Source organism: Ptychodera flava, chromosome 11 (genome assembly GCF_041260155.1).
Source record: "Ptychodera flava strain L36383 chromosome 11, AS_Pfla_20210202, whole genome shotgun sequence".
In the NCBI taxonomy this organism is placed as follows: Eukaryota; Metazoa; Hemichordata; class Enteropneusta; family Ptychoderidae; genus Ptychodera; species Ptychodera flava.
In genome coordinates this window covers 29671642-29743730 of record NC_091938.1, presented here as the reverse complement: position 1 = coordinate 29743730, position 72089 = coordinate 29671642, and the positions used below count along the sequence as shown (strand labels likewise).

Genomic DNA, 72089 nt, shown 5'->3' with positions numbered 1-72089 from the left:
GCAAAGAATAACATAGTTAAACCAGTGGGTGGCTTGGGCTTTTGGCTGTGATTTATATTGATCATTCAGGCGATGTGCGTGCTTTAGTGATGTAAATTTTCTCCGTATTTATGAATACATTTCTTCCCTGTTACCTTATCCTTATAAAACCACGCTGGTCTTTGTCTTCATGCTAAAGGGAGCAGCTCGTCTAATGTAAATCGGATAGAAATTATTCCCCCCTGCAGTGGATCTGATCCTTTTCTTCCCTCTCAAACAAAGACATTTTATCAGATTCATTGTCAGATTTTAGAGACAAATTACTGCGTATCTTGACAGCCTGTGTAGCTTAAATCATACTAATCTGTATCCAAGAAAGATCATTGTTATTAGTAAGTATATGATCTTCTTTGTATTTAATCAGAAATATTTTCATCAATCTATGTATCTTCTACAACATAAATCACATGGTAACAATCCGCTGATCCACAATATATGTATTGTGATTCCCCGTAGAACATCTGAGTTCCTCTATTGAATTCAGACAAATTCACTGACCACATATCCAAGCTTTAGCCAGTTATGATTACTGAAGACAATCGTAAGATAACTTTCTTTGAAATTAATTCGTCTCATGTGTGTTTGTACACATCTATAAGCAGTGAAGGTAACGAACAAAATTTAAATTAAGTGAAATCGGAATGTCTTTCCCTCAGCCATACAAGGCGTCCTAGCTTGCCGTTCTTCTATCACCATGGCAACGTGCTGGTGTGTTGACGTTATCGATAAATAGGTTTTCAAGAACCTGATATTATCTCCATTTGAATACCGGACATTCATAAAAACAGTACGCAAGGTATGTAGACAATGAAGAAGCCATCTGACGGCAGACAGTTGACGTCCGTCATGATATTGGTGCGCCGCACTACTTTACCTAGTCATCATCAAATTTGAAATTAGACTATCATAGGACTGGAAGGTGATACACGTTTCCGTAATCCTGTCGTGGAGTTTGTCTTTTGTATGAGGTAAGGATACCAATCGCACGTACTGTGGTCTTACGATATTTCCTTGCTTTTATAATCATGTGGGCAAATTAATTTCCGTGAATGTGAACCTCTCCTACAAGAAATGGAGCAAAATCGGTGGAGTTCCTGATTGTTTTCAGGACTCTCTCTCTCTCTCTGTTTGTCTGCCTTCTCTCTAATCCTCCAATCACACCCCTCTCCCCCACCTCTTTCCCCTGCTGCAACTATCACCATCTCTTTTTCCTGCCCCTCTTCCTCATTCCATTCGATTTATGCCCACGTTAATGGTATTGGATGTAAATCTGGAAAAATGCATGAAGTTGTATTCAACTTACACTTGAGATGAAACAATATTTTGTATCTCCCCAATCAATATGCTTCAATAGTTTTGCTAGAACGTTTATCGTCGTAATCGTCTTACTTGTTTGCGATATTAGAAAACTAATTTTTCAAAGAAAAACTGCATTTGGATGTCCATCTGCTCGTTGGATGTGGCATCTAATTCTTCTATATTTCACCATGTAGATCACATGATGAGAACGTGAAAGGCAATTGAATGGATAGTTTTTAGCTAGTTTTCTTATCAAATAGTGTGCGATTTGTCGATGGACGTCACTAAACAGAAACAAATATTGCACACACACACACACATTATCTCGAATAATATTTGTCACTCTCTCCTTTTTTTTCTTCTCGATCGCTTGGCTATTAATGTTGATGGCAGTATACAATAGCGAGAAACTAGTGATAGAGACCAAACTTTCAAATGCCACAGAGTACAGCAAATTGTCTCGTGATTAGGCTGAAAAAGAACTATGTAGTGTGGCTTTCGTTGCGTCGTTGTGTTTTACTAGGCATAGCAATCCCACTTAAATGTTGAAATATATTTCAAGACATTGTCTAAGCGTGTTACAGTTGATGACAACCCCATCCGGCGATTCACGTTACACGATATGCGACAGAATCAACACAAAGGTATATTTTATGAAATGCAATTATTCTTTTTCAAGATATAACTATGAGTTTAAGCCGCAACGGTTATCAATATCAGCATGATGATAGTGAAACTTGTTATCTTACAATTACGGTTGTGTCTCACTCCAGTGTTGTCGACACGCTTTGCGGAGATTTTGACGGACATTTGGACGATAATCTCAAGGTCTTTTTATCGTATTATCGTATTACAGTTAAATAAAATTATGTTTCCGGAGTTATCGACGCAGTACATAACATATGTTAGCATAAAAAGTAATAAAGGACGACCAAGACTATTAAAATAGCGGGTATTTTTCATACAATTGATCGCAGTTCATCATATCGGATCGAAATTTTTAAAAAAATGATGAACGTGCAAGTTTTTAATATTGTGTCACATTGGTATGCTACACCTCGTGTTTAATAAAATGGTTGTAATGAAGGTTGGTATGTTAAGAAAAATTCTAATAACAACAATGCACTTAAAAGTCTTCCGCTGTGATCGGTTCGCAAGATTGTCTGATGACTTTATCATTGTACTTGCGGACGCTAGATGAACGTTCATGTCTCCTGTTTTCCTTAAAAGATGCTACACTGGTGCAGTAGTTTCAAAATGTTGTCATTTTGGCGGGCGCTGGGCTAGGGTTTGGGATGGGGATGGCAAATCACCAGATTAGATTTTCTCCACCACAACAATTGCACTACTATCCTGCGGTTCAAGTCCGTTTCGTGTTCATCAACGAAGTGCTTTGAATGTGCAGTCGTCACGCAAGTGCAATTAAGAGAAATCAATTTTAGAGTGAATCCACAGTGCAAATATAACGATAGTCCACACTAAATGGGAGCAGACAGCCAACTTATTTGTGGTCAATAATGACCGGTATTGCCAATACAATTAGTTTTAGAATAATCACTGAATGTACTACTGCGTTGGTGTTAGCGACCTATTAGTCACGCAACAATTTCTTTCGCAGTCAATTTGTATATTGTGTGTTTTAAAGATTGCTTACCATAGAAACCATAGAGCCATAATATTGGAATTGGAAGATTTAATTCGTACAGATAAATCAGTTTAGTTTATTCAGTGAAACTCTGAGAATCTTTATTCACTTGGAACTGCTAATAGGCAAAGTAAACTACGATATATCATTACAGAGGTTGTGCGAATGCGCATTGCCCTTGCATATCAAATGGTTTTATTTTTCTCAGTAACATTGTATTACTCCCCACAAGAACCTCACTATAACTGTAGACGTTTTCGCGGCATTCAATAGGCAGGTCATCTAGATTCAGTTTACATTGAAGAAATACGCTTCGCCTGATATTATGTGTATTCGTTATTTCATAAGATGACATGTCTATAGACGCAGGTGCTCCTCACAAAACATCGAAATGATAACAGTTGCGGGCTGATTTAGCATTTTCGAATGCGAATGTAAATTTATTTGGCGTTAGCTTTTTTATCTTGAATAATATATAGTAATATGACAATAAAAGAGAGACGATAAACAAGTGAAGTATGAGGCATATTCATGTAGCATGAGCAAGAGCCTCACGTACTTACATACATACATACATACATACATACATACATACATACATACATACATACATACATACATACATACATACATACATACATACATACATACATACATACATACATAGCCTTGCAATTGTTCCCATGATAACTGAAGTGCTGTGTTCCTTGTGCAGCTTATAATACAACACAAACTGTCATATTTCGTATGAATTTGATTGTAGGATACAAACTTTATCAGAAAGGGGGGTAGAACAAAATTCCAATTGGATGTAATTACTGACAAGACAATTTCAAACAATTTGAATGAGTCATGAAATGATACCATTCCCTGGCTAAAAGAAACTTTTGCACCGTACCATAAGATGCTGAACATCGTGCTGTACATGCCGATCGATGACTTGAATTATTTCACAAACTATACAGCACCTTCAAACAATTCCGTCGCCTTCACACCTTTGAAAGATATCGTGCTCAATAGCCGCATCGATATAAGAAAGTGTGAAAAATGCAATCAAGGTGTACAATGAGTCGATATCTTCGTGTTGTAGTGGGGTGAAATGCTATACTTCTTCAATAGCTGCCTGAATAACAAATTGTTTTCAAGGCAAATCATCGGTCAAAGGTTTTATTTTACCGGTGACAGCCCAACAAGTATTTTTGTCCTACTTGATGGGTGTTTTGTGTCGTGGAAAAATCACGTTTTAGAAGCTAGGAAAGTGAAAATGGTGATTGAACATCGAGTGTGTTTTTGATCTCGCCGCAGAAGACAGTTTTCTCGCTTTCGACTCTTTGAATCGATTGAACTGCATTCTGATGACATTCACAAAGAGCGGTGTTATAGGTCAGGTAATTGCGTCATCGTGAAAGAAAATTCGAGGTTTAGCTCAGGAATTAGATTCATATCTTGTGGTTCAGAATGACTTTGAAAGTTACGAAAGCTTTGTGTCGGTACATCACAATCGGTATAATGACGAATCAAGCTTGTCTTGCAGCTTTCTTGTTTGAAGTTCATTTAAATATCAAGTAACTGAACATATTTCTAAAGTGAACGTACTTTTTCGTATAGACATCCGCCAGACTCAATCATACAATGAGCGTACCAATATAAATTCAAAGGAAAGCACAAAGTTGGATGAGGGAAAAAAATGTATTCAGATGTATGCAAATCACCGGATTTCTTGGCTTCGTTTTGCAACTGTTTTGAACATTTCGAAAGAACATGACACCATTCTATAGTCGGGTCCAATTAGCTGTCGTTTTACATTTTGGTCTTGAAACAATATACAACCAAACTACATTTTAATTTTTGTCAATCGGTTTATTATGACTTTAATAACTTTTTAAAAATTTCAGTCATCCAAATCCTGTAATTTAAGAATGGAAGTAGATAATGCAAAACAAAAGTACCGTGTTATACATAAAATATAGCGTCAAATTTCGAATTTAATTACCTTTATGATGTAATATTAGAATTGCGATTTATATCACAAATTTCTGCCTTAGTCATGCTTCATGTAGGCCATTGCTATCATACCAAACTTCAAATTCTCTGATTTTTGAAAATGTATATTTCGAGGGGTTCATTACACGGATAAAATGTAACGCGATTTTACTCTTTACTCCTCGAAGGAGTGGAATTATTGAGAGAAGCCTGATTGTGTTATTCTTTAGAAAATATTTGAAAAGCTTGAACCATTGTACTGTCATGAATTTTAGATGCATAAATTATGCCATTGTGTGTATGTGAATACAGCGATACTTAGATGAATATTAATATCATAATAAATTTAGTCCAGTACGACGATCGGTAGGAATATGTCAAACCCGGAATTCGGATGGACCACGGTATAAACAAACCTACGTGCACAAACGCGCATGAATAAACGTGTTTTTCCATACGCATTACTACACTTGGGTTTTGTTTGTACCACGATCATGTGATCTATCGGGCTTACTGAGTCTGTAGAACGCATATCGCGTCTGTTTTATTTCGCAGTAGATCCATTGACATTCATTATTGACGAGCATAGGAAACAATTGTGGCCAGTACATCATAAATCATTAGTATAGGGGGAAGTTAGTTTCATAAACCAAAGAGGGAATAGATGCTAAAATACTTCCATTCGTATTTAGAGAAGCTCGATGCTTAGGCATTGAAAAGGCCAGCCTGGCGTGATTGAAAACACTTATTTGATGAGACTGTCGGTGCTACAGGAAATAGAGGCCTCCAATATCAAAACAGATGAAATCAATTCTTTTCGTTTTTTCCCATTTCTCGACTAAATGCGAGCATTCACCGGAAATTATTTGTGAGATGGAATTGCCGTCGATCCGCCTCAAGCTGTATTTTAGTGCTCTGATATGGCATAGCATGTGGAGTTAACCTCATGGCGTAACCCCTGTCTCGTAATCTTTCGGTGGTAGACGGTCACACCAGCCGGACGAAGCACGAAAGGCCGTCACTTGAAGCGACTAATCAGCCATTATCTCCTGACGGCGTATTTGCATGAAAGGTACGGTAATCATTTAGACGGTGTGAGCTCGACTTCTACAACACTGTTGCAAGGCTTAAATTCGCATTAGAATGAGTCAACAGAACGCCGAGTTTCTTTAATATTTCTCCTATTATATTTTATCCACCGGGGAGGAGTTGTATGCCACGTGTAAATTCAATAACTTTGAGAGCAAATCATTTTGTTGGAAATTCGCCTTGTTGCTAGGTATATGAAAATATGAAAAAACACCCCTTTGAAAGATACATCTATTATGTATATCACTTTTTTATGCCATGTCAAATAACTCGTCGTGTTTACATACGGAAGTCTAGAATATTGACCAGTGAGTGAATTGGCTAACCTGTATTGTGATTTCTCGTTGTAGCGTATGCAGAAGATCAATGTGTGAACACACACTTTGACATTGACTTTCGAAAAGAGAGAAGTTACTACATATATGGCTTTATTAAAACGTTTATTACTTTCTCAGTGTCTAAGCGTTCCTGAAAGAAAGCAAAGAAAGTATCCAGGTTATATAGTCGATAGATATCATAATCGACGAACGGACCATGGAAACAGCGACAAGTACACCAGGAATCAAATTACTGTGTCAAGGGGTGTTGGAAAGTATTTGAATTTTATACGGAAACGATCTAGGAATTACATCAGTGTTTACAGGGATTTCTTTGTCATATCGGTAACAGGACAGTTAACCCCTGGACATTTAGTCCCCGTACATTTGCCACCTACCGTCTACCCCAGCTATTTACCAACGGACACTTACCACTCGGACACTTACCTCACAAGACATTTACCACCCGGAGAATTACCACCCGGACAATTACCCCCTCTCTTAAAATTAAATTTAAAGGGTTTCTAATTTATTATCTTTATTTTCAAACAGTTTCAACTTTGTTTTGACATAGCATAGACACTGTCTATCATTCAAAAAGCCTTATGGAGTGTATTTTATATGTTGATGATGAAGGAATTAGTAAATATTTTATGAAACATCCATCACAGATTCTACCAGTAAAACATAAAACTGGACATGTGTATAACTTTCGATACAACCCGGTTTTGACTAAAACGACAAAAATGGAAAAAAAAGGACATTAGTTGTATAGTGTTAGGGCCAAGGTTAGATTTAGGGTAGGGCAATAAAATGATTCGTATAGTGACATCTTTTTAGTCCGTTTAACACCATAAAATAGTTATTTTAATATCATTCATAAGCGCGATTTCAAGACTCAGTTTTTTTAAAGCAATATTCCTAATGTATTAGAAGGGTCACCATTTCAACTGGCAGCCTCAGACAACTTCTCGTGGTGTAGTGGTTAGAGAGAGGGTCTTTCGTATCGGGCGTCCGGGTTTACTTCCCTGATAGGCATAGGGTATAAATAGAAAGGGTAAAAATTAGAATGTGAAGTAACACTTATCAGGTAATAGCAGAAGGTAGATTGTGTGGCACCCAGCAGGAGACAGTACTAGAAACGATGCAAACGCAGTCCTCGCGATTGTTCGGGAACCTTCTTTTTTGCCATTTTTGACAAAGCAATGTTGTCGTTATAACTAGTATTGGGGGGGGGGGTAAATATCTGGGTGGTAAATTTCTTTGGGGTAAATGTATCGGTGTTCAATGGTTGGTGTAATTAGCAGGGGGTGAATGTCTGGTGGTGATTGTCCAGAGGGTATTTGTCCGGGTGGTAATTGTCCAAGAACCGTAATATCAAGCAAGCATGGAAGACATAGGTGGAGAATCTCACTCCAATGTATCTAGGTCCTAAATAGTTATTATGTGGCTACCGGACAGTCTTATGGACGTTTTTTGACGTCTCCATATCACTAACATACTAGAAGATTTCCTCGGGTAAATCCTATCACAAACGTCGCATCTGCTTAGATTTAAAATAACCTAAACGCCGAAATCACGTAAAATCTGTGTCACAACCGTAACGGTTTTTAGAAAGTTTATGAAAAGTTTTTCGGTGAGATACTACGCATGCAATATGCAGCACAAAGTAGAAGAAAAGTCAGAATTGAAATTTAAATAACGAACACTAAAGACAAGCCATTCTCGTCACCATATAGAGTTCAAGGTAACGACATTTGGTATAATGATTGGTAAGTTTCCACATTGGCAATGGTAAGAGTCGTCGGACAACGTGTGTTAGGTGACGTATGGTTGTGGATGTTGTAAATAAATCACCTAAGATCTATGACTGAAGCATGAGCAAAGAGCACGGCAGGTGTACCTGAAAAGCGTCGCCATGGTTGACTTTTGCATATCTTGAAAGATAAATATCTTCGCGTCTGCGCTCCAGAACTTGCCACATTCCAAAAACATTATTTGTATATTAGTCAATTCGGTGTAAATAAGTCAGATTCAACTGAAATAGATAAATCTTATCAATCGATTATATAATCGTTTAAATGACATTACAAACATTGAGGTACTGATATTAGGAGACATGTACATTTGAGTGCGTTGCGTGACCCTGTACGTCGGTAATACTCAAAGCTACCTCATTTAAAACTCCGTGTGCCGTGTCTAGGAAACTTATAGGTGGCGTAGGCTCCTATAAAATAGAGCCATAAAATACATTTTGCTTCATTATTTACAATGTTCTTCCACGCGGTCGCTCGTAGGAAGTTGTCAGTTCATCGCTTCGCTGTATTAAGGTTCCAAGACAAGAAATTGACCTTTTTTAAGCTAACGATTCTCTAGTGGTTCATAAGCTCAGAATCCCCGTAAATTTTATATTTTCGGAAAGCGTAGATATAGGGGAACATTTTTAAAAGTAGTACCGTCAAAGTAGTACAGCAGCCTCGAGCACACTCTCAAACGCGGACCGCGAGTATGGTGAAGACGTGTTTAACATGGGAAAAGTGCAACGACCTTGGTTTCACTTTACCCTTGCTCTTCAAAAAATATTTGTATCTCTTTCACAACATACGATAAGGAATAATAGTCTTGTCTGATGAGTTTCTATATACAGAACTTAAAGAAGCATAACCTGACACTTGCTATGTGGGTTTCAAATGATCACTCCTACTTATTATGTTTCATGTCATACTAAAGAAACCAAGGAAATCTCTAACAGTCTGTATCAGGACTAACAATTAGCTTCATCTAATCATCTTCTACTGCAACGAATGAACTGCCATACTCAAAGAAAATTACCAGAGTATATGATGGAAATGAAAAAGGGTAATTCGAGCATTTAAATATAAATAACTGAAGTTGATTTCAAACCATCGGCAAATATTAGCCATGCACTTGTGTAGATGCATGTGTGAGTTTAAACCTCAATTAGAGTGTGGTAACACAACTGCCAATCAAAAAGCTAAACAAGCATCCACACTTCAATCAATGAGTCTTGCTAGAAATGAGGTGTGCGGCTCCTTTGAAGCGAAAAACCTGCATCAACAATTTTTGAATTGGAATTTGAAATATGCACCTGAGACTTAACGGCGCATACCTGGATGAATTCAATTTACTGAGTGATACGAACATGAAATGGAGTAAAACAGCACGACCGCATAGAAGAGGCCACTTCAATGCCAACGTTTTCCTCTTGAATATTTTTTTATTTCACTTTAAGATTAGAGTAGACGAAGATTGTATCCTGTTAAACACACCCTGTCAACATTGTGCTAATCACAGTGTTTAAGTCGTCAACGTTAATGGATGTGTCATTAGTGTCAGAATAGATCTAAGGAAGCGAAGCTTGCCTTAAAGACGGCACCGTTAGCGAAGCCTTCCCTTTCGTATATTTGTCCCATGGTTCAGGGACGATCGATATTCCCAGGGTTAAGGAAACATAGACGTGGCTGGTAAAAAGACGAGCCGGCAATTAGAAAACTCGTTTTGTGAGGTCATTCAGTTAATGACGCGCGCGGTGCTAAACATTCCTCGGGGCATTTTAGTTGTAAGACAGAATTGATAAAATTACTGTAATTGTAAATAAATATAGCAGTCGCAATCGATGGCGTTTCCCTGAGCAACGCTGTTCTTAACGTTTCTATTTCAAAACATATCGTTAAGCTAGCCACAGACAACGATTTTCTCGACAATTATGACATTAATTAGCATTCAAATAACATTCAGTCCTGTAGTTTATCAAAAACAATTTGCTACAAATTTTAAATAACACATTAATTTATCAAAAAGCTAGTCGCGCACCAGCTTACGAGTATCTCTGAACTTACAGGTCGCGCGGATTTTTGAGTCAACATATCGATATTATTAGGGCAGAGGGGCAGAATATTTACGTTAACCAAATCGTACAATTACCTGTCGTACTACAGGTATTTTTAACAGAAAGAAATTACTATAACACTTGCTCATTTTTGCGAAAGTGGATAATTTATTTTTTCAGTCGATTAATTAAATGAATGACCACCGTGGTTAATTTTTAATTTGATTTTAATTGAATCCGGTGAACTGCAGGAAGTAATTTGGATTTGATTACATTTAGCCCTAAACGATTACATCATACGTCAGAAAATATAAGAATTGAAATAGCTGCAACGGTGATAATTACCCTTAATTTCAGTTTTCTAAATTGAATTTCCAATTTTGGCTAAAAGGAAGATTGTGTTCTTAAAGGCGTAGTGATATTCTACACACGACTTGTAACATATTGCTTATAGAGTCATCGGGTTCATTGCCCGATGTCAGCATACATGAATTTTGGTTGAGCCATGACAAAAATTTGAAGTTCACGAGACAGATGGTTAACACTTGAATTTGACTGTGCATATGCGCATGCGTCACTCATCAGTTCATTTTATTCCGCATAATTGTACTAGTATTTCACTGTCTGGAAGCTTCTTTCTTTCAACATCAGACGCAATAACATTTTCCTGGGATACGTGAATTTTCGGTCTGCAACCCGAATCCCAACTAACACGTGATAAAGAGCCAGGCACGATTTTAATTTCGATTTTACATGAAAATTCGAAGCACTGGCAATGGGTAATGTAGAATGTTATCGTAATGGTACTCTCTGTGAGGTTTCACACCGGGTACACACAATGATTGTATGAACAGCCTGGCGTGGGGCGTTGTTGAGTTCAAATGATATAATAATTGCCTCTTTAACAGGCAACAGCTCTGACATATCTGCGGAAATTCAAATATTACGAAGAAATCGACATAGCGTGCATTCGCATAGATTTCAATTGAAACGGTTCCGGTACCCGTTGGCACTTTGAAACTAGGACATGCTTCGAAGATTGTGCGTAATTGTTATTTCGCTTGGTGATTGCTCGGATTGTTGCAGAAAGAAAATTCACGTATACTGGAAAAATCTAAAATGGGAAGGTCAATTCAATAAACTAAAATTAAGGGTAATTACCAGGTTGCAGTAATTTAGAAAATGTATGTTTTCTTGCCTATGATGCAATCAAGTACAGACTACGTAACCAAAACATTTGTAATGGTGAATCATAAACCTATAATTGAAAGTCGTGACGCCGGGCGTATTTTCTGAAAGTCCCTGGAAAGATTGAGATGTTTAACAAAAAGAAAATCAACTTCCTGTTGACACCATCACGCATTTTGTCTCGTTGATGCAACTATAGACACCATAACATTATACCGAAATGACGGTACATAAAATGGTAACAAATACACAAAATGAGAGATTCTTCATTCAGTTTCCGAAAAACTCAGTTATCGCAGGCTGTAGGGACACAACACATATGTATAGCGTTTTGATTTGTAGTAACACTTTATCCGTGTATCCGTCAAAGCGTATCCCTCAGTGGAAGAGATATCGCAAGATTGTTACCATAGGCATTCAGCGATTCTATCGCTTTTCATTTGCATATACTTCTTTTTCGCCTACATTTTAATGGGTTATTTTCCACGCATCAAAAAGTTTACCTCCAAACCAATCAAATGTACCTTTCTTATCATGCAACTCACAGTCTTTTCAAGTAGAAGGTATCCTGAGATAACATATCAGCACATGTCAAGATAAATTTATTTTTAAATACTCTGAAATGCTATATCAATAGCTCACGAAAATTTAATTCATTCCGGTGACCATGAACTTGAAGGAAGTCAACTCTAATTTTTTTGTCTAATTTTTGGCGATCAAGGTCAGTAAGTGTAAATCTCAAATATGAAGGCAATCAAGCTGAGGCTTTTTTTAATTAAATAGGTAAAGTGCTGTCGGCGCGCGAAACCGTTGACGCCTTCATTCTTCCGAGTCGTTTCGGTTTTATTAGAAGCAATGGCGTTGAGTTAATATACATCACGTGATCTACGCCCAACAATAGGGACTAAATGTAAATTGCCAGATGCTGCGTAGTGCAAATTTACCGAGTCAGGCTGGTTATTGAAAAGTTATTAAATACCCCCGCGGGAACGTACGCCTACCTTGAGGAAACATTTTTCATATGTAATTCCACAAAGTAGTGTGCAGTGGAAATTTTACTCCTCGCTGACTGTCGAAAACGATACTTAACCGTTATATATATTGTCAACTATTCGCATTTAAAACGTCAAGCTATGTCTGCGTGGATACATTTCACACATAATCTTGCGTAGATAGCACAGAAAATTACTAGAGAAAATGGTATGCCACAGCTCTGTCTTGAAGAACTCGGGAGCATGGTTATATCATTTGGACGATGGTCGTCTACAAATTTTCGACGCGTACAACCCCAGGCTAACAAATTTCCAACCTGGAAATAGGCTTAAATACTTTCAGATTCCTTAGTTTTCGATCGTAATGCTTGTGACACCCTCTTGTCAACTCTGAAGTTTCTTAGGTTCTAATGTAAATATATATATATATATATATATATATATATATATATATATATATATATATATATATATTATATATATATATATATAATAGTGTGTGGTGTGTGTGTGTGTGTGTGTGTGTATGTATGTTATTATGGGCATGCATAAAATGCAATTTCCGAAATGTCCTAACACATAAACCTGTGCATAACACAGTCTTGTAAAGTGATGGAAAAAATATGTTCAATCTATGAGTGAACTGAACCGTGAGTAACTTGTTACATTTCACATCAAAAGTTTTGATATTCGCTAGGTTTGATAGCAGTGCGGTTGTTATGTATACTATTACACTCTGCTAATTCGCGAATACCTTTTCCAAGCCCTTACTGTATAAAGTTACAAAAGATGTTCATATTCATAGATGTTGCGATGGCAGAGTTACATCCGGCTATTCAAGCTTTGTCCTGTGATCCTTCCGATTATTGAAAATAGTTTTCAAAGGAACGACTTATTGAGTGATGTTTGCAATGTTGGAATATTCCCCCGCTGTTGTTAATTTTCTTTGAGTGTCGGAAATGAATTCCTATCACATATCAGAACATGAACTCTTCGATAAACGTGGTGTCGAATTTAATATCCCTGTTAGCGTTAATGCCGTCTTGGTCTCAGATTTTAAACTCATACCGCTCTGATCAGGGCCTTGATGGATCAAATCACACCTTATATCAAAGCATCTGGTCGTAAAGAGATACAACCAATTAGGGTTTGGTTCATTTCCTACCGTTCAACGTCCTCAAAGTAGTCACTTTTCGAAATAGATCAGACGATGTTTTGATAAAATTTCGGCATTATTAGCAATGTTATGTGTTCTGTTTTGTATTTATTTATCTACCTATCTATCTATTCATCAATTTATTTATTTATTTCTAGCTAATCTTGAGGCTCTGTTATATAGCTCTTACAACAAACGATGCCAAAATGTCTTGAACCAAAATGAATAAAACCAATTGCGATCCTTCTCAAAAACTGCTAGACATTGCAATCGAATGATAAAATAAATTGTTTCTCAGCACTTAACCATAATCGCCCTATGCAAATATATGTAATGAACACATGGTATTGTGAGTCCACCAATGTCAAGAAATAACATGCTTTTGACGGGTGCAGTCAGACGAATGAGAAAGTGACAAAATTTGTTAAAAGTCTCATTCTCCCCCAACAACATTAGCACTCTCACAGCAATTTTAGGTATCTTGTTACAAATAGCGAGAAGATGGTAACAATTCTTTTCCAGTAGTTTGCGAGGTAGATGAAAATAAAGTCTGTCTGACCTATAGGCAGACGACTACCTACTAGACCATTAAAAAGTAATTTCGCGGTTGAGCTACCTGTCACAATAGTTGACGATGAAGGAACAACTCAATGTCTGGTTACACACGTTGCCACAACATTTCTGTTATAATTTCTTGTGATGGCAACAGGTGGAACCTCACTGTAAATATCAATTTTGCATTTTAAAACTTCATTCTGACCCACCGCTTCACTAGAATTAACTTTAACCATAAACACTCTAAACTGATTATTTATCCAAATTGATTATTTGTGAATTTTAATATCACAAGGAAATGCTGTGCCTTGTTTCAATTGATGAGCCCGTACTCACGGAACGTGATATACAGCGATGTTGAAGTTGTGTGGAATAATCGAAAAAACGTCACTCAAAGTTTGACGTTCCTCATAAATAAGAAATTGCATAAAGAAATTAATGAATAAAATCTGATGATTTTTTTTGGAGGGGTGTTACATTTTACAAGTGATGAAATTGTGGGGTAGGTCAAATTTTAGAAATTTTGGAGGGGAGGTAGCTTTTTGCACTTTATTTTTCGACTAGGTTAAACCGACCCCCCCCCCCCCCCACCCCACCACCTCCCCGTAAAATACGAATGTTCCCTTAGAGGAATGACAACGGGATTCAACAATCGTCATACAGGAAGATAATTTTAAGGTGCACTATGCTAATACATGCGTTACCGATCAAACACTGTCCTGTGCTTTAAATCTCTCCTGATTTCGATCACCATGTAATTAGGGAACACTCCAAAGCCGATGACCTTTATCGTGCATATCTCGACGTTTACCGTGAAATATCACGGCTGATATTTTACGGTAAACGTCACTAGGATGAAGCGATATGGGCATGGGTATATGTAAAATTAAGTATCCAATCAAATCATTCGGTATCACTGGAAAGGGGTAAAACCTAAACCTATTACTGTGTATGTTACGGATATCGGGCCTGGCATGTTTAAAGGCCCAACAACTGTGACATTTGATAATTTTCAATATTTGTTGTGTCAGCCACAGTTTCTGGGTCTTCTTCCCAAGGCATGTTTAAATACTTGTCATCATCGACTCTATGTTTTTAAAATTAGTATTTGAATCCACAATCCCAGTAAAAAAGTAAAAATTCCACTGACAAGCCACTCTCCTCTAGTGTGATATGTTTGTGATCGTGCAGCAAAGGTAAACGCGACTGATGAAAATGTTAATTCGCATAATGCCATCAAATAAAATCTCATTCTTGTCATTTCCGTGAAGACTTGAAAGTGCGAAGCAATGACGAAGTAATTAAGTAAACGATAGCTGAATCAAATTCTCGCCGGGCTTACAATGAATTACCTATGGCATACACTTCTTTACACGTACACCTCATTTCGCCAGAAGCTGTCTTCAAATTTTCCTTTTCAGTTTCTCACCGACAACAATCGATTTTAGAGTTCTAGTTTGCAGGTAGGTGCCAAGACCTGAGAGATTTAAAACATGAAGGCGAAACACATTCAAGGGTGATCAGTTCTGTGACTGTAATAACATTGCTTCTTTCTTCCGTATTTCCTTTATAATTAAAATCGGCAACATCGATCGTTAACGTGATAAAGAACATTTGAAATATAGACAGCCATAAGCAAAATTGACAGAAAGAAGAAAAAAAATCTTCCCACCCTAAAAACTACCACAAGAGAAATAAACTCGATAATAATTATGTTTAAGTGATGATTGTGATGGTGAATAGCACATTAATTATCATTTGGATTTCACCGTCACCACCACCACCACCACCATCACTATCATCACCATCATCATCATCATCATCATCATCATCATCATCATCACCGTTATCATGAATAATTCATATTTTTCAGCGTACCCAATTATATCAGATCGACTGATCATCTATTCAAACGCGTAAGAACTCGTCAGATACCGCCAACTTGTAAATTTCGTCAATTTTGCAAAATCATCACAAACATGATTCGAGGGGTAATATACTGATTTTACATTTTTTGACCTTGACCTAAAATTTGGAGCCACTGGCTAATGCGGAAAATATGCCCCACTGAATTATGATGCCTACTGCCCTCCGGTATCTATGGTCTGCCCGTTCCCCACTCCCCACAACTATTCAAGCTTCCCAATGCCCTCTCCCCGCCACTGAAATTCCCATTTGCAAAACTTTGCGAGCAAAAAACTTTGGTTATTGCTTACCCCTAAGTTACATGTGTAGGTGCTTAATCTTCCCTGAAGTTCTATCAACCACGGCTGTCTCCTCCACCTGCTTATTTTCCGATACCAATTACCAAAAGTTTTCTCCCCGCCCACTATAAAAATTTGAATATGGTCTTTGTCTCCCCGCCCGCAAATTAGATGTTTTAAAATTTGCCGCCCGCTGAAAAACTGGAACGAACGATTTTTTGCCGAACAGTTTCGTTCACTGGTTGATTGTCATCCCTCCTCCTCCACCTCCTCCTCATCCTCCTCATCATCATCATCATCATCATCATCATCATGAACGACAACAAAGGCGTCAGTAATTTCAGCATCGTAGTTTTGCGCCACCATTAACCTAGCCACCAAATGAAGTAAATGAGTCGCTGGTATCCGAGGTATGAACGTCAAAGTAGATACCATGTCAATTGATCGTTAGATCGAACTGCATAATCATGAGTGTTCTCACTTACAATATGACGTCAATACGTCTCGCTTAAGGTGGTGTTGATTAGGTCGAACCTTTATTACATTTCGGAAATATCCGAAAATTACTTCAGAATTGAGCATACATGTTGCCACCGAGTCTATTGTGCTGGGACTGAGAAAACAGTATAAGAGCATGCTTCACCTGTAAGTGTGATGTCAAACCATTGGAGTGTGCTCCTATGATGGGGAGTTCACGTATAGCAATACAGCCGATCATCTTTTTAATTTCGACTTCATGAATGTTGCCTCCCTCGCAAATAATTCGCATGACAGGAAACAAAAGTGGCCGAATACCTATATTAGACGTAAATTATTCATCTCTTCAATTTTTTTTTTGAAAAAATATGTATCTCTCGGAAACCTTAATTCATTATTGTCGTGAGTAATGACGGGCTGGCTTCGGTTTGTTCATTTTGCTTCATTGCACATGAATGTATGTGATTATATCTCATCTCACACAAACACTACATCTCTCTCCCTAGGCGATGGAAATATAATGAAAGCAGCATTTCTTGGCGCTTATTAAGACTTCGTCAAGCTAGGTCATTGTATGCATATTTCGGAAATATTATGCTGACTGTCAACGAGGAAGGCTGTTGATTAAAACAAGTAAACCGTGTGGGACTACAAAGATATTGAATTAAGGTAGTATAAAGTGAAAGACTTAAACTTTTGCTCTAACTTTCCTCAAGGAATCTTTCAACCATTCTCTTTCAAAATCAAGAATAAAAATAGGGGGGTCACCGTGCAAATTTTGGTACTAGAGAAACAAATTACCCAAGATTTAAAGATATTAGAAATTCAAAATGGCCGCCATCCCTGTGTTAACTGTATGGAGAAAAATAAAAAATTTTGAATTTCGAAAAACTAAGCCGGTAAAAAGTTTTTTTTTCACCAAGACCTTTAAAATGAACCCCCACATGTGGTATGTCAGAAGAGAATTGTAAAAGTTTGAGAGTCCGAATGTCTGTCCCCGAGGTGCGTTCTACGTTAAAACGAAATGTATCAAAATGAGAGCGATTTAATAAGAAATATGTGAACCATGTGAAAAGAAACTAAGTAGTATGGAACGTAAGACGGTAAGAATAGTACTGTACAAACAAAGGTTTGTCTTTTCACTTCCTGTTTGGAACTCACAATATTTCGACAATTTCATGCGAATTAATAAGTGGTTAGAGTGTTTGCGAAGACTGCTCCCACTTCGTGGAACGGCCATGTGGTTGTTAGCGAAACCGCTCCCTGTATAGGCCTATAGTGTCCGTTTCGTACATCAACCCTTTTTAAAACAACTGGAAATAGGACATCAGGTCCTCTTGTTTTTTTCACCATCACTTTACTTCATTTCAATTGTACACCGAAGGTGACGATAAATGTTAAAATCGAAATATTAAATCTTAAAATGCCGAATCACCAAGTACATTAGTATGCTTATCATACTCAACCACAAGCGTGTCATACTTGCAAAAACTTATGCCTAACGGAAGATACAAACCATAAAATTAGACGGGCTGAAATTCGAATATGAACCTTTCTCAATTTGTCCATTAAACAGGTATAACCTAAAATACAACACAGCTGTGAATACATTCGCGTAAACACGACGATGCATTAATTCACTGTAGGAAACCCACAACAAGTGGACTTTGAAATATATGGGCATTAATTGGAAACGAAACGTGGGTGTTCAAAACTTAATAGTCACGTTTCACAGTAAGACCTCGAGAATATTCATTTTGTCTTCTTTCATAATCCCGGCGTGTCTTATGATATTATAAGGGTATTATTCGTGCACAATCCTATACCTATTCATATGGCTAACCGAACTTTCCTGCAGTAATAACATATACAATGTCATAAAAGGCTTCGTTCTTTTATAATGTTATAAATTTTATACAGTAAAACTTCCTTCCCACGAGTAGAGGAGTTTTAGAACACCTGTTCTGAAAGGAACATTTCAATAATTTACCATCGATATTAGATGAGACAAATTGGGAACAACATCTCTAACAGAATAGGTTTTGCAGAAGGGACTTGCTGCTAAGGCAATTTCAGCAGGATTTGAATCTGGCGAACTGTTTCAATTATTAATATTATATCAGAATTCAGCATTTAGTGTGTCTGAGCTACGCGTTATGTACACCTAATTTCCAGGAGGTCACAATTCTTTTAGTATTCAGCAGGAGAACAGAATATTTCTACAGAATCGCGTAAAGCTCTCTTTGAATTTGAAGGTCTTCGGAATAGTAATGGGCAGAAAGATGACAATAATCGAATAGGAGGTACAAAACAGTTTTCCCTTTAAGCATTATCGTTCAAAAATAGAAAAAGTATGCATTTTGTCGGATTTTCGTATTACTTTCTGTAGGTCTAATACCCTCAATAACAGTGCCAATTTGTGTTCGAAAATCCATTAGGAGCTATACACAGGCGGATTCTGCTTTCAGCACATATCACGAACAATGATATGTCGTAATTTTTGTTTGCCTTACAAGCACGTATCTCACTATTCATTGCAAGTTTAACAAAAGATATATATCCCTCTTCCAATTAATACACGCATAAATGCACGTATTGTACAATTTGACGACTTAAATTGTAAAAAACCCTATGGAACAAAAGCGCTATCTTGTTTGCTATAATGTACCGAATTTAATATGTTTTCTATTCTTTTACATATAAAACAATCCGAAACGTAGTATGTGAAGCAATAACTTACGATGCTATAAAAATACTAACTTACCGTTAGAAGCAATTATGGCATGATACAACGTGCAATTTTGAGTAATTCTCATACGCAGTCTCTGTAGAGGTGAAATAAATCAAAAACTAAAAACAAAAACAAATACACTGGCTGGATTTGTGCAGAAAGTTTGTTATATGTGTACAGTACGAATTCAGTAGCGAAAAGATTTGTCGAAAAATCGACTCAGGTTTTTACAATAATATGCAAATCGCTTTGGAGACTTAGGATTTTAAATATATCCTGAATAGGATATCGTCACGAACATCATGCCGGCTGCCGTAGGGACACAACAGACAAAACAATTAAAGTAATACGAGTCTTCTTGAATTGTTCACTCTGCTTTTTCTGATATAATACCAGTTCACAGTTCATACACGTTTACCGGAAGGATGGTTTTGTTTGAAATGAAACACAGTTTTATCATTTGAGCAAAACCAGCACGCAGCCTACAAGTAAAGTTGTAATGGTACGAAATCGAAAGATCCCTGAATGCAGCCTCTAGGGACTTAATGACAAAGTTTTTGAGAAATGAATCGTGGCTTCATTTACACCAATATTTCTTGATGCTGAATGACAGACCTTACGGTTATACTGATTCGATGGACTGATTCCGCGAAACAATTAACTGTCGCAATGGGAATTTTTTGACATCCACGGAGACGTTGGCTCTTTTGATTCTGTTAAGAAGAAAATAAAGGATTAAGCAACCCGAAGGCACAATGCGTGATTGCTCATACTCGATGGCTGTTCAGCCTCGGATAAAAGCAAATCAATTGCGACATAATCAACGGACAGTGACTTCAGTATTTGATATGACTATGTCGTCCTCGTCTTCCTCAAGCCAGTGGCGATTCGTGTCTGACAAGACACGGATCGAAGCCGCAGCCGCCGACGATGATACCGAAGAAGAGATTTCAATTATCCGTATGATTATCATCTTTACATAATCACCTCCGTGACGATAAAAAGTAAACGGTGATGATACTGATGATGATAATGATCATAGTTATTCTTGATTGTTGCTACTGCAACTATTCTTGTCGCTACGGAACGTGACGGACATACATTACACCTGTTTTCGTGCCTACTTTGTAACATTTCGTGTTTTCTCCCACTGGAATCACTTGATAATAAAGAAAAAATCAAACATCTCATGGCGATTTCACTTACTCAGTGAATTGAAACGCACTAATATCGTGGTCGAGAAAGATACAACATTTAATCATTATGCCTCCAGGGCTAAGTATCTAAGGTAAAGACGGAAACCGAATTGAAATTATAATTTTTCCTTTAATAAAAAATCGCTCGACACTGAATTTTGAAATAAATCCGTCGAAACAATTGTCATCATCGAGAATATTTAATACCCTAAGCCCTAGAAATCGTGACTTATTTGTAACAAGTCTTGTCGGAAAGCGAAGTGCTAGTAAACAGTATAGTAACATCGAACACAAATATTACAATAATTGAAATTGAAATTTTAACGGCTACAGGTAATTCTTTTCTTCCGCTTTAGAATAAATCTCTAGTCAAATACAGAATGTTCACGAATGTTGTGATAATTATTTACTTAGAAAACGGAAGTAAATAGCTAGAGTACAAGTTCATTGCTTATTTGAGAAAAACAGTCAGTAGTGAGGAAGAATGCGCCGCGGGAACTGATTTTCGGACTCTCAAACTTTTACAATTCTTTTCTGATCTACCACTTGTGGGGCTCATTTTAAATCTCTTGGAGTAAGAAAATTTTCCACTGACTTGGTTTTGAAAAATAAACAAAAATATTTTACCCCATAGAGTAAACACAGGGATGGTGGCCATTTTGAATTTTAAACATCGGTAAATATTAGGTGGTTTGTTTCTCTAGTACTATACTTTGATCTGTGACGCCAGATCTTTATTCTTGATTTTGTCACCTATGAGAGTGATTGAACGTTTCATTGAAGAAAAACGGATGTTTTCAATCGGATTCGAACCCATTGAAGAAAGTTTCAGCAAAAGTTTAAGTTCTTCACTTTCGAGGTGCTACTACCGTAAAGCACTAAAGTTATGAGCAGGAACGATTGTTAAAGCGCTATTTTCATGAGTCTTCACATCCTATTAAAAAGCACAAAGCCTTTTTGTCTGTAATGTTACGGTACAAAAATGATGGCGTGTCGACGTCATTGACAACGATTACTACGTTGAATATCAAGCAAGGAGAAAATAGCTTTGTATCGATTACCAATCTACAAATGTCGCAAAGAGACATCTGTAAGGCTCTAAACACGTGGGATTATTTCAGTATTGTTTATTATTTGCAAAGGAATAGTCAAGGTGTCTTTAATATTTCAATTGTGGTTCTGTTCCCTACACCATTACAAAGTAATGTTACAACGTCCAAATCGTCGTTAAAAAAACGCGATGGACGGATGAGCACGCTATCACTCACGTACGCAGTGGGACGCCATTCATTGTAATCTGCCACATCCTATCATTGCATCCACACTAGATTGTTATCGTAATACGAAATATGATACCTTGCCATATTGAACTAAGTCTGTCACACAAGACATAGATTTTCATTTCACTTACATGATTCAATTTTCTGCTATACTCATATTTCCACAATTTGATTATTTTTGGTCTGCTGACTATGGTGAGCATTTAATAATTTAGAAACCTGGCAAATTCTTTGTCACGAATGCTTTCAAAATGTACGATCAGAGAATGGCATACGAGTTCGAACACTCAGAAGTAGTTTGACGAACAGTTTGACAGAACAATAACTTTCTGAAGGCAAAATCTATTATCTTTGATTTTTGGTGATTTATCATTTTCCTAGGCAATTTTCCTAGAAGACAGACTGCACTACAGATGTGTCATTTATACCACGTTTATCATATTTTACCGAATTCTGCGACCTTATGCGATACGAAACATGATCATATTTTGTTGCCATTCTGTCAAAACTTATGAAGATAAAAGCCATGTTTGTCAGTCGTCACCGGACAAACAATTATGCTGAATTTCTGCGCTGATTGTAGGCGTCGAAATATATCGACTGTGATTAATTACTTTTCAATTGGAGCTGTATATTCTCCACCGTTTTCAACAATCTGATACTCTTACTGACTGAAATGTCAATCATTTTTGTCGTATAAAATTATACACACCCAGCAGTCAGCCTTTCGGCACTTGGTGCCATTCTCATGAACGCCAGAATCTTCAATTCAATGAGTACTGGCGTGGTTGTCCTTTTGATTTGTGGTTAAGGGTACACGTGTAAGAAGACATTCGTTTTTTAATCGCCGATTTGTTGACCTCAGCTAAAGATGGCATAGATGAATCGGCTCGGGATTTAGAGATGCACGTGACGATTTTATCTATGGTGACAAAAGCGTGTAAGCATCACCTTACCAAAAGCCTAAAGCGAAAAAGAAGGATTCAATGCGACAAAGCTGATGACTCTATACCTCATTTCCCATAGTTCTCTACTATTTCTAAAGCGAAAGGAGAGGTCAGACACCTTTTCTCTGCGGTCAGGTAGCTCTATACATGTTTATGTGTTTCCCCACAACGACATGTCCTCCCCTTATACCATCAGTCTATACTACTTGTTGTTCATTTGGAATAAACACATTTTAAAATGATTTTATTAAAAATGCACGTGAAGGAAACTAAACCTGCTGCGTATATGATCTTGATTCTTTTTTGAGCAAGAAGCTTAAGATGTGTGTAATTTTCAACTGCATTTTAAACGGAGGTTGCGCATTACAATACTGCTGTTATTTTTAGTAGACGAACTATAAACAGAAACTAAAGTATTGTCCCATGGAAACGTAAAACAGTTTTTTTTTTCAAGTGAAACATGAAGTTTAGCCTTTATCAATTTCGCATGCATTAAATCCCAAACCTTTATTTCCATTCAACAAACCGGACTACTTCGTGGGTTCAGTGAACTTGCGAAACGTACATTTCAAATCGGAGGACAGAGCACAAGTTACTTCCGTCAGGAAAAATTAAATTAATTGTTTGTTTGTTTGTTTTAGAAAGAACTGCAGACTGGAGGTAAAATATGAATGTAACACGATGGAACTAATTTGGGATGATTGGATTTTCATATTTTGCAAATTTTTCAAAAGTGTCTGGTGCCATATATCTGAATGTTGCAATATCGCAAATTAGTCATAAAACAAGTGTGTAATATAAAAAGAAAAGCAGATGAGATAACATTTGTAAATTAAATCGACATTACTACACCATCCAATGATCCAAAATCAGTTCCAATTGTGTTATGTGCTAATTTCCGTATTCCACCACAAATGCCGGCCACATTTTACATTCTTAATAATTATGTACATTTATGAGAAATGCGATATTGCGCAGTCGCAAAAGAAGCATCAGGTGATTGAAATGTTGTACAAAGTCCACGTTGTGGAGTACTATTTATCGAAGGTAAAACACCTGGTCCAATAACTCTAGAGTGTCTGTTGTAACTAGCTTAGTCACAGGATAACCAACGTATTGGCTGTCAGGGTATGTAAGCCATTGGTCTGAAAAGGGTAAAGTTCAATATTATTCGTTTTGTCAACACCTTTAAGCTTTGAGTTAGTTTCAGCAGATGGACTTCATTATCAAAACATTTGTGCCCTTTTTATAAGACATCTGCATTTACTTCGGCTCGATAACACAACCGCATTGCATGGAAGACATCACGACGATGTAGGAATATTGTTTCAGTGCCGTAGGAAGTTGGAACTCGGTACGCAAGCTGTGAAAAATTTGCATGGTAGTGACAAGATGTATTGCCTACTGTCAGCGTAAGGTAACAGTCTATTTCTCAATGGTAATTAATCAGTTCTTATTCATTTTTTTTGCAGGATCATACATCTTAACCCCAGTATTGGGCAAGAGTGTACGTAGCATTAACAAATATCATAAAACAAACTTGTCACGTATTGAGGTGCTTTATGCTTTGTACAGACAGTGGAAATATATCGATTGTTCAAACTCAGCCTGAACAGCGTGGAATGTACGGGGATTTGAGGTTGCCATAGTAACATACGGGGAGGCAACTTCTCTACGACCGAATAGATACCGCTGAACTGACGGCTTCAACCACTCGTGTGATTACACCTTTTGCCGACCGAGACGATAACACAATCCAAATCAACCGTTAACGAAGGCAGAGAAGATCGGAGCCACGGGTTCAGTTTGTGAATTAATGAAATCGATCAGAGGCGAACAACGCGACGAGCGAAATTCAGGAATCAAATTATCGGACTCGTTTGACAAGGCAATGCCTCGATTTAACAGCTTAAGTAAGTCATTTCAATCTTTATTATATAAGCAAGAACACGACAGACATCCTTCTGTTATTAGACTGCATTTCTTCGAATGACTGATGTTTTAAAACCGATATCGTGACGAGGTGAAGAATGGATAGTGACGCTGTTCTGAGAAACGTCTCAAACAATATCTCTTCTGGACAAAATGAGAGAGAGTTGTCGACTGGCACCATCGTACACCTTTTCTTCTTGATTGTGTTCAGCTTGGCCGGTACGCTGGGTAACTTGTTAGTAATGGCCGCAGTGTGTACAACGCCCAAGCTGCACATCATCGCCAATCTGTTTGTGGTCAATCTTAGCGTCACTGACTTCTGTGTCTGCGCTTTCTTCGAACCGTTCTATATGCTGTCTCTCGTTCACGGTGGCTGGCCCTACGATCCAATCGGTTGCAAGATCATCGGGTTTTTCACAATTTCAACTTTCGGGGTTTCAATCACGACGCTGAGCACCATAGCCATCAACCGTTACGTGCTCATCACTAGACCAACGGATACCTACAGAAAAGTGTTCAGTCGGCGAAAGAACTATATTTGGGTCGGTTGGACCTGGGCCTTCAGCTTCACATGGACCATGTTGCCAGTGATCGGGTTCGGAGCGCTCGGTTTCAACTCGGCGATAGGATATTGTGCGTACGCCCACGATGATCCGTTGACGTGGTGGTTCCTGTGTACCGTTTTGGCCTTTGCTGTCTTACCCTGTATCATCTTGATGTTCCTTGGTTACTTCCTCACGTTCAAGGCTATCAGGGCGTCCCGTCAGCGTGTACAGGCAACTACCCAACAAGGCATCCGAGGAGGACCTAGCCATAACTCGGGCTCCGTTGCAACTGTTGCCACGGGCAACGCCAAGAACGACGGTAAATGGAGCAAAACGGAACTGAAGGTCACGAAACAATTATTTTTCATTTTCACCGTCTTCTGCATTTGTTGGCTTCCGTATTGCTTTGCAAATCTGTCTGACCGAAACTCCATCGTCCCGAATGAATTACACAAGACAGTGGCCGCCCTTGCCTGGTTTAATTCCTCGCTGAATCCGTACCTTTACGCCTGGATGAACAGAAATTTCAGAGACGCATACAAAAGGTTGTTGTGCTGTCGCAAAAAGAACAAAACAGGAGTCACCGAAGACACGCGAACAGTTGGTTCTACTGGCACTGACTAGGCACTGAAACACGACTGGAACGGTTTTGAAAAAATAGCGAGGTTGTAAAATGTGAAAGAATCCATGAGAAAAGTTTCTTCTGTTCATATTGTTCCTAGTGCTTTATATTTGGCCGGTAATTAGTCAAGTGTAAGTTTTTTCTTCTCTTAGCATCGTTTCTATTTAACAATATTTCAAATAATATTTCAACCTAGTCAGCTGTACCATAATTGGTCCAGCTGCGTGTTTATGGCTATGAAGGATCTTTAGGCCATATGTACAATACATTTTAAAGAGAAGATGACACTTTATGCGGAACTTTGAACTAAGGGAACATTCGTTTTTTACGGGGAGGGGGTCGGTGGAACTTGAGCGACAAATGAAATGTAAAAAGCGACCCCCTCCAAATCAAATTCTAAAATTGGACCCCCCCCCAAATTCATACAATTGTAAAATCTGACCTCCAAAAAATATCATCAGATTTGATTCATTAACCCTTCGCACCCTATGGCCCTGGACTGAAAAATTGCAAGAAAAAGAGTTACCCACCCCAATTTTCATGCACAAAAAACAGCGACCCTTTCCCAGATGTCACACTCCGTATCAATAACATCTTAATTGACTTATAATTTTTTATTTGACCTTTGAACTTTCAAAGAATCCTTTTTGAACTTTACAAATAATCACTGGGTGAAATTCGAATATCATATTGGTTTTTCAGATCTGCTCTTTCAAAATTGATATTCTCGTCACGCACATTTACATCAATTTTCAAACTTTTTAAAGCACAAATTTTAATAATTAGTTTTGTTATGTAAAAATGTTTAAAATTTCCTCACATACCACAATGTATAGAGAATGAACGTTTTTGGTGAAGTTCCAAAATCAATTTTTTTTGCACAAACGTGAACTTGTAATCGCCCTAGTCTTATCAAGTACACTAATATCAATAATCAAGAGTACTTAAATACAAAGATTTACCTAATTTTGTATTGGAAAAAAATTATTCATAGTTTCCTCATAGACAAGATAGTGAATCAACATTTCGGTGACATTCCAAAATCAAATTTCTTGCTCACACATGCACCGCTAACTACCCTAATCTGATCAAGTACATGAATATCAATAATCAAGAGTCTATAAATACACAGCTTTAGCTAGTTTTGTATTTAAAAGCAATTATTCATAGTTTCTCGTAGACTACTCATAGCTTATGTATGGAGGACCAAGCAACATTACGGTGAAAATCAAAAATCGATTTTTTTTCCTTAACTCCATACAAACCTTTATAAAATTTGACCTCACCCTTCTAATCATTGATTGTAAAATTTGACCCCCTGAAAATGGTTTTGTAAAAGTCAACCTCCCTTATTTCCATCGACCCCCCATTCTGTAAAAAACGAATGCTCCCTAAAAGTGTTTGTAGTTCCAAGCGTTTGTAGTGCCTATCATATATCTAAGAAGCTCTATGAACGCAGTATTTGAGTCAATGGAAGTCTTTCGATTCGGTTTAGGCAGAATTCCAATTAGGACAAAAACAAAACAAGGTATTTAAGCAACGTTGTTGAATTTCGAGATTCACACTTGGAAATTAAATGTTAACCCTTTGTATGCTACGCATTTCATCATTATTCGACTTGGTGGTACCGCGGTTCATCGATTCGAAGTCGGTATCCCGAGCATCAAAAGTTGCGATATGGTGGTACATGATATTTCCCGTTTGCTTTTAAGTGCAACATAATGCACTGAAAGGTCATGCTCTGCGCCACCAAAGTTCTCAAGCTTCACTGGATGGCGGAATCAAACTATACATCCTAATGGTGTCGGCTTTCTGAGCAAAAAGCCACCCATCAATTGCAATTAGTGGCTTATTACACCGAAACATTGTTTTCGCATTTTCTGGGGCTATGGCTGATTGACAACTTATCAAATACACGCGGATGCCATTTCGCTCATAAATGTGATTGAAACCATGACAAAAAAACAAGGAAGCCCCAAAAAGGCCGTGGCTAGGTGTCACACGAAAGAGAGAAATGCTTGTTTTGTTAATCTGCCCAAGTTTGACCGTGTGAAAATGTATCTTCGGTAAGGTAATGCCACTTTACCAAGCTGGTGATGATTTGATCATTTCGTGTTTCACAATGAGCTTTGCCGGATCTGACGAGAATTTTAGTCGAAAAGCCCCGGAAGAGCAGGGCCATTCAAGTTTACGGCTGAGAACAGCCTACACCCGCGTATAAATTATCAAGATTGCACAGAGGGACGACCAATGCTAGCAAAATTGCACCCCGGCAGGAGGTTTGCTACAATCAAAAATACTTTCGATGGATTTGCTTCGTCGTTTATTTCTCTCAGATGACAATTTTCGTGAAAAATTACTGAAAAAAAGAGTTGTTGTTTTACAATTATAATAAATATCTCTTACGATTTAGTAGGTAGCTAAAATACTTATGATAATTTCTCAATTAAAAAATTCAGTATTAGTCGTGATCCTCCCACCATATTTATACTGCAAAGAAAAAACAGGATACGTGTTAACAATATCGAACTTATATTTCGTGCTGACAATGCTAGGATATAAGATGGAATTTCACAGAGCATAACAGTATAGCCTGTCAAATTATTATATAATGAACAATGTTGTCTGTGAAAACAGGCAGTCTTTTTCGACGATCTCTTTTTAAAATTACTTGGATTTCTGCTCGTGAATATTAGCACACGCAGAGAAAATTGAGCGAATATTAGAGAAGAGTGACAATAGACACGGTAACGATCCGCACAAGGCCTTCAATGGTAAACAGGGAGAGATTACGGCGCTATGTGACAATGTATACACCAACATATATCGATAAGATATCACGTCTGAGTTAACCGTTTGAGTGCTGTAAATTTTCCCACCAAAATTTTAGTGCAACACTTTGCCAATCTTTATGAAGTTTTCTGCATTAATTTTGATAATTTTGGAGGAAACGAACATCATATTTCAATGGCTACAGTTTTGTATCAGAATTTTTGCAAATATCTGAAAAAATGACTAGGGTATATTATGTGAAGGCAACAGAAATTGATTTTGGCGCTGAAAAGGTTAATAGACTGCAAAGCATCTATCAAGATTGCGAAATATGAAGTTGCCTTAATTGCTTTCATGATTATTTGTTTGCAGTGATGGTAGTAATACTTAACATCGTGCTCAAGTACTTGTAACTGAAAACTGTGTTCACACATATTCCGACGTTTAATACGCTTTCGTTTCCACATATTTACACTAATTAATATATTATTCCCGTGGTATTTATTGTGCAAATGTATGTTTCCCTCAGTATAGGGTTTAATGAATGAACTGTGGATTAAAGACCCAATAGATCATATTTTTCTTGAGTCTCGTTTTATCCTGCTAATAAGCAAGCTGGTTTGCATACATGTAGTTGTTCGTGAAATATGATGAAATATTTTACAGTAAGAACGTAGTTGGTGGTTTGTGTCGTTTATGTAACGATGACATTGACTGATTGTATTGATGCGTACCAGATACCCCTCTTGATAAACAGTGTAGAAGTACTCATTAACCTTAAAAAGGTAACTTTCTATCAAGGTGACCAAATTGGCTTCAGTGGATTTTAAACTGGCTTTCACCCGACAAGTGTGTGGTATTTAATATACTTCTGTCAGTGGTATCCATTTGATGAAAGCTAGACAAATGTAAAGATTTGTTCAACAGATGGAACAAGGATCAGATTTTATGCAGTTTTAGCTAGAGGGCGTTGCACGTGACAACATGCAAAGCTCTCCCTTCCTCTCTCTCTCTCTGTCTCTGTCTCTGTCTCCCTGTCTCTGTCTCTGTCTCTCTGTCTATATGTCTGCTAATGCCTCTGTCTGTCTGTCTGTCTGTCTGTCTGTCTGTCTGTCTGTATGCATACATAGATACATACATCCATACATCCATCCATACATACATACATACATACATACATGGTTGGCATAAAGAAAGTTTGTTAAGCCTTGAGGCTGCAATCTACAAAGAGACATTTCTTACATAGCAATTGCCAGTCAAACTCAAAAACAATGCGAGAAATATTATTTGAGGACATAGTACCTCTAGCTACATAATTTTACGCCCAGAAAATTGAAGGTAGGCAATGAATTTAAGAGAACGAAAGCATGTTTATGACAATTGATTTACTGTTGCGCGAATAATAAAACAGAAATATCACCACATTATCAAGAAAAGGACAGCTTAATTAAACAGATTATCCATTCAACAAGAATTCTTCAGAGAAAAAAATATGAAATGAATTCTTCACATTCCTTCTCAGAGTCTCTAAAGTGAAGTAGAATAACGACAACTTAATGGTTCACCACTTTATAAGTAGGTATGAATAAGTAAATAGTTGGTTGTACTTTTCCAAAAATTAATTATTTCATAAATAATCAAACTTCAACTTTCTAAGGAAATATGAAGGGTAGCTTGAACTTTTGAACACTATCTACATGCATAGAAATCAAGAAGAATATAACAATGTTTCAATGGATGTTTATGCCTGCTAAGTAAAGAGACCGCAAGGCTGTAATATATGGATTGTCTCACAGGTGCGGTCCCTCCCCTGAGTCTGGATAGGCGTAAGCAAGCCTATAAAAACAAGGGCTTCTCAACTGTGTGTTTCAAATACATGTTTGCTCGTTCGTCCATTTGTTTCATAATGAGCACTAAAAGTGCTATGAGGCGGCAATTTTGTTATAACATCTTCCCATGACTTTAGTCAAAATCTCATAAAATCGCAAACACTTGTAGAATTCGTTTAAATCATCAGTTTCATTCAGCAACCTGTTTCACAGTATAATTTTTTCTATCGAATGGATTTATTCCGCAAATATTACTAATCCATGAAATGCTACTGGGCAAATAATACGATCTTCAAGAGATCTTTATGTTTATCGAAAACAAGAACATCAAGGCATATGAAAAGCAGTAAATACCGGCGTACTAAATTCAAACAGATTTTTTTTCTGGACACCAATATGATCTCTTTTTAGCAAAACAATCAGAAATTTACTATTCAAACATAGATAAAAACTATTATTTACAGCAAACTTCCTCTTATCCTTCACACACAGCTCCGCTTCACGCAGTAAAACCTTACACTGCCGATAATTCTGCTCCACTGACCGATGACTCCGGTAATTAAAAAGCAAGGGAGTCAAACACCTTTCAAGCTTCTGATCACCAGAAATTAATGAAGGTAAAATGATCCTGGTCACTGAATGGAAGTCCTTGACATGGGTAGAGCTGATATGACGTTTTGACCAATCCATCAATGCCAGACTGCAGTTTGTTCTCTTTTTCGATTCCTCCCCGTCCCCCTTACCAGCCTTGAATGCCTGTTAGCCTTATATTCTGACTTCAGCCAGAGATGAAGAAAGTCAGGACAACTCAGTATCCAGACAGTTCTTGTTATATCTTATACAGTTAAATCACCCGATCATTATAACACTATCGATCGAAGCAAACATTTTTCTAAGTTCTGTCAAAAATATGTAACGCACTCGGCCAGCGCGCCACTGCCGACGTGCAACTTAACTTACAAGATTCGGTGCGAATATCTCTTAAACTCATAGATGACACCAGATTAGGACTTATTTAATTCGCTAAAACACCTTAAATTTGTTCAGATTCTTCTTTACAAACTGAAACTATCTCCGAACACTGCAGCCAATCAGGCCTCCATTCATCTTGTCAGGTGAGTGTATTACGTGAGTTTAGCGCTACCGAGAAAATAGTTGTCATTTCTTCATCGATTGTTTCGCCTGTGTTGCGCCATACTCGTTTGCTAACTATTCTCTTCCCCCTATAATTTACCGGCGACTTTTTTCATGATGCTGTTTTCTCGCTAGAGGGCACTAACACCATCACTAAACACACTGTCTTTGTACAGATCAGCTAATACAAGGACTCTTTCTATTCCTACCAGCGATTAATTCCCGTTTTCACCATTGAGTGCGTACTTGTTTGGACGTAGTATGAGCATCGTATGGTACGTATGCGTGCATGGGCTACATACAGCGTGAACTCTAATATATGTACTTACGGACGGCAAATGTTCTTTTGAACAACACACAAGACATGGGAGCGAATCCTATCAACATGTTGATAAATTAAGTAACATCCCTACAGAGAACAAAAGATAAGTTGAGATTTAAACTTTTTGTAAGATATTTATAAAAGTAACTTCGTCAACGATGTGAGTGCTGAAACAGTGCCAAAGTGAGTAAAATCCTCCTCTCGTTTAATAAAGTGACAGATAGTCTCGACGGGTAAGTGTATCGATCACCACACTCAAGCAAATAAAACTTTATAACAAAAGCTCAGCCTGCCCTTGCGTGACAATTGTCCTTTACAGTAATCTTTACGGCCCTGATACGGCTTTTGCGGCCCGAGGTCGTACGGCGGAAGGGCCCGAGCGTGCGAGGTCCCGTACGCCGTACGACCAAGGGCCGCAAAAGCCGTATAAGGGCCGTAAAGGTTTTATCATATACCTTATGGAATGATAAATATGTAGTTTACATAATATTCAACATTGTTTGGAAGATAAAAATGCGTGCGTTATCAAAAATTCATCGCCATTTGTGTAAGTTTTTCAGAAATACGATGGCCGCTTCCCGTCGCGGATTGACATACATAATGACGTCATTTGTTTACCTGCAGAATTCTAGAACGCGCGTAGCAACATTCGTACTGTACGTGACCAGCAAAGATCAAAGCTGAAAACGAGTTATAAGAAGGACAAAAGCGTGTTGTCAGTTTCTGGTAATTTATACTGAACAGGCACGCACTTAGTATACAAAGGATTTCACTGGAATTTAGAAATAAGAGCCGATGTCACCTGTGCGGCTCCACTGTCGCCACGCGCAACTACGATCTGAGCGAGCAGACGTTTTCCAAATCTCGCACTGGCTTTATATACGAATGGAACGTTTGCGGATAGCAACGCGCGTAGTAACCAGAATCGAGAAAGTTCAGAAGTGCACGCGATTGCCCATCTTTTGGCACCGGGCCGGGGCGTGATACGTAAAAAACATGAACGGATCTGAGGGCGTTTTCTCCCATAGCTTTACACAGGCACGTAAATGTAGGTATATGATAATATGCTTAGGCTTATCTGACAATTTGACAATCCGCAAACGTTTAAATTATCAGGACAAATAAATTGATGTTTAATGTCATTTTCATAGCTTTCAATCAGCATGTGCTCTTCTCTAATAGGATCCGAATTCCTGCCTTTTGTACTGAATGTGCCAAAACTTTGTTTTGTGACTCCTGTAGGCTCGGAGATTTGAATTAATGGTTGTGTTCCATCGTTTCTCGTGTAATTGTGATGAAACGCATTCCATTTCTAGAGATAAAGCATATCGATGGGATGTTTTAATCTATATGAGATATTTCAATTGAATCGTTTAGGTTTTATCTTCGGCGAACGTCTTATTATGCGCACCACGCTACGACTTCGGTAGACTTGCTATGATTTGCAAAGTTACACACAACGGACGTTGGTCACTTGGTGCCATTTAAATATGAGAATATATATATATATATATATATATATATATATATATATATATATATATATATATATATATATATATATATATATATATATTCGTTCTTCTAGTACTGAAAAGACTAAAAATAACCATGATGTGATGATCGATTTGTTGTGCACTCGACTGCTCACGTATCATGTTGCAGTAAATTGAATAACCTCACACAAATCGGCTTTTACATATGTACCTTCCGTTGTGAAAACCCTTCAGTGTTTTTTTCGTCGGAATTTCTCTATTGATCAAATGCTGTTGTAAAAGTCTTGCAATGTTTGACTGCTATTTTTCATAAGCTGATATCGTCATAATGTGCAACATTTTTAGACTTGTTACTTATCCATAGGCTAGCTTCTTAGGGTCTGTATCACGAAATAAGAAAGAGAAAAAGTGCGCGTCATGCACCCAATATCCTGAGTATATTGTTGGTGCAAATTTCGGCTAAAAACACTGTAAATCTAAAAAGCAATTTCATGAGGTAACCCAAAGTTATTGATTCATTTAAGAGAATCACATAGTGGTTATTGTAATGGAGACAGATAAAACCAAACTTGTACTGGAACATTAAGCGTTACTGGGATTATTTTTTAAACATATGGTTAATGAGTATACCATGCGAATACAATTCTTGTTTATCCCTACAAAAGCGACGAATCCTTTCCTACATTTTATATTGGGGAATTTCATGTAGTTCAGCGTTGAATGACAGAACATATAAACTGAACTGTGCTTGTTCGTTTTTTTGTTTTTTTGCACGGTAGCTTACCCGTATTATTTATGCATCGCTCGAACGTCATAAAGCTTGGTGATTGAGACCATAATGTGCATGCCAATTTAAAGGAAAGACGAAACTCCCCCTAAAGTGAGAAGATCCTCTTCAGGATAAGAGTGCTTATAAGTTGGATGTCAAAATACAACTTTTCGCTGTTTCGAAGATATGGTCGTGTGATGTTATCTGCATTTTCTATTAAACGACTATACTTTGTCATTTTTCACCCATAAAGTAATCAGTAAACAAATATAACTGAAAAATCCATGAATAAATTTGCGACCGTTTACTCTAAAAATTCACATAACAGTAATTGTGAGGGTTGAGGGATAATACCAAATTTTCCGACAATCTATATTCGACGTGAATGAAACCGCCACCTTAACTATTTTATTTTCCGTATTCATACAGAGTTCGTTGATCTTTGCTTACTCGGGGTCATAATGGTTTAAATCGTGTAAAGAACACTACTAATCGTCAAAATCGTTAATATATGCTATTAGATGAAGGAGATTAAAATTATTACTCGCCTTCTATTATTCTACGCACAAGCATTGGAAACTACGTGCTTGCACCGAATTACATTTAAAAACAGTCTCATATATTGATGAACAATTTTATATGAGAGTCGCCAATCCCCCTCCTGAGCAAAAATCCCCAGATAGCGTTATTTGTGAAGTCCGTATATTTTCAAGGTGCAAAGTGAAGCAACTGATGTCGAACAAAGACAGCCCGATTTATCCTTCGACATCACGATGTCCAGAGACCAATTTGATAGTTAGAATAACCTGCTTGTGTGCAGCTGCAAACAGCATTACAAAATGCCATCATAGCTACTCTGATAAGTTTAATTTCCTATCTCCATCGGTACTCTTGTTTCTCGCAACTATCGAAGGTTTGAGTGTGTAGACCGACAAAGACTTCGAATATCTACCAGTGAAACAAAAACTTAAGGATTGCCACTCATTCGATGTAAATTATTAGTAAAGCATGCAGCTTTCAATTGCAAGCAAAAACATTTCTATACCAGCATTACAACAAGGTGCTATTTTAAAATACACAATTTCGGATTCTGAGGCGTGGCTACTATGCTGCTGGTCAAACCGCCATCCAGTCTTTTTTCACTGTTGCTAACCATTATTATTTATGTATCGCTCGAACGCCATCATGCTTGGTTGCTGAGACCATGGTATTGATATCAATTCAAAAGAAAAGGTAAAACTCCCTTTCAAGAGATAAAAATTCTTTTAGAAACGTGGATATCGAGAGAAGATATTTCTCTGTTTCGAAGATAGGGTGGTATGATGTTATCTGCATTTACTATCAAACAACTATACCCTGTCATTGTCCACCCATAAAGTAATCAGCGAACAAAACATAACTGAAAAGCTCATGAATAAATTTACAATTGTTTACTTAATAAAAATCACATAGTGGTTATTGTGAGGGTTGACGGATAAGACAAAACTTGTACTGGAACATTAAGCGTTACCGGGACTATTTTTTTAAACAAATTGTCAATGAGTATGCCATGCGAATGCCATTTTATCCCTGCGAAAACGACGAATCCTTTCCTGCATTTTATATTGGGGAATTTCATATAGTTCAGCGTTGAATTACAAACCACATAAACTGAAATGTGTTTGTTTGTTTTGTTTTTTGCACTGTAGCTCACCTGTATTATTTATGCATCGCTTGAACGACATAAAGCTTGATTACTGAGACCATTATATGCATGTCAATTTAAAGGAAAAACGAAAATCCCTCTAAAGTGAGAAGATCCTCTTCCGGATAAGAGTGCATATAAGTTGGATATCAAAATACAACCTTTCTCTGTTTCGACGATATGGTTGTATGATGTTATCTGCATTTTCTATTGAACGACAATGCCCTGATGTTGTTCAACCCTAGAGTAATCAACTAACGAAAACATAACTAAAAACTAATCAATAAATTTGTGACCGTTTACTCTAAAAATTCACACAGTAATTGTGAGGGTTGGCGGATAAGACCAAATTTACCGACAATCCATATTCCACATAAATGAAACCGTTACCTGAAGTATTTTATTATCCGTTTTCACACTTTTCGTTGATCTTTGCTGGCCCAGGGTCGCAATGGTTGAAATGGTGTAAACACTTGCACTAGTTGTCAAAATCGTTAATATATGTTATTAGATAGAGAAGGTTAAAATTACTTCGCGCAAGCCATTTTTTTAGACACGAGCATTATAATCTACGTGATTGCACCGCATTATATTTTTAAACAGAGTCTCATCAGTTAATGCACAATTTCATGTGAGAGTCACCAGTCCCCCTCCTGAGTACCAATCTCCCAGATAACGTTATTTGTGAAATCTGTAAATTCTTAAGGTGCAAAGTAGAGCAACTGCCGTTGTAAAATATCAACCCGATTTTCGACATCCCATGTCAAAGGACAAATTTGATAGTTAGATTAACCTACTTGTATGCAACTGCTACAGCATTACAAAATGCCGCGATAGTCATTGTTATCAGCTTAATTTCCTATCTCTGCCGATACCCTTGTGTCTCGCAGCTACCAAAGTTTTGAATGTGTAGACCAACAAAGACTTCGAATATCTACCAGTGAAACAAAAAATAAAGGATCGCAACTCGTTATTTAATGGAAATTGTTAGTAAACCAAATGGCTTTCAAATGCGAAAAAATAGCATATCTATACCAGCATTACAAATATGTGCTATTTTAAAATACACAATTTCCGATTCTGAGGCGTGGCTACTATGCTGCTGGTCAAACCGCCATCCCGTCTACTCGCAAACAACACCATAGAAAATAAAGGTTAGAATATGACAACTTTGTTATTAATCGAGAAGACGTACATACAAATACCACTTTTTTATCGTGTGATAAATACGCACATAATTTTTTGTGAAAAACTCGCGGATGGTTAATGGTTTCCTTATCTGTCGATCGTTACATGTCGAAGGAGCAAGATAAAATGATGTGACGTGCCCGCACCATACAAACTTATCTGAATTTTGACATGTTCATTCTATAGTGCAATATGGTCCAGGGTGAATTCTTCAGTCTATGCTACTTTGAAAACGTAGCATATGGTATCGGATATCCGTAGATTTTCTGCAATTGGCAGCTTTAGCGCAGTAGTGTATAAAGCATGTATATATTTTTAATCAGTCCGAATAATATAGTGATGTAATCGGCGTGTTCGCATTCTCCTTCGATTCTTTGAGGCAAGACCATTAACGTTTTCATCAATAGTTTAACTGTGAAAGGTTGCCACTGACCTAAAGAGGCGTTAAAGACCGTTAATAGAAACCATTTAGCTTGACAACTCTATTGATTTAGGGGTCTGTAAATGATCATTTTAAGGCCTTGGCTGTTTTAAGAAAACCCCTGATATATTTATAAAGAATGAACTGTAATGCACCGTTTTGTTTTCATGAACTAATTTACATCCTTTTATGTGTGTGGTAATGTCGTGCATCGTGCACAAATCTACAGAGCTGTAAGTTGTTTCACTTGAACGCCTATGTTGGGACGCTTGAAGTTCTGAATACAGTACAGTCTGGTACATTGCGAGGTTAACATTTTTGCAATTATATATGTCATTTTTTATACTTTAGACAGTTACCCCTTGAAATCGGTGCGAACACTTTAGCTTGGAAATGTATGCATTTCATGGTTTTTTTTGGGGACAGTGATCACAAATACTGTGTCAGTTAGGATGAGAAATCGTCGCTGACTTTTTCTATCTTTTGGCCAAGTTTGCTGAATAGTATCAGCGTAATAATTTCAATCGAGTTCATGAGACCATGAAAAATAGTCGATCAAATCTTCTCAGTTAATTTTTTAATACAATTTCTGTTGGACATACATACAGACTTTCGAGAGGTTTTCGATAATTGTGCATACATTAACATAACATAAGTTGTTTGGCAGAAGACATTGTGTTGTTCGAGCATAAGCTTACCCCTAGTGTAACCGACGTTTTGTTGTTTGGAGGATATACTCGGGCGAATACGGTATTCCGTTCTTACACTATTGTAACATGTGCTGCGCTAATGTCCAAGTGCTACCTGTGCTATATCCATGAAATACCTTTGTCTTCATAAAGCGTGCATTCGTGATTTGGGCATCAGATAATCAGATGCAATGTCACAATAATATTTCTACCGAATTATGCAAGTATGGAGAACAGTATCACCTACGCAATAGCAATACTATGTGCGACTACATGTACAGTGCGCAAGACATATTCTGCAATCATCCAATTGACGAACAAATAGTGAATACGTAGAGGCAGTCACAAACTGCGCTGCCCTCGGGGCGTCTTGAACATTCAGTGTCACGGAAAATATGTTCTGTAAAAGCCGCAAATGATTCATTAGCGCAGCCTTGGGATTTTCGTATTTCTAACAGTCTCTGCCCTTTTAGTCTCAAATGGATAAACAAGGCTTCCATAAAAATTTCATCGTTATAATCTCAACTGGTTTATGCTCACCATGATTTTCAGTGAAAATTTAGCGAGATAACCTAACGTTTCAGCATTACGTTAGGAATTTTAGAAGGCTGAAATCAGGTGGTTTGACCACTTGTGAAGCAACAGGTAGGTTTACAGGTCTTATTCAGTTAGTATATTCAAGAGTGACAGGACTTCTTTACCGAAGATACACCCACGCCCTTAAAACCATCAGCAAACACCCGCAACGCAGAATGTTTGTCCCCAGTAGTACGTGATGTTTACGTGTGTGCTATGGGATGAAGGAAAGTTAGAGTTTTCGCCATCCATCAGAAAGTTTTGATGTCATTTAATGTTAACGTGTGTTTCTTAAAATTAATATATCCTATACACATAGAGAACGACATTATCACATTAATAAAAGTTTCATTTGACGCTATTATTTTGTATTGTATAGGCGCTTTCTTTGAATGAAGTATGCTGTTTGAAATATCATCACCTATTTCTGTGCACCGGGTATATTTTCAGACAAGTTAAGCTTACACAATGATAATTTAGATTCGGTACAGTGGAAAAAGGATACTTCCTCTTGTAAGGTAATCATACAAAAAAGGATAAGTATTTTTAAATACAATTTGAATAGTCTTTTAGCTGAAGAGCTCGCTACGCCCATGTTCTGAAACTCAAATTTGACAATTTTTTCAAGTTTTAACTTATATTTAAGTCATCAGTCCCTCTACTAACAACAAACATTCCAACGCTCGACAATGCATCAAAGGCATATGACGTTTCTCCGACTTTCAACCTAGATATGGTGCAGTTACAAAGAAAAACTACACAATGACATAAGCTACAAATCCCTTGGTTTCGAACAACAATGGAAAAAAAACCCGAGTACATGTGTTATGAGGAACGAACTTGCCGTTGAAATGGCTCAATAAGGAAGTCGCGTAGCTACTTTAAACTAATAATGCTACCATTTTGATATCCTTTGAACAAGCGTGCATAAATAGTTTGAGACAGCGTCATCTGTCTCTATTAGGTTTCTTCATCAACAGATAGAGCCTGTCGCCCTTCCTGCGACCCAAATTGAACATGACATTAAGGCAGCCTGCTGCTGCAACCGAAAACTCCAACTCCTCTTGGGAATAAGGCAGCACACGCCCACACTGAAGCCACACGACATTTCCCTGTCTTTTGAGAGACTATGGTAAAGTAATAAAGATACTATACACATGGCCATGAGATATAACTCATTTTATTTAGACCCATAATTGAATAACCACATGTTCAGTCATGCATGAGAAGTGAAAATCCCATCTAAAAGTATCGACAAAGAGAAGAAAACTCAACAAATAATCAAAATGCACGTGAGACACTCATCTGAATATAGTCGTCCCTGCACGTGAGCGCTTCTGTCATCTGCAAATAAAATTGAGAGTTCGTAAGTTTGGTGTATCATTAAAGTAATTTCTATTGTTTGATAATATACGGATACAATTGAATAAAATGAGAGAACTCTTGAAATTATTTGCAAAAACAATTACGATCTGTGTGGACACTTGACGGGTGATACGGTACGCTTTATTGACATCATTAAATTTGCCCTGACATACCTTATTTACTGATTAACAGTATGATAAAGGCAAATGCCAGTTACATTATTGTAAGAATTTCAATGTGACAAGTCTATTGTATCGCTTAAGGAATTGTTGGAAAAGTTATAGGTTTGCTTTTTAACGCACACTAACTTTTGTATTTCTCGGCCCGGTATCAGAGGAGGATACTTGTGTGATATTAAATTGACATTGCTACTACATGTTTTCAAATGAAACAATCATTGAACTTAAATTAGTGTAAACCGCGTTACAGTGTCACCAGGATTGATATTTCTACTAGAATGAGAGCATTTTTGAAGATGTCCTCATGGAGGAAAAATCTATCCTTACACTAGCCCTTACATGTACCATATTCATAACCCCCTTGCAAAAAAAACTATCGAATGGACGAGTCACTCTTTTACGACATCTAAAACGTTTCACGACTTACTTAATTCGTTGCTTTAGGAAGCTTTCTCACAGACAAAGCCTCGAAGGTCCGAGCAGTGAGAATCGTTCCATTTCCCATCTTTGTTGTCCAAAATGTGAGCACAATTCTCATCTCCACCGGAATTGTTTGGTTCGCCATCACTCCAGTTAGTATATGATATCTGTTGTTGAAAAAGAAATGTGTATACTCAACACACAGGTGATTTTCGCAAACGGTAGATGGAACGATAGAACCCTCATTCTCTCAAAATATTAACATCTATTCGCGTGGGCTCTTTTCTCTTAAACGGATAACAATGAACACTGACATAATTCAATGCGAGATGATAGAGATAATTAAACCGTATATTTAAAAACGTTAATTCTCCTTACACGTACAAATAACTCTTCCTCTAGAGAATGAAGGATCGAGTGAATGAACAACTGATACTTCTCCAGAAAAATACACGTCTGATGTACTTACCATCATACATTGTACATACAAAATCATTTATTACAGTCATACAGTAAGATAATTCCATTACCTTGTCATATCCATACACAGTGGCCAAGAAGAAGTAAAATTTCATGTCTTGGCCCAACACCTCTTTCAGTGTTCAAGCATACAAAGTGACATGTCTGAGTTGTAAACCAAAGTGCACTGAAAAGCTATTTTCATACTATAGTCACCATCATGCATAGTTATTGATCATGATCACTTTCTGTCATACATGACCAATGGATAGCAATGTTTGAAGCCATCATATGACAACCTTCAGCATCTCAAATTCCACGCCGATCATCATTTGCATAATGTATCTTAGCGTAACAAGTAATTGGGCTCACTCACACCTGAATTGTCCACCCACACCCAATTTCCTTCTTCAGCTGCGTCAGACAACCCAATCCAGATGCTATAACTGCCTTGTGTAAATTCTGATGGAAAACACACAAATAAATGAAAAACACGAAACATTAAGCAAATAGATGAAAAAAATAAAAGCAAATAAATAAATAAATAAATTAATAATTAAATAAATAAATAGACAGACAGCAGACAGACAAATGGTGTTTTTATTTTTCAAAGTCCCATGCTCTCCTAATCTTTATACTTGGCGTCTAGTTGTAAGTGTAACAACGTCTTCTATAAAAGACACAAATGGAATACGATAATGACTTATCAGCATGTTGAAATATTTTTATCACAACTTCCCTCTACGTTTTTTCTTTCACAACTTACGTTCTAAAAACAAGTTCTCGTCGGCGTCGTCAACTATCGCCAAATCGCTGCTCATTCCATCACAAATGGTCCTTGCTTCGTCATAGGTAAACAGAGGATGTACGTATCCATAGTAACAGTTCTTGTCGTATTTTATCCAGCCATCTTTACATGCTGATTGTTAGTTAGATTGGGCATAAAATACAGAGATGTCATGTCAGTATGATATAAAGCAAAGAACAATCGACAGAACATGGGAGTTGAACAAAGTTTGTAGAAAGCAACAACAGTATGTATGTATGTATGTATGTATGTATGTATGTATGTATGTATGTATGTATGTATGTATGTTTCTATGTAAAAACAAAGTTTATTTGTATGTTGGTATTAAAGGTAACGTTCGAATGAGACTACAAGACTTCTTCTAGATATAAAAATTGTTACGACGATGAACTTACATCCAGCGAATGCGCTTGTGAACATCATACAGGAAACGAGGGCGAGTATGGTCAGCATCTTGGCTAATTTATCGACTGTCCTGTGTAGTGAATAATAAAGATACATGTAATTACGCGATTAAAGATTGAACAGTACTTGCGTGTTTCAGTAATTGCGAAGTTTGATTTCCACGATATTAGACGGTATTTAATAGCAAAACATAAAAATGCCATCTTGTATGAACACAAAAGGTAGTGTTTATTTCATTAGACACAAACTCACTTTCCTCCTCTTTTTCGAAAGTACAAATACATGCTAACCATGTGCCTGTGATTGTCTTGTGAACATGTATACAAATGGTACCTTAATAATTAAATACAAGTCCACCATCCGAGAAAATGAAAATGTTAGCATAACAGTAGTCAATGATTATTTGTAGATTAAGTTCCTTGAATTGTGCACCATTTTCCTCTATCTTTTATACACTTAAGAACATGTAAATGGAATAAGTTGAGCCAATTGCCTAACACAATTAGAACAAACTTGGGAGAAAATGATCTTTTAATAGTTCCAATTAATAAACGTGTTAGGTGCCTTAATTCTGAAAGTTATTATACTACAAATTATACATAAAAACAAGTGGATTGTAAAAAAAGAGAAATAAATTAGTTTAAATTTGCTGATTAAACCGACATTACTAGAATATCCTATTCTCCAAAATAAGTTCCAATCGCGTTATTTCCTGTTACGGAAAAATGGAAAGATGCAATCGCTCTTAAAGGGTTTCTTTTAAGAAAATTTGTCATGCAGAATCGCCGTCATAAAAATATAATGTTGTTTTCTATCATGTATACGTGCAAGTCTAGTGACGTGTAACAATGACGCTTTTGAATACTGCATGAATTTAAAACATACAGGAATTTGCTCTTGCTTTGCAAATGCCTTGCCTTAGATTCGTCAGGTAACATTTAAAGTTTGAAAAATTGCAATTGACATACAAAGTCATTTCATGTCCAAAAGTTTCGTTCAGACCTTACCTCTCTTACTCGGGCAACAAACCGGCGATGAATGTTTTGCAACAAAAGTAACGTTCTCTATAAAGGCATGGGCTTTTATTCAATCGCTGTATCTAAAATTATCATTTGATTGGTTTTGAACCTACTGAAAATTAGTTGTTCGATCTCAAACAATTCAGGGGAAAACGAAGGCATATATGCCAAAACCTAATTATGCAAATAAGTATATTGTTAAAAATATTTTCAATTAACATCATTCACTCGCAAGGAATATATTTCCAGTTTGATAAAAATAAGGAAAATAATTTCAAGGCCTTACTTGATTAGAATTATGCTTGCTTACAGCGAAAACAGAGTCAGCGTGGACTCTCTGTTGTGCCGCGCAACAAATAAACGCAGCCATTGCCGAGAACATCCAAACTAAACGCCAATTCAATAAATCCCACAAACCAAACAAAAGATTCAATTTGTATCTTATTGTGACAAAAAGTTCCTCATGATGAGTTGAGAATAAAACCAAAATTATGGTAAATCCTGTACAGAAGGAGCTTGAACAGCGCGGTATCAAGTTTTCTGTGTCTGCATCTACACAAACTTCCTTGGTCAATAGAGGTGGTAGCCTCAGCGCAACTCAGACTGGGGCGGCATCAACCAAACAAACGCCTCAGCAAGCAGCTCTATATAGATTGTTGCCAGTATTGCTAATATTATACACCTTATCCATATTATTCGATGCCACCTTCATCATCCTACGTCTTTTATAAACGTTCAGATGAAATCAACAAAATAGACAACTGCAGGTGTATATTCTTTTCCCAGTACATTAAGATTTTGCAAACCTTATCGGAAAGATGAAATAAATAGAAGAAACTCTGTAGAAGAAACTGTTTCAGCTAAAAAGTCTTTATGGCAATATGTTTATTGAAGTGCATCCGTACACATATATTCACTGCAGTACAAAGGATACATAGATTCACGAAAAGGCGATGATTGCTGAAATGGAAAATTATGACCTTTAATTGTGTTCATTTGCAAATCAACACAGCGTGGATGATCAGTTGCACCAAAGGGCGAGGTAGGCCCATGAGTAAGTCACAAAAAGAGTCACTCCTTTAAAGTTGATTGTCTCATCAAACGACTGATGAAAAGTAATTGTGTTTTGTATATGCCACTATCATGGCGCCTACGGATACAGTTGCACTAATATGAAACAGTTTGTTTTAGTACTCTTGATCAACGTACACACATCCCTTAATTACAAACATACGCTTATCTACAAAAATACAGAAAGAAATCAAATGTTCCTGAAAACACTATGAAATAATTGTTTTTTCAAAACATTTAGTAAGTTTGAAGACTGCGCAGTGACGGGTTTTATAATGGACAGTAAGACATAATAGATTTCTTGTGCAATATTAACGATTTAAATTATAGTTAGCAAACAAACAAAAAATGAACTTTTATTCAGTCAGGATACTTGAGTTTCCTCTATTTGTCCACTAATAAACATTATAGTTACGTTTGCACACCTCGCACACGGAAGCAGCAACATCATTTGTCAGGCGAATATAAGGTTAGCACTAAATTGAGTATATTAAATTTGTTCACTGAAGCAATAGTATAATATTATCTTTTTAAGAGACTAGTTTCATTCGCCATATGTATCAGCAAAACGGATCTTCATTTCATTTGGTAAACTTTACATTTACTGGTATAGGAGTATTTTAGGGTAAACGGTCCTGACTCTATTCACAGATTAATTATACGCAAATAGCCATGGGTGTTAGATGACATGTCGAAGCCAATTGATGTCCACGTGGAAGCGATAACAATTATACGAGAGTTTAAGTTATACGAGATTGTCAAGCCACTCTAAAGAAAACAATAACTACGTCTTGATATCTGAATTTCAAATCAGTTTACTTTACCAGAGAATCATGCAATTGATAAGTTCTTACGTTCTGTTTCACACTGTTTGGAAAGCAATTGTGTCTTATACTGTACCATGGTTGGTCGTATAGTTTATTTAGTAGACTGCTGTGCTTAACGTGAGTGTCGGATTCTTTGGAATCTTAAAGGTTTGCTGTAATAATTGAAAACTGATAATACAAATGATTATGTAATTATAAGCTGTTTCAAATTCGAAATGGTTATGACGAAGAGACAATCATTTAAGAATATTTGTTCCCTTCGACGTGTCAAAAAGCGAATTACATCTCAACTGGATACCCGCAAATATTGAATATTACTATTATGCATATTTTCGGAAATGCAATTTAGTGACTAGTTTTAGATCAATACTGTGTAGGCTCACGCGTCAGACTAAATGCATTTCTGGAGAAGGAAATGCCAGAGAGGTCTATTTTGGTTCCATCATACCTGTTGGGTCCGTTTCTAATGATGGCGATGTAAAAATTCCCTATTTCCTGAAATTGACGAATTTGTTTTATGGCATAATTTCACCTTTTGGGTTAATTTAAATTCAGTTATTGTACTTCTGTACCAACTATTCAGAATGGACCCAATTTTCGAATTTTTCTCTGTGGTATAATCTCGAATTTCAAATTCGTTTTTGAAAATCCATGATATCATAATAGGAAAACAGAAACAAGTAGCATTTTATTTAAACGAGTGCTAGGGAACCTAGCAAAAGAATTTCACGTTTGGACATGAGCAGTGTAATCATCATCAGGGAAAAACGTTTTCTTAATATATGGTTAAGTCTACTGTTTATGACCATATGTGCATGCGGCGATCCGTGGACACTACACTGTCATGCAGAGTAAATTATTTATTTTAAACATTACTGGTCGAATTGAGAAAGTAATGTTGAAGGCAGGGCATATTCCTGATTTGTTATGTCTAGCACTATGCATACATTTTACCCAATTTCGTACGATAAAATACTCACCGTATTGTCATCAATCAATGACGATACTATTCTGAAGTACACTACACACGGGGGAGAACTTATCTTCTCATTTTTGTTCTTTTAAATGCCAGCCTGATAGAAGTATTTTGACAAACACCTTTGGAGGGCGATAGAATTGACGAGGCTACGGAGACTTGAAAAAAAAACTCGAAGGTATCCAGCAGGTATGGAAAAAATACTGAGTTGGTAAAGAGGATTTGAAATTGTTTTGACTTTCGTCTCAGAATGAACTAGACTCAGAAAAATAAAAACATTCCACCGTAGCAGCGGGAAAAAACCCTCCACTATCCACCCAAACACAGGACAACATGTATCCATTCCAACTATTACGCAGAGTGAGGCGCAGCTAATCAAAATCAGTTACCTACTCAAATACGTGCCACGTTTATAACATGCATGTTTCACAGACTATAGAAACAGAAAGAAACTTTTTCAACATGTTTAAGTTATTGTATAGTTGTCAATACAGGAGATGGTAAATTTTTGTGGGGAGTGATGAAGCAGGTTCTTTTTTGGCAGTCATAAGTCTCGGACACCAGCAGTAAAGCATATAAAACACTTATGGTTTTATTGGGTAAAACTAGCAAACGACGAACAGAACACTGGAACTCTGAACTCCTCAAAGTTAAGAACGAATTTTCTAAAAAGTACAGTGACCCGTAAGGTGGGAAAATCGTAGCCAAAATTAAATGAGAAAATTGCTACAAATATTACAGCTCCGCTCTGATTGGTCCTCAAGTGACCACGTAATGTAACATGATTGTTCGTGTAACTCAGCTGTGATTGGTCCGCTCCAGGATAGGTGTTTTGCATTAAGCTCGACATGTATTTCCGATGCACACGATGCATAGATAATATATAGTATCAATCAGTCTCGAAATTTTTTAAATTAGCTGCGATACATAGACACATTTGTAGTAGAAAAATGTATATTTTGATAAGTTTTATCGTTATCGTGTTTCACATCACTGAAATGGAATGACTCGCCCGATATATGTTTGATCATGAATTATGTACAACAGTGCTGATTCAAACAAATCTAACTTTTTCTTTTGCCACTGGAAAGCTTAATTGAAACTCATATATTTGCAACATGGCTATTGTCGAAATAGAAATTTCAGAGACGCATACAAAAAGTTGTTGTGCTGTCGCAAAAAGAACAAACTTGGAGTCGCAGAAGATACCTGAACAGTTGCTTCTACTGGCACTTACTATTTATAGTCACACCGAAACACGACTGGAACGCTTTTGAAAAAAATATCGCGGCTATAAAAAGTTCGTTTCGTTTAAAAGCTATGGCGGATCTTAAGGCTACTTATATAATACATTTGTAAGGGAAGATGACAGTACATGAACTTTGAACTTAAGGTGTTTGTGATTCTGGGCGTTGGTAGTGCCTGTAATATCTAAGAAACCCTTTGAGCGCAGTATTTGATTCACTGGAAGTTTTTCGATTCGATTTAGGCAGAATTCAAATTAGGACAAAAACAAAACAAGGTATTTAAGCAACATTGTTGTCACACTAGTACTCCGAAATCAAATGTTAACCCTTTGTATGCCATGCCTTTCAAAGGTAGGGAACGTTGCTCTCTCGCGCCTAACATCATTATTCGACTTGGTGATACCGCGGTTGACTCTCCGGTGGCTCTCACGTTCACCGTTTCGAAGTCGGTATCTTGAGCATCAAAAGTTGCAATATCTATCAGGAATATAGGACATGGTGGTAACGATATTTTCCGTTTGCTTTTAAGTGCCAAGTAATGCACTGAAATGTCATGCTCTGCGCCACCAAAGTTCTCAAGCTTCACTGGATAGCGGAATCAAACTATACATCCTAATGGTGTCGGCTTTCGAAGCAAAGAAGCCATCCATTAGTTGCAGTTAGTGGCTTGTTACACCGAAACACTGTTTTCGCATTTTCTGGGGCTATGGCTAATTGACAACTTATCAAACACACGCGGATGCTATTTCGCCCATAAAAGTGATTGAAACCATGACGAAAACACAGGAAACCCATGAATGCCGTGGCAAGGTGTCACGCGAATCAGAGAAATGTTTTTGTTAATATCTTTCAAAGGTTGAACGTATGAAAAAGTACCTTCGGTAAGGTAATGCCAATTTACCAAGCTGGTGATGATTTGATCATTTCGTGTTTCACACTGAGCTTTGCTGGATCTGACGAGAATTTTAGTAGAAATGCACCGGAAAAGCAGGGCCATTTAGAGCTGAGAACAGAGGGACTATCAATTCAAGGAAAATTGCATCCCGGCAGGAGGTTTGCTCCAATCAAAATATTTTCGATGGATTTGCTGTGTCGTTTATTTCTCTCAGATGGCAATATTCGAGAAAAAAATTACTGAAAAAACAGTTGTTGTTTTACAGTTAGTAAATCAATATCTCTTTCGATTTAGTTTGTAGCTGAAATATTAATGACAATTTCTCAATTTTAAAATTCAGTATTAGTCGTGTTCCTCCCACCATATTTATACATCAAAGAAAAAACAGGTTGCGTGTTAACAATTTTTGTACTTACTTAACGAGTAAACACACACTTTGTAATAAAATTCCAAAGTCAATAAAATATCTGTTAATGCTTTAAAACTGGGAAAAGTATTTTAAAATTATTACAAAATGCGTTAACTATTATTACAAAGTGCGAATTATTACAAAATGCTGATACCTTTGTTACATTTTGCGTAGACAATTTTTTATTACAAAATGCTGATACCCTTGTTACAAAACGCGTAGACTGGTTTATTACAAAATACTGCAGACGTTATTACAAAATGCGTCAGTTATTACAAAATGCTGATACCACTTATTACATTTTGCGTAAGTTATTACAAAACACGTCAGTATTACAAAATGCCGCAGCACAGGGTTATCGCATGCCCGTTACGTGCCCGTTTTTACGGGAGCTCGATATTATTGTTTGCGAAGGCAGATGTATAATAATTTATTTTATGTCATTATATTTTATTTTATCTGAGTATGAACCTGTAGATTACTGGTTGTCTGCAATACATCAGAAACAATGTCGTTATCCTCCATTTAATAAATCAACTGAGTGTGTATACCAATGATTCTCTCAAATATATGACAATAAACCAGTCAAAATCTAGTAGTTACCTGCCTCAGATGATCAGTTTGTAAAAAAATTGATTGACAGCTATCTAAAATTAAGTCTTTCTAACTTGAAATTGAAGTCAGGGAGCGATCAATTTTTTGTACTTACTTACCGAGTAAACACACACTTTGTAATACCATTCCAAAGTCAATAAATACCTGTTAATGTTATAAAACTGGAAACGTTTTTAAAATTATTACAAAATGCGTTAACTGTTATTACAAAGTGCGAATTATTACAAAATGCTGATACCCTTGTTACATTTTGCGTAGACAATTTTTATTACAAAATGCTGATACCCTTGTTACAAAACGCGTAGACTGGTTTATTACAAAATACTGCGGACGTTATTACAAAATGCGTCAGTTATTACAAAATGCTGATACCCCCTATTACATTTTGCGTAAGTTATTACAAAACACGTCAGTATTACAAAATGCCGCAGCACAAACCCCTATACTTTCATATTTGATGATAAACATTGCGTCATTGAATGGCTTACATGGAGGAAACCCCTAGCCCGACGTCTGTCACCGGCAGGCACCTCCATGTTGTGAGCGAAACTCCATACTGTACTTTGAAAATAACTTCTGATAAAAGAAACGAAGGTAAATGTATTACGACTGTTTGAAGGTGAAAATATTATGAGGTAATAACGAAGTTGTTCACCAAGACGGCACTGTACAGATATGGCACGACATCGCTGATCGGCTCGTGCTCGAAAATAGGTCAGAATAATCTGATGTTTTAGTGATTTGATTTGTTTAATTACTAAAGCGGAAGTATATCTGACCTGTTGAGTATGTATGTATGTATGTATGTATGTATGTATGTATGTATGTATGTATGTATGTATGTATGTATGTATGTATGTATGTATGTATGTATGTATGTATGTATGTATGTATGTATGTATGTATGTATGTATGTATGTATGTATGTTTGTATGTATGTATGATGTATGTATGTATGTATGTATGTATGTGTGTATGTATGTATGTATGTGTGTGTGTGTATATGTATGTATGTATAAGTGTGTCTTACTGTCTGTCTGTCTGTCTGTCTGTCTGTCTGTCTGTCTGTACGTACGTACGTACGTACGTACGTATGTATGTATGTATGTATGTATGTATGTATGTATGTATGTATGTATGTATGTATGTATGTATGTATGTATGTATGTATGCATGCATGCATGCATGCATGCATGCATGCATGCATGCATGCATGCATGGATGGATGGATGGATGGATGGATGGATGGATGGATGTATGTATGTGTGTATGTATGTAGGCCTCTGTATGTATCTCTGCATCTATGTTGGTAGGGAGGTAGGTAGGGAGGAAAGAGTGCCTGAGTATGCCTGTTTATCTGTCTGTCTGTCTATCTATCTTTCTGTGGCTGTTATCATTTAATGATAATGGCAGATATTTGGCAGGTATAACCCTAAGGATAGCGAGTCAAATTTAGCTTAATCATAATATTGCAGGGCAGCTTATTCTAGCTCGTCGGCTAGACAAATTTTTACCATTGGAGAAAACACAACCATGTCTCACTAGATATGAAGTGTCACCTTTTACATACAAGGAAAAGTGGCAGGTCTGTCCATAGAGCTTCATTTCGTCCTTGTATATTAAAATATATTATCGTTCAGTATTTTAATTGGCTGCTTCACATCAGTGTTTATTAGTCCCCCGGACGAAGTCTGAGGGGACTTATGGTTTCTGTCTGTCCGTCCGTCCGTCCACGAAGATATCTCAGACATGTCCGGGCCAATTTCTTTCAAACTTGGTATAAGAATAAAGCGCTATGGCATACATATGCACGTTCATTGTTTTGGGTGTGGTATGCATAATTAGTGCTAATTTGCATAATTAGTGATTTTTGAAAATAGAGCTCTGTTTTTTTAAGAGATAGCACCAAATTTGACGAAACTTTGTACAAATGTCGGTCACACACAGGTCTAATAGCACATAAAGACATTTGTCAGTATTGTGTCAATTAATTGCTAATTTGCGTAAATTATGAATTTTCATAATTCCACTTATATTTCGAAAAATACTGACTCAAATTTAATGAAACTTCTTACAGATGTATACATACCAGAGCTGTTACTTTCTGCAAAGGCATTTAGCAGGATTATGTCAATTAATAGCTAATTTGCATATTTGATGATTTTTTTATAATTAGGTAACAAAGTCAAGAAATACCAATTAAAATTCAATGAAACATGGTTGAGATGCTGATATACCAGAGCTGTAACAGTATGCAATGATAGTTAGCAGGATCATGTCATTTACTTGCTAATTTGCATATTTTATGAATTTTTGTAATTAAGGAAATATGTCTAGAAATACGACAGCAAATTTGATGAAACTTGGTATAGATGTTGATCTCAAAGCGTTGTAATAGCTAACAAAGACATTCAGCAGTCTCTTGTCAATTAATCGCTAATTTGCATATTTAATGAACTTTCCTAATTAGTGTGCTGTGTCCAGTAATATTACACCAAATTTGATGAAACTCGGTACAGATGTTGATCTCAAAGTGTTGTAGTAGCATGCAAAAACATTAATCATATCATGTCAATTAATTGTGTATTGCATATGTAATGAATTTTCATAATTAGACTGATACGTCAAGAAATACATCTTCAGATTTGTTGAAACTTGGTATAGATGTTGAGCTCATCTTGCTTTAACTGTCTATAAGTACATTTATCAGTATAATGTTAATTAATCGCTAATTTGCATATTTCATGACTTTTCCTTATTAGTGTCATACGTCCAGAAATCCTGCATCAAATTCTATGAAACATCGTACAGATATTGATCTTCCAGTAGCGTAAAACTGAATAGTGACATCCTGTTGATGAATTATTTATTGACTTATTTAATGACCTTTTGTGATTAGGGTGGCACCCCAGATTTGCTGAATAGGGAAAAAATGTTTGTAATGAGAGATCTATATTCTGAATGACTGCACTAAATTTGATGACACTTGTTACAGATGTTGATCATGCAAAGATTTACCAGTCAAGAAAGGCATTTTAATTTTAGCAGTATCAATAGCTAATTATAGGAAGTCTCTTCTTTGCTGAACATGAGGACATTTTTGGTTCACGTCTGGTGTTCTGACTTTTTATGTCAAGAGCCATTACTCAGACATGCCTACACCAGTTTCTTGCATAAATTTGAATTTTGACATTTAAAAAGCCAGAGCACGGCATACCTAATTCTGTCAAACTTGGTAAAAAGGACATAACCCTATGCCACTACTTATCTACAATCCAATCAAATAAGGGCATCATTCACAGACAGGGCTTTGGTACCCATTCCTTGTTTCATGCACATCATATCGACTTCAATTTTTAGTCACTTCCAGTGACAAATTCCCAATTACAAGGGGGGACTATGTCATTGTCAATGATTTGTTTCAGTATATTTTGATAAATATCAGCTGACAGCATTGACATATTAACGTGCCCTCCTCTTATTACCGTAAATCATCGACAATCAACTTTAGAGAAACACATATCATACGTATAGAAGTTGCCTAAAATACTGCAACCTTTCGTACATTTATTTTCCACTTTAATCGGCCGTTTTATGTCAAATTCACTTTTTCTAACAAAATGTCATGAAATCGCACTTCATATATGTGAAAATGTTACTAGTGAGAGCATGTCTTCAGCTAGCGGCAATCCGATTATGAAGAGCATTATCAATGAGAAAGCAGTTTCCTGTCACAAAAGTGCATCTCGGCCTCAATTTTGACGTGCAATATAAATTTAAAGAATGTACTCGGCTGTGCGTGGTAATTTTGTTAAAAATATCCAGTTGCTCTTTATAGTAAAGGTGTACGAAACGTCTTGTGATAAACTGCGCAGAGTTAGAACAGTGCTATGAGCAATCGCGTATACTTGATCAGTTTTATAAAACGTAAATCTGTAGAGAGTTGCCAATCATGATCGACAGCTAATATGGAGAGACAGTTTGACCTTGTTTTCCCACGTAAGCTGATGTCTTGAATGAAATAAAGAGTCTGAAAAAGTAAATGTGACTGATGTACCTATATCAATTTGAACCGCCATACTGACATGTGGATTTATTTGCCCAGAAGCGATCCATTTCTGGTTTACAAGTAAAAAGATACATATAGAAATAAATTTCAGCTACACGTACTTGAAAGTAAAATACACTAAGGGGTGACCTTGTTGTCATGACTGGGCAATATGGGTTGAAAAAATGTTTCAGGGAAAGAGCAGAGTCGTTACCTTAATGTAGTTTCAGCTGCCTGACATTTGGTTTCACAAAAAGTTAAATTGACTTAAAGATCCATTAGCTGTAACTTTTGGTCATTTTTTTATTCTGTTTGTTCTGTGTATCATCTGCAGTTTCTGGTTTGAATCCTCGAACCATGGAGAAATTCCTAATATTTAGCTCATAAATATATCCTCTATGAGTATAATCTGCATTTTTATTGTTTAAATTTTGTATTCAGGTCCGGACTAGAATACATTTATCAACAATAACAATGGTCATTTCACATATACAGGCTGTGTTGGCAAGCAGGACATCGGGCATTGTTCATGATGATCGGATTATAGTAAAATTCTGTAGTTGATACATTGAAACAGAGTAGTGAAAACTTAGTCAAAAGTTACAGCTAATGTCCCTTTTACAAATTGTCTGAACAACGCCTGCTGAGGTTGATTTGGTAGAAGTACGTAATCACTTGTTCTGAACCGTTCGTAACAGTGTTGAAAGTTGAATTGACTCTTGAAATAAGGAAACCAACGCCAGTGGACGATTATTTTACTAACAATTACACTCATAGTTGTTGGCCTAATGCTGGGAATCAGTTGAAAACAGACCCCTTCATCTGACGCTATTATGATAACCTAGTACTGGTAGTGAGATATAATCTCGACATCATTATATGCTGTTACATTTTTACGTATTCATAAAACCACAAAGCATTTTGAAATACCTACAATATCAGCAGATGTTTATAATTATTACAAAATGCGTTAACTAATGTTACAAAACGCGTTTTATTACAAAACGCTGATACCCTTATTACAAATCGCGTAAACAATATTTTATTACAAAATGCTGATACCCTTATTACAAAATGCGTAGACCATTTTATTACAAAATGCTGATACCCTTATTACATTTTGCGTAAGTTATTACAAAATGCGTCATATTACAAAATGCCGCAGTACAGTTGTCACAAACTTAAACCATCTCTGAATAATACAACCAATCAGGCCTCCATTCACACTTTTAAGTGAGTGTATTACGTGAGGTTAACGCTACCGAGAAAAAAGTTGTCATTTCTTCATTGTTTCCCCTGTGTTACGCATACTCGTTTGCTTACTAATCTCTTTCTCCCACCTATAATTTACTGGCGACTTTTTTCATGACGCTTTTTCTCGCTAGTGAGCTCTAACACCATCACTTAACACTCTTCCTTTGTACAAATCAGCTAATATAAGGACTCTTTCTACTCTTGCAAACGATTAATAGCGGTTTTCACCATTGAGTGCGTACTTGTTTGGACGTACCCTGTGCATTCGTCCAAACTGTAACTTCTAATAAAATATAATTTGAAGACTTGACACAGGTTTACCCGCCTCATTGTCTTTCCAGGTTTTTTCTGTGGTACTGGCACATTCCTCCATTTTTTCCTAACGCCAATGATTCATTAGTTGTACTTTGGTCGAATTTCATTTTAATATAACTAAATGCATCGATTCTGTAAGTAACACGATTGGAACTAATTCTAGATGATTTGATCGTCATATTCTTTCACATTTCTCGACAACGTTAGGTGCCCTATGGCTAAATATCTCAATATTATAAATTACTGACAAAAACAAATGTTTAACGTAAACAGAAAAGCAGGTGAGCTCACATTTGCAGATTTTTAAGACATTACTTTACCGTCCAATTATCCAAAATTAGTTCCAATCGTGTTGAGCTATCGCGGCCGAATAGAGCTAACGACAACAATTGAATTCATGGGTATAGAAACGATACGTAGAAGAATCTTTCTTTACTATTAGATCTTTATCAAGACGTGGATGAGGGCGTGCTTCAATACATTCCAATGAACAGAGGTATGTGCAGTGAGATCTTCAGTATTCATCGAGAAAGTTTGTATTAAACGGCGACGTCGACGAGAACGGTTTGGAAAAATGGTTTGGAAAAAAACGCATGGGATTGAGTTATGATAATTTGTATTTATTCTCATTCAGTACGGAAGTCGACCAGCTACATCTATAAAGTGTCCATATCGATATTCATATATTAAAGATGCACACATTTTCCTCGACAGACAAAATTCTCACTTTTATGAAATTGCATTGAGAATTGCCAGAAGAATTCCCTTCACCTAATCGTCATGATCTATCGTCGAAGCTTGCACATAAATCAGTTTTTGAAAGTAATCATGGTTAACTTTGAGAAAAAATGATTACACCAATACTAGACAATCGATGGTAAAAAATGACTTGTTTGCGTTGATGGCTCCAATCGTAGTTTCATTCCAAAGCTAAATTTATTAATTAAGCCAATGATCTTATCATCTTACATGAGAGTTTCGTGGCAAAAAACACAGTAAAATTAAGTTCGTCCTTTGTACATCTTTTAGAGCGAATATCAAATGTATAAGATCATAGACCTCCGTTTTTAAAGTCTATGATAAGAAGAACTTGGCGAGTATTGAAATTATTTTTAAAGAAGGATGGTATTTTATTCGACGAGGGAATGCAGTCGTCGCCTGCAAAGAAGAACAGAACTTGACGGTCAGATATACATGGCGTAAGACTCTCAGTTTTGTTGCTTTTGAAGTCATTCTAGGAAATAAGTCAAAAACTCAATGGAGAAACGTATTGCTATACAATTACAAGATATGAATCCCTTTGACATATGAAACGTTGACAACAAATTGAATTGATAGTTTTGATCAAAAATATATAATAATATGATTTGATTGAGTACCCTTCTAACTTCAACGAAAAGTAAATCCCCTGATTATACTGTTTCCTAACAGAAATTTAATGAGAAGTTGTAAGTGAAAATTCGATTTTATAGCGATGAACCTGGAAGCAAAATATATCATTTAGAACACGATATTTAAAGACGTATAAGAAGTTTGGCATGCTATTACCCTTGTAAATATTATGTTTCTAGGATTATACGTTTTAGATATTCTCAATTTACTAGGCAATCAGTATCGCAAACTCTAAACATATTCACGAACTTCACGACTTTCACTTACTCATACCTTGCTTTCAAAGCCCAAACATTGAACTCTTGCCTTTAGTTTTTACCACGTTTCTTCGTCTCACACACGAAGCCCCTGCGATTTGTACAGGAGCTATCATTCCATTTTCCATCTTTGTCAGCCCAAATAAGAGCACAATCCTCGTTGTTTTTAGCGTTGTTTGGTTCGTTATCATTCCAGTTAGTGTACGCCACCTGTGTGACAAAATGCAACAAAGTAACTCGATGTTGTAATCGTGATTTGCAATTTTCTACGCCTTCTGCTCAAAATACAATAAACAAGCCTATCCTTAGTAAAGATTAACACTGCGACGGATTAATTTTCCACGCAGTGAATATCTGAACGTTACGTATGATCACCAAGTTCATGATTCGGGTTATCAAAATTTTCGTTTGGGTTTCTTTGTTAAAGTTAATTGATCCTTTATAAAGTCTGTCCAGGCTGTCTCTGAAGTTAAAAAAAACATACTGTATGCACATTTTCACTGTAATGTACCCTGTTCTGTCAGGATGTAATTATATTCAGTCACTTATTTAGTACCTCTACGTACGGAAATTTGATAAACTGTCACAGTAAAACTTCAGAATTTCCTAAACTTTGGATGCACATCCATGACCGAACTAACCTTATCTCCGTTTTCCCATACCCATGTACCTTCTTCCTGTTTATCATTCAGTCCAATCCATATGGAATACTCTTTCTAGGTGTACTCTGAATGAAGATTATAACATAAATAAAAATAGATAAAATAGATAAATAAAAATAAATTAAACAAGAAATGAAATACTTAATTCATAATTTATTTATTTATTTACAAACTATTGATACATAGTTGATGAAATAAAATGATTCAATTAAGTAACAATAAATTAATAATTAGAATTTATTGCATGGGTTTTTCCTTATCCGGAACTTCACTTAAGGACTGGTAGCTCCTGGCGTGTCTACCTAACATTAGTACTTCTAACACAAGATCCTGTGCATACCAACTATAATTCGTCAGCTATCTGAATTCGTATGAAGCAAATTAGTTAAAGTGTTAGTCTCAACAGAAGTCGATCGCATTTGAAGTGTTGTTCTATACAACTTACGTCTCAGGAAAAGGTTCTCCTCCGCATCATCAATGACCACAAAATTGCTACGCAATTCGGCACACAAAGTCTTTGCCTCATCATACGTATACAGAGGGTACACGTATCCGTAATAACAGCTTTTTCCAAAGTTTATCCAGCCATATTGGCATGCTACAGATTAAATGAAGAGAATATATCATATACTGTAATTTGACATCGATACAATTAAATAAAACCAAATCAAAGAAGACAAAACAAAATATTACACTTAATTCAACATGACTACGTACCTTCCTCCCACCCCTTTCCTCCCTCCCCTCCCTACCAACCTGCCTACCTACCTTTCAACCTACCTAATTACATGTATACCTAACTATTCATGCATGTGTGCATGTATGCATGTATACATGTATGCATGTATACATGTATGCATACATACATACATACATACATACATTCATACATACATACATACATACATACATACATACATACATACATACATACATACATACATACATACATACATACATACATACATACATACATACATACATACATACATACATACATACATACATACATACATACATACACATACATACATACATACATACATACATACATACATACATACATACATACATACATACATACATACATACATACATACATACATACATACATACATACATACATACATACATACATACATACATACATACATACATACATGCATATATAAACAGATACTGACGGACAGACATTGGTATAGTTACGTATGCACGCATGGACTTCATACAGAGTTAACTCTACGTACTTACGGGCGGCAAAAGTTCTTGTAAACACCATACAAGACATGAGAGCGAATACTATCAACATGTTGATGAATTAATGAACGTCCCTATAGAGAACAAAAGATAAATGTAATGTAAAGTTTTGGGAAGATATTATTAAAGTAACTTCTTCTATGATGTGAGTACAATGCCAGAGTAAGTAAAATGTTCCTTTCATTTAAAAAAATGAAAAATAGACGGGTATACTTGTATCGATCACTAAACTCAAGAAAATTAAGCTTTGTCGCAAATGATCGGTCTGCCTTTGCGTGACAATAATCCCTTGCAGTATGCTTACTTATCTGACAATGTGACAATCCGTGAAAGTTTAAATTATGTGGAAAACTGCAAGTAGATTGATTTTCAATGCCGTTTCCATAGCCTTCAATCAGCATGTGCTCTTCTATCATAGGATTCAGATTCCTGACTTTTGTGCTAAATGGCATGTGTCAAAACGTTATTTTGTGGGCTCCTCAGAGAGGCTTGATTAATTGATTGTTTTCCATCATTTCTGGTGTAACTGTGATGAAACGCCTTCCTGTTTCAGAGAAAAGATGTCGATGAGTTTAACCTATTTGAAATATTTACTTTGAATCGTTAAGGTTTTGCCTTCGTCCAACGTTTGATTGCGAGTAAAGCTGTGACTCTGGTAGACCTGCTGCTGTTGGTCAATTTTTACGGTGCATTTTAAATATGGGTTCATGATTTCTTCATTAGTTGCATGATTTTGTCATATTCCCGTATGTTTTGGTTATATATATTCGTTATTCTTGTACTGAAAATACTTAAAAACTATGATATGGTGACCAATTTGTCGATCACTCGATTGCTCATACGGATGCTGTGTGCTTCCGAATGTTTGGACCGTATGAGATTTCAGCTTTCACAAGAATTCCACTACTTATATCCATATTTTGGTACGAAATACTCTGATACATAGCAGAAAGGCCAATCAAAGGAGGCAGAAAGTGGCGACGATATTTTTAAGAGATAAAAGATTTATACCAACAAAATGTATGATTTCACGTACCAAAGTCATTGACTGCTGTTTTATTTAGATTTGACATTGATGACCAGGGCTTTTCTTGGCAGAAACATTATGTTGCGTTTCATGCCCCTCCCCTCCTCACACACCCAGGAACCAACGAATGCTCTTTAGTTCAGCACAAACGAGGACAGCAGGTAAACAAAATCGAAATCAAAATACAAATTGAAAGACAAATTTGAAAACTTTCTGCTTTTAGCAAAACTATTATATAGGCGATTACTGTCATTTTCTATGTTAAGAACGCCTCTACAAATGTCTGATTTTGCTGTTGTGATACACTCCTGCGGTACAGTACGATAATTTATTTTCGGTTTTAAATAGAAAATTGAATTAGTTAAACTTGCTATTTGGCGACCTTCGAAGGGAAAAAATATGTAGTGACTCCATAAAAACACGTGTTTCTATTGGTTTTCAAATATCTATTCACGTTTAAAGAGTCAGTCCTCAAGTATTGGTTTTCGCATCGGTGCTTGTATTGTTGGGTTGACTATTTCCTAGACACTTATAGTCATTCGTTTTCTTTTGAACTGGAAGATTTACCAGAGTCTTGCGAACAGAATGCAGATAAAAACCTCTCTTTTAAGGACCACCAATGACAGAATTACTGTAAGACCACCTTTCGATTCAACACTGGGAAGAATGTGTAAGGGGGTAAACTGCAAACGTTAAGATATAAAGAGTGAAATAAATTGTGGAATATAAAACATACACTTTCAGTGTTATCATAGAATCCGTGACATTTCGCAGCCTAACGATGTATCTAGTTGAAATCGGTATATAGACATTTCGGTATTTCTGCAGTAACCGAATTTGCTCTTTGATTCTCACACTTGCATTTGCGGTCTATCCATATATAATACCGATATATCGATATCCCGCATGGCGACCGACAGATGGGGCATTCTCAATCGTCATATGCATTTTTTGAAAAAAACTCCATCAATCAACTTTTTAGAATCTGCAGCGTATGCGGTAAATTTTGCGGCAATCCAGTTGTTAAAATATGAAACCTAATAATTTATATTTGAAGTAATCTGGAAAATGTTATTTTTCAGTTGAGGAATGTTCAATCTTAACTTTGCTATTTACCGTATACTCGAGATTGCAATCCGAACATCTCTTTAACATAACGATTAGTTGCGGAACTACGGCTCCCAAAAAAGTGACCTTGGTCATTTTTTTATAAAGTAGATGAAGATTAATGATGTTACCATCAACATTTTTTGTCGGAAACCCTCCATGCATGCATTGCACACTTGTTAGCCACATCACATTCCGATGACGACAGACATACACCAAAGTAACATATCATCTCTGAGGTTCGCTATTTTCACTTATGCAAATCTTTCGAGTCGCATCTCTAATAACATGGCATCTGCCTTTATCGACACGATGCCGTTCCCTCGGGACCATGGTAATTTCACGAGCAAGAACGATTGCAAAATGGTTAATGTACACTGACAGTTATTGGGGAGGGGGGTTGGAAAAAAGGGCGCTGACGCATAGCATCCACGGTATTACTTGTGCAAAAAAAAAGTAGTCCACATACTAGGATTAATCAAATTTAACCCTGTGACTGAACTAATTTGAACCACGATTTTGACGGTCGTAGCCATATTTTCGTATCTTACTAAGTTTTTTAAGTTCGATACTTGAAATTAGCTTCAAGTAAAACTTTCCACAAAGAAAAATGTGCAAATGACAACCACACACAGATGTCGCCACCAACAAGGCTGTGTAGTAACATAAGGTTGTATAAATCCTTAACATTTGTAACAATAAGATTCCAATTTCTTTGCAAGTTCATCATAACTCCGTCTTCGGTAAAATGGTTGGTTTGCTGAACGATTTTTTGTGAAATAAAATTTGTAAAGAACAAACTTACTGCTGTGCTCGTGTCTTACCTCGTTTGTGCAGGAGATCGATCAGGGGTTGATGCCGCAGCAAAAGTTACTCTTCCCAAATCGCTAGAATGGACCTTTTATTGACTATTGCTCTTGCTAAAATTATCGTTTTGTTTTGTTTGCTAGCCTAGGACAAAGAGCCTTTTACACCTCTCACATTGGCAAACATGGAAAGGTCTGAGAACAAACAGCCACATTACAGAAATGTGGTCGAATAACTAGCCTAGGACAAAGAACATTTTACACCTCTTACTTTTGCAAACAAAGGTTTGAGAGAACAAACAGTAACGTTACAGATGTGTGGTCGCGTAAGTGATCAGTTTGCCCTTTGATATATTGTTGTAACGCTCTGCTTTAAGCATCGAGCTTTCTAGGACAGGGCAAGAGGAAAGCCGAAAATTAATGGGCAAGGCTCGCCAAGCCCGTTAATTTGGCTTTCCTCTCGCCCGCGCTCATAAATAGACGTATGGCAGCGAGGAGTGTATTATTTCCATTATATTATCAACGCCCCCCCATCCCCCCAAAAAAGTCAAAATTTACGAAAATTACCCATACTAACGCCAACGGGCCCCAGAACTTGACAGTGAGTACTGGGCGCGCTGTAAAAAATTTACAAATCCGGAGATTTCTTGAAAAAAGTGTCTAAACATGGCCCACAAGTGCTTCGTTTTATTTTGTAAATGATTATGATCTTAGCACAAATTACAATATACATTTTGGCTGTTTACGGTATTATTCATACTCACGGGCACATAAACAAACCATTATTGTATATTTGTGGTCAGTCACATGGTTCAGCTCGACCAATTAAAATGCGACGGATATGCCATGGTAATATAATGTAGAAATAAGGGGCGACGCGCTGACATTAGCGTTTATTTATGGGTAAAGGCGAGAGAAAAGCCAAAAAATAACGGGAGAGGCTTGCCGAGCCCGTTAATTTGGCTTTCCTCGAGCCCGTGCCGATAAATAAACGTTAATGGTCAGAGCGGAGTCTGTTATTTCCATTATACTATCAGCGAACCCAAGAAAACCGTCAAAGTTTGCGAAAATTTCCGGAGCGAACGACAGCTTGGCCCCGTAAACTGAGCAATACCCGCGCACCGTAAACATTGGCAAATTCGGAGATGTTTCCAGAAAAAAGTATCTCAACTTGACCTTCAAGTGCTCCAAGTGCTTTTATTTTGATTGATTATGATTTACGTTTGAGCTGTAAAGTTACGATAATTTGAGTTCTTTATCTTATTATTCATATTCACGTAAGTTTATCCACAAATATCGGGATTTATGTCAGAATACATCATACAGCGGAGGTACTGTCCGAGAGGATTAGCGACGAGGACAATATCGAGGAGTACGATGTGCGAGGACATGGACATAAATCCCGATATTTGTGAATGAGCTCATTATTATACACCTTTCCAGTTCAATTTACCAGAAAAACGTGTCAATTTAAGCCTTTTTAGAATGCGCGTTGCGCACTGCACTTAGCGATTGCGAGTAGACTGGGAACGCGTCCAGCGCGTCCGCTAAGCACTCAAAACGAAATTTCAACCTGTGAAGCATTGCGAACGTTGTAGAATTGATGGTCAGCAGCAGAATTTCACTCATATTCACAGGTTTTGGATTGACCACTATTAACGTCGTGAAGTACAGAGTGTTTAGAAGTATAGTTTTGTCGGTAAAAAATTAAAATCACCTCTCCATTCCCCCGTGTTGACGTAAAGATATTTTGAGGTCAGAGGTCAAATGATACCTAACCTTCCTGTACTTCCTGTTTTAAAAACGATGTTGAGTTCTAAATAGGGAATAAAATAAATTTGCTTTGATAATAGCTAAAGCACAAGCCTGCAAAATTTTAAACATTGACAACATAAGAAAGATATTTGAAACAAAAAACAGGGCAGTTGAAGCAAAAACATTGGAAATTGCATTAATATTTTTTTCTTTCATGTAACCTACACTGTAAAGTTAAGTGTTAAAGGATAGAACACCAATTAAACGCCTTTTTGTAACACTTTTTGAACGCGTCTAGACGTTCAGAAATTTAACACTACGTGTTCAACCGACGTTCAATTTTTGAACACACGTGTGCAGACTTTGAATGCTACGTGTTCATCAGACATTATATTGAACAACATGGTGTTCCATATCAGAACACTCATTGCACATGAAATGTGAAATGTGAAATGTGAAATTGAACGCATTTACGCGTTCAAAGGGCTGTAACACTTTTTGAACGCATGGACGCCGTTCAACGATAAGTGTGTTAAAGGCAAGAACACATGATGCGCGCTTGTTGAACACCTTTAATTTTTTGGCGTTCAGGGGGCGTTCAAGCCTTGAAATAACATTACAGACCATTGATATCCAGTAAAACTATTTATTCTAAAAATACACAAAACATTCATACGGTAAAATACAATAATTTACTGTAAAATGGGCAAATAAACATTGCTACTTTGTATGTAAAGTTTGTCAGAGGAAACCACCAACGGTGTTAACACCCTCCTATCAAAAACATAAGCAATAAAAAATCTCCATAAACATTGTTGATCGTTTTTAAAAATATGAACAAAGTAATGACAAAACTGGTTTTACTTAAATATTGTGGATTACGTTTTATGTTCATACATGTTTAAAACGTACAAAACTCATCTGAAAAAGCTCACAATTTGGCTTACTTATTGTGTTGAAAACGCGTATATGTATGAAATGCATACTTCATTTTTGTAAGATGGCTTCTTAAAGACATTTCCTCTTGTATAGACAATTGTAAATTTTGAAGAAGAAAAAAGTTAGTCAAGGCTTCTCTAGTGCACATGGTTTATAGTTGTCCACACTAAAGTAAACACAACATGTCAAGTTGTCAAAGTAAGGCACAACATACAGAAAGTGGGGAAAGTGGGTCCTTGGCAGGATAAAACCTATTTCCTTGTCCAACGAAGTCCTTCATAAACCAAAATATTTGTTTGTTTGTAATATCTTTAAATAAACCCTGAAATAAATCGGTGACATTTCAAAAATCTACTTCTCAGAAATTAAAAACATATTCGTAAAGCCCTTTCAAATTCTGGTGTACCCTGCTATTCATTTTTATACAATTTTTTTTACCAAAAATGGTAAAAATCGCCCTTAAAATAAAAGAAAACGTGGATTTCATCTTAATTTTAATATACCACATTCTGGTAATCCCTAATATCTTAAAAATATCTGAAATGTCTTTAATGTCTTAGAAATACAAAGTTGCAAATTTCTCCATAATTTGAACAATCTGAAAAAGGCTATCAGTAGATATCTATGTCCTAAATATCAAAGCTGTTAAATTAGCAGTTTGAAGAAGAGTTTTTAAAGATTTTTTGACCAAAAATTACAAAAAATGCCATGAAATATAAAAATTTGAATATTTCATCACAGTTAGCACAAATTTGACTAAGGTCATTATTGGGGACATGTTTACCAAATGTTGAAGACTTCAGTAAAAGAGAAGAAGATTTTACCAAAAAAATAGCAAAATCAGCCTCAAAAACATAAATTTGCATATTTCATCATAATTTAAACATATCTGATAAGGGTAATCCCTGGGAACCTGTAATCGAAATATTAAAGGATTCGTACAGGTTGTTTTGAAGAAAAACCTTGTTTTGTACAAATTTGAGTACAATGCTACACATCCACTTATTTAGCTGACAGCAAAGCTAAAAACCAGTTGCTAAGAACAAGAAACGCGTTGAGGCAAATACAAAATAATCTTAGGTTTTATAGCAGGCTGCGATCAACTAAATGTTACAGGGGCATAAGCTTTCAAAAACGTGAAGTCTCCTTCATCAGATGCAGGGGGAATGAAAAATTGAAGCAGAAAGTGACAGAAAATTCAGAGTGAAAATTTCAGAAAATTCAGTAATTCAGAATGGACATTTTTACTCTGAATTTTCTGTCGCTTTCAGCTTTAATTTTTCATTCCACCCTTGCATCTGATGAGGGAGACTACACGTCTGTGAAAGCTTATTCTCCGGCAACATTTAGTTGATCATAGCATGCTACCAAAGCTTAGATTAATTAAGAACACAAATACAGAAACTTATCAAAATTCAGTTACTGACCCTTGAAAGTTTAAATCTATATTAGAGATGAATTGGGGTTCTCAAGCTTGGTTCCAGACAGCTACCTGTTCTGTAACAATTCTTCGATTTTCAGTTAAGTCCATTATTTTACATCCTGAAAATAATGCAACAATAGGTAATATGGCGAGAAGAGACTTTCTATGAAAGACAAGGGGCTGAGGGGAGCCTCTTTTCAATACTGTTGCAAAATATTTGCTTATTCTTGTCATCAACTGATTAAAATAAAAAAGCCAAACTCTCATATGCTGAAACAATACATTGTATACTCTACGATCATGTTAAATTGATGTTTTACATGCGATTGTGTCTACTAAAAGACATGTGTTAGCTGTGATTACGAAGCGGTACTATGCAAGGCGTATCGATCGCGCTCGGGTCAAGGGTTATCGCTACAGTGTGACCCTTGACCCGAGTGAGAGCGATCGATAGGCCATGGCCAAAAGTACCACTGCGTATTCACAGCTAGTTGTTGGTATACCAGCCACTGAAAGAAATAGGGTTTCTTCACGTAGTTAAGCTATTTCATAGTACAATACAATTAATTTCAAAGGATAATAATACTGATGCTTCAAAATCTAAAACCTTTTACTATGAGGGAGAGAAAACTTACCCTTTCTGGTCTTGTTTCTGCACGATCACGACTTCAGCGTGCGCTTACAAGAAAAATGTCGCAACTTCCGTTTTAATGCATCATGGGATAAGAAAAGGCACCAAACTTGAACACCAAGTGTTTAGAAGTAGAACGCCTCTTGCACGCCGATGTTAAAATTAAAACTTTCATGATGGTTTTCTGATTGTCTTTTCAAATTTTTAAAATTTCAACCCGTAATAAACGTGTAAAATTATTTTTTATACTTCCTTTTTTAGAAAAAACATGCTTTCAGCAATTGTAGACCGGAAACATTTTTCACTTAGTGTGAAATTTGTGATACCAAAATCCGTGTACGTATGCCGGACAGCGAGGCAGTAGTAAAGTTAATATAGGCATTGTAAAGTAAAATACACAAAAGATTGTTAACTGTTTCAGAGTATTGTAAAATTTCCGTGATGTTGAGTTTTTGAACACTTGAAGGAGATGGTTGTTAACACATCGTGTTCAGGCTTAGAACATCATTGTTAATAATGTGAACACTAGTGTTATCAATGTGAACACTAGCCGTTCAAATTTGAACACCGACATGTACATTTCGGACGCGTAAAGACGCGTCTAGCGTCCGCTATTTTTACAGTGTAATCGAGAAACTGACAGACCAATTGCAATCTGTATAAAACTTATTTATTTTGAAAGCAGACAATGTAACTGACATTTACGTCCCGTATTTTCCCTGTCCGCTATCTTTGATCACTCGATCTTCCCTCGCTGGAAAAACAAAATTCAGTTGATATTATATATATATATATATTTAACTTTGTCATCCACTATTTTCATATTAGCAACTGTATGAATACTTCCATGACCTCAGAAATGTATAGATTAATCACTCAATGCCTTACTGGCCCGGTCCTATTGTATAAGTATGCCTTTAGTTAAACTTTGGCTCAGAGGTACGAGTAACCTAGAGTCTTTATATCGTACGAGTCACCTACAGCATATATCGTGTATGCACTCAAAGTTACAATCATGGTCCATAAAGGTATTCTAATGATCATTTCAATCAACAGCATTGGTAGGAAAGAAACTTTCTGCTATTCTAGTACTGATACGTACGTCATGCGTATACACAGCCATGAGGTCATGCATTGACTCGAGACACAGACAGTTGAATTTAGCGATAGTTTACGCCTAGGCCTTGAGAAAACACTACTTTGACATGATGAATGACAGTCTTTGGATATGTTTTAAACAAGAACATAAAATTTCTGATTGTCTTACCTCAAAATCTAGTCAATAGCAAAAGGAAGAGTCTTCCTAACGCAGGTATGTATCTCTACACTAACGTGCCCTTCGTTTACACGATGTTTGCCATGTACAATGATGCTTGTGCAATCCTTTCTTGAGGGAAGGTACTCTGTACTTTGAACAGATCGTGCAATGTCAAAGTAGATCCATTTCAATAAGGGTGAGTACGATAATTGGCACTAAGTATCAAAATTTGGGTGACACTACTTTATGGTTGTAACATTAACCTGCAGCTTTTAATCTACTATCTTGTTAATCACTTTACTATAAGAAACAACATCATACCATCGATTTGTGATATCAACTTTTTATATTGTTATTTTTTTCTTTGTGGCTTAAAGACAACATAAAAACGATATTTGTGCATCAGGTAATGACGCCATAACTTTCATACCTTAACGCTTTTTATTGGCGGCATTAAGGCTCCCTCGGCAATTTTTGTGCGTCCTTTGAAGACGTTACGCGTCAATGACGCTAGGCTGAGTTCTAGATTCAACATATATATATATATATATATATATATATATATATATATATATATATATATATATATATATATATATATATATATATATATATATATATATATATATATATATATATATATATATATATATATATATATATATATATATATATATATATGCGAGGCCCTGTAGAATCCCGTGGGATCCTTAGGCTGAAAGGTTAGGTGACGAGTTTAGCCGTCTTACTTACCATCCACGCACACATAATGAAAAGCCCGATCTAAGAGTCAGGACCGCCCACATTGAGCCGACTGATTCATTAGCTCAGTTGGTAGAGCATCCGTAATGTATACGGGGGTGTGGGTTCGAGTCCCGCATGGGTCACTTTTCATGCACCATTGTATGTGTTATATATATATATATATATATATATATATATATATATATATATATATATATATATATATATATATATATATATATATATATATATATATATATATATATATATATATATATATATATATATATATATATATATATATATATAAAAACTATCTACTGTTGATTGACCAATCAGAGTGCTCAATTCAGGGTGTTTTATTTACTCGTAAAGCCTTGGTCACCAAATTCCAGAAACGAATGACAGCACCATAGTAAAGTACTGTCCAATGAAAAGTGAACATGTCATATTCTGTAGACATCTTGTACGTTTTAATATTCAAATTTAGTAACACAGCGGAAACCAGCTGCAACACAAAATCTGCTGTGCTCTAGGGCATTTATAGGATTGTCCATTACATTGAAAGGCTATTTCACAAATAAAAGTTTTAATTCATATGCTAAACATGTTACATTGACAAAGGGGACGGTTGACGTAAACACATTGAAAACAAAAATATATCAGTTAGGGGCGATAGTTTTTAAGTCGGATAAAACCGTCGTACTCGGGCTCTTCTGGTATGTAAAGTCCAACCCCTCGATAAAATGTCTCGGCCTGCGGCCTCGACATTTTATCGTTGGGTTGGACTTTATATACCAGAAGAGCCCTCGTACTCGGGCTTTATCCTATATATATATATATATATATATATATATATATATATATATATATATATATATATATATATATATATATATATATATATATATATATATATATATATATATATATATATATATATATACATTTCCTCTCTCTCTCTCTCTCTCTCTCTCTCTCTCTCTCTCTCTCTCTCTCTCTCTCTCTCTCAATTGCTTTGCCAGAAGTGATCTCCCAATGATGTATATGAAAAAGGTAACACAATTAAGATATAAAATTGAACATTTACTGAGAAAATCATGCAACGACAAAGGGTCAAAATTATAGGTGTAATGGTACACAGTCAGGGGTAAGCATATCACAATAAGTAAATTGTATGCAACCATATCGACAGAAAAGTTGCTGAAAAAATACTTTACATTGGGCAGAAAAAACATGACACCAATTTAAGATAACATACACGGCAGTTAGAACAAAGGCCAAAACCAACGTCTGCCTATGATTTTGTTCTTTGCGTTCATCTTGTTGGACTTTGCGTCCGCCAATACTAAAATGTAAAGTACGACTATGATTAACCTCAATATGTTAGAAACGCAGGTGTATTTAAGTGTTGTGTTGTTTTGTGCTTTGTGTGTGTAATGTTGTTTGTTATGAGTTGTGAACGGATAAGTTACCAAAAGCTACATAGAATCGAAGAAAAATGTAAATATATTTCCACGTTTATCCTTGAAATGCTTACATATTATTTCTATAATATTTCTGTTGCAAATGTATCAGTTTTAATTACCAGTGGCAAAAGAAAAAGTCAGATTTGTTTGAATCAGCACTGTTGTACATAATTAAAACATACATTCGGGCGATTCATTCCATTTCAGTGGCGTAAAACAACTAATCAAAATATACATTTCTCTACTGCTAATGGACCTATGAATTGCAGCTAATTTAAAAATAGCGCGACTTAATTCATATCTCCTCTATCGACAACTGCGCAATATTATACACATGTTGGAAAAGTTTCTTTCTGTTTATACAGTCTGTGAAATATGCATGTGCATTACACGTATTTGAGTAGATATGTGATTGGATTATCCTGCGGCTCTCGTTGTGTAATAGTTGGAATGGGTGTCATGCAGTCTTGTGTTAGGTTGGATAGTGGAGGGGCTTTCCCGCTGCTACTATACGTGGGATGTTTTTAATTTTGAAAAGAAAAATGGTTGTTCGTCTCAAGCAGTCTAAGGCGGACGCTAATACAATTTCAAGGCCTCCTTAGCTAGCAGCTAAGTATTTTTTTTCATACCTCCCTGGATAGCCTCAAACATTTTTCAAGTCTCCCTAGCCCGGTCAATTTTTCCACCCTCTAGAGATGTTTGTCAAAAGATTTTTATCAGCCTTTAACTGAACAAATTTCAGTCGATAAGTTTTTTCCCGTGTGTAGTACACTGCAGATTGGTATCGTCTTTGACTATTGACACTAAGGTGAGCGTTTTATCGCATTAAGTTGTATATAAAATTATGCATAGTGCCACACTTAACAAATTAGAAAGGTGCCCTGTCTTTGAAATTACTTTGTCAATTGCACCAGTAATGTTTAAAATATTTGCTCACTCAGCATGGCTGTGTGGAGTCTACAGATTATCACATGCACAGCTGGTTATAAACAGTAGGCTTAAACCCTATTAAGGAAAGCTTTTCCTTGATGATGACTATACTTCTGATTTCCACATGTGAAAATCTATTGCCAGTCTCCCAAGCACCCGTTTAATATTAATGCCGTTTGTTTCTGTTTTTCCTATTATGATTTCTGAATTTTCAGCAAACGAATTTGAAATAGAGATCATAAGACAAGTCAAATTCGAAAATCGCATCAATCTGAATATTGGGTACGAAATTGCAATAGCTGAATCAAAACTAACCCCTGAGTGGAAGTAAACAAATTCGTCGCTTTCAGGAAATAGAGAACTTTTACTCGGCCGTCATTAGCAACGGATCCCGACAGTTATGCCGGGACAAAAATAGACCTACCTGGCATTTCATTATGTAGAAGTGTATTTCATCTGACGCGTGAGCCTACACAGTATTGATCTAAAACTCTTCACCCCATTGCATTTCTAAATATATACGTAAAAGTAATATTTGAGGGTATCCAGTTGAGATCTAATTCCCTTGAGTTGACACGTCGAATTCGAACAAATATTCTCGAATAATTGTCTTTTCTTTATCCCGATTTCTAACTCGAAAGAGCTTATGATACCTTGTCTTGGACTACAATATATTACGTATATACTTTTACATGCATTGTACATTTGTTGTTCAAGAATTACCTAAATGCAAAAAGGAGTATAATGCAAGACTGTCCTATCTCACATAATACAAATAGTTTTGAATATAACAAAAATTACTTGGACTGAAAATGAATGCCAGTTATTTTAAAACTCCTTTTGAAGATTTCATTATACAAAGAATCGAGATTGGTACTTTTACTTAAAGTTTGTTCTCATTAGTTTTGCATTAAATGTTATTAATTTCAAATACCTACAAGGCAGATGTAAAAACGGTTGTAAATATCGTAATATTGATTTTCGCTCGATTGAAGTTCAGCTACGATTTCAATCAATGCTTAATTTCAAAATCAGAACGAAAAGGAACACTAATAATCGGAACAGATGTAATATTTCAGATATATCTTTGCGATAATGACATATTCTTTTCTGTCTATTTACATCGCAAAATTTATCATATTAAATATGGCTGAATATCCCTTTGGACTTTTAATCGGCATTGTAGCATATTG

The 72089-nt window shown here is 36.5% G+C and overlaps 2 protein-coding genes across 2 annotated transcripts; one reads left to right on the top strand and one right to left on the bottom strand.

Annotated features, from left to right (window-relative positions):
- The first annotated feature begins 25122 nt into the window (after positions 1–25122).
- Positions 25123–26049, top strand: LOC139144472 (G-protein coupled receptor moody-like). Its single transcript, XM_070715171.1, has one exon. The coding sequence runs from the start codon at positions 25123–25125 to the stop codon at positions 26047–26049; it is 927 nt and encodes a 308-aa protein (XP_070571272.1).
- Positions 26050–40091: 14042 nt separating this feature from the next.
- Positions 40092–43696, bottom strand: LOC139143109 (perlucin-like protein). Its single transcript, XM_070713266.1, has 6 exons — positions 43571–43696; positions 42554–42633; positions 42117–42269; positions 41727–41812; positions 40899–41058; positions 40092–40271 (listed from the first exon to the last, which is right to left on the bottom strand). The coding sequence occupies exons 2-5, from the start codon at positions 42609–42611 to the stop codon at positions 40912–40914; spliced, it is 444 nt and encodes a 147-aa protein (XP_070569367.1). The 5' UTR covers positions 42612–42633; positions 43571–43696; the 3' UTR covers positions 40092–40271; positions 40899–40911.
- Positions 43697–72089: the final 28393 nt, after the last annotated feature.

Excerpts from the sequence above, each read along its gene's own strand:
- LOC139143109 (XM_070713266.1), bottom strand. The coding sequence starts at position 42,611 with ATGCTGACCATACTCGCCCTCGTTTCCTGTATGATGTTCACAAGCGCA. Across the intron at positions 41,813-42,116 it reads CGAGAACTTGTTTTTAGAAC|AATTTACACAAGGCAGTTAT; the intron begins GTAAGTTGTGAA and ends GTTTTCCATCAG. Across the intron at positions 41,059-41,726 it reads TGTGGGTGGACAATTCAGGT|ATATCATATACTAACTGGAG; the intron begins GTGAGTGAGCCC and ends TTTCAACAACAG.
- LOC139144472 (XM_070715171.1), top strand. The coding sequence starts at position 25,123 with ATGGCCGCAGTGTGTACAACGCCCAAGCTGCACATCATCGCCAATCTG.